Genomic DNA, 72,089 nt, shown 5'->3' on the forward strand with positions numbered 1-72,089 from the left:
GTTTTTGCTATTCTGGGTCTTTTATTTTTCCATATGAATTTCATGATTGCTTTATCTATTTCTACAGGAAATGCCATTGGGATTTTGATTGGCATTGCATTAAACCTATAGAGAACTTTTGGTAATATTGCCATTTTGATGATGTTAGTTCTGCCTATCCATGAACAGGGTATATTTTTCCATCTTCTAAGATCTTCTTCTACTTCTCTCTTTAGGGTTCTGTAGTTTTCATTGTATAAGTCTTTCACCTCTTTTGTTACTTTGATTCCCAAGTATTTTATTTTTTTGAGGATATTGTGAATGGAGTGGTTGTCCTCATTTCCATTTCAGAGGATTTGTTGATGATATACAGGAATGCCTTTGATTTATGCGTGTTGATTTTATATCCTGTCACTTTGCTGAATTAATTTATTAGCTCTAATAGTTTCTTTGTAGACCCTTTTGGGTCTGCTAGGTATAGAATCATGTCACCTGCAAATAGTGATAATTTAAGTTCTTCTTTTCCTATTTTTATGTCTTTAATTTCTTTCATCTAATTGCTCTGGCCAGTGTTTTCAGAACTATGTTGAACAGAAATGGTGAGAGAGGGTATCCCTGTCTTGTTCCAGATTTTAGAGGGAATGCCTTCAATTTTTCTCCATTCAGAATGATGCTAGCCTGAGGCTTAGCATAGATTGCTTTTACAATATTGAGGTATGTTCCTGTTATCCCTAGTTTTTCTAGAGTTTTGAACATAAAGGTATGCTGTACTTTTTCTGCATCTATCGAGATGATCATATGGTTCTTATTTTTAAGTCTATTGATGTGGTGAATAACATTTATTGATTTCCCTATGTTGAACCAGCCTTGCATCCCAGGGATGAATCCTACTTGATCACGGTGCACAATTTTTTTGATATGTTTTTGCATCCGATTTGCCAGAATTTTATTGAGGATTTTTGCATCTAGGTTCATTAGAGATATTGGTCTGTAGTTTTCTTTCTTTGAAGTGTCTTTGTCTGGTTTAGGAATCAGGATGATGTTGGCCTCGTAGAGTAGAATGAATTTGGAAGTTCTCCCTCTTTTTCTATTTCCTGAAATAGCTTGAAAAGTATTGGTATTAGTTCCTCTTTAAAGGTTTTGTAAAACTCCACTGTATACCCATCCGGTCCTGGGCTTTTCTTAGTTGGTAGTCTTTTGATGGTTTCTTCTATTTCCTCACTTGATATTGGTCTGTTTAGGTTGTTTATATCTTCCTGACTCAATCTTGGCAGATCATATGGCTTAAGAAATTTATCGATGCCTTCACTGTCTTCTATTTTATTGGAGTATAAGGATTCAAAATAATTTCTGATTATCTTCTGTATTTCTGAAGTGTCTGTTGTGATATTGCCTTTTTCATCCTCTATGCTAGTAATTTCAGTTCTCTCTCTTCTTCTCTTCATTAGCATGGCTAAGGGTCTGTCTATTTGATTTATTTTTTCAAAGAACTAACTTTTAGTTTTGTCAATTTTTTCAATTGTTTCTTTTGTTTCGATTTCATTAATATCAGCTCTGATTTTAATTATTTCTTGCCTTCTACTTCTTTTGCTGTTGTTTTGCTCTTCTTTTTCTAGGATTTTGAGATGAAGTATGAGATCATTTATTTGTTGGTTTTTTTCTTTTTTTAAGGAATTAACTCCAAGCAATGAATTTTCCTCTTAGAACTCTTTTCAATGTGCCCCATAGATTCCAATATGTTGTGTGTGTGCTTTCATTTATCTCTAAGAATTTTTTAATTTCCTCCTTGATGTCTTCTATAACCCATTGATCATTCAGTAACCTATTGTTCATTCTCCAAGTGATGCATGATTTTTCCGTCCTTCTTTAATCTTTCATTCAGTTTCATTCCATTATGATCAGATAAGATGCATCTATTATCTCTACTCCTTTATATCGTCTAAGAGTTGCCCTGTGACATAATATATGATCTATTTTTGAGAAGGATCCATGTGTACTGAGAAAAAAGTGTAACTGCTTGATATTGGATGGTATATTCTATATATGTCAATTAAGTCTAGGTTATTAATTGTGTTAATGAGTTCTATATTTTCCTTATTCAACTTTTGTTTGGAAGATCTGTACAGTGGTGAGAGAGGTGTGTTGAAGTCTCCCATGATTATTGTATGTTGGTCTATTAGACTCTTGAACTTGAGAAGAATTTGTTTGATGAACATAGCTGCACCATTGTTTGGGGCATATATATTTATGATTGTTATGTCTTGTTGGTGTATGGTTCCCTTGAGCAGTATGTAGTGTCCCTCTTTATCCCTTTGATTAACTTTGGCTTGAAATCTATTTTATTTGATATGAGTATGGACACTCCTGCTTGTTTCCGAAGTCCATATGAGTGATATGATTTTTCCCAACCTTTCACCTTCAGTCTATGTATGTCTTTTCCTATCAAATGCGTCTCCTGTAGGCAGCACATTGTTGGGTCTTGTTTTGTGATCCATTCTACTAGCCTCTGTCTCTTAATTGGTGAGTTTAAGCCATTAACATTTAGGGTTATTATTGAGATATGGGTTGTTCTTCCAGCCATATTTGTTTATTTGTGTTACTAAACATGGTTTGTTTTCCTCTTTGATTATTTTCCCCTCTTTACTGTATTACCTCCCACTGTTGGTTTTCATTCTTGTTTTCCATTTCCTCTTATTGTAATGTTTTGCTGAAGATTTTTTGGAGAGATGGTTTTCTAGCTGCAAATTCTTTTAACTTTTGTTTATCGTGGAAGGTTTTAATTTCATCTTCCATCCTGAAGCTTAATTTTGCTGGATACACAATTCTTGGTTGGAACCCATTTTCTTTCAGTGTTTGAAATATGTTATTACAGGATCTTCTAGCTTTCAGAGTCTGTGTTGAAAGATCAGCTGTTATCTTGATTGGTTTACCCCTAAATGTAATCTGCTTTCTTTCTCTTGTAGCTTTTAAAATTCTCTCCTTATTCTGTATGTTGTGCATCTTCATTATAATGTGTCTAGGTGTGGATCTCTTATGATTTTGCACGTTCGGCATCCTGCAGGCTTCAAGGATTTGGGATTCTGTCTCATTCTTCAAGTCTGGGAAATTTTCTCGTATTATTTCATTGAATAGATTGCTCATTCCTTTGGTTTGGACCTCTATAACTTCCTGTATCCCAATGACTCTCAAGTTTGGTCTCTTTATGTTATCCCATATTTCTTGGATGTTCTGCTCATGGTTTCTTAACAGTCTTGCTGAGCTGTCTATGTTATTTTCAAGTTGAAATACTTTGTCTTCATTGTCTGATGTTCTATCTTCTAAATGTTCTACTCTGCTGGTAGTATTCTCAATTGAGTTTTTAAGTTAGTTTATTGCTTCCTGCATTTCTAGGATTTCTGTTTGTTTGTTTTTTATAACCTCTATCTCCCTTGGGCTGGGGATGTGGCTCAAATGGTAGCGCGCTCACCTGGCATGCATGCAGCCCAGGTTCGATTCTCTGCACCACATACAAACAAAGATGTTGTGTCGGCCGAAAACTAAAAAATAAACATTAAAATTCTCTCTCTCTCTCTTAAAAAAAAAATCCTCTATCTCCCTGTATATTTGATCTTTTGTTTCTTGGATTTGTTTATGTAATTCATTGTTAAAGTGATCTTTCTTTGCTGATTTTGCTGTCTAATGTCTTCCTTGAGACTCCAGATCATCTGAAGCATGTATATCCTGAATTCTTTATCTGACATTCCATCTGCTGCAGATATTACCTCTTCTAACGTTGAGTTGACCTGCATTGCTTGTGGTCCTTTCTTTCATTGTCTTTTCATACTGTTCGCGTTTCTTTCTGCTTGGTGAAACTGTTTTGTTATTGAATTTTCCCCCTATATATTTATATTGCTCTTGTATAGTTGCAAAGTCTCCCTCGCAGGCGTGGGCAGTGGCTCTGCCCCTCCTCCAATTGGGGCAATGTGCCTACCACGCTGGCAAGCCGCTGGGCCTGTTCTACTGGTGGGTCGCAGGTCCTCCTAACTTGCAGGCGAGGGCGGCAGCTCTGCCCCTCCGCGGGCTGCTGGGTCTGTTCTGTCAGTTGCAGGTCTGTCTACTTTGCAAGCGTCAGTGGCGGCTCTGCCCCTCCCCCAACCGGGGCAATGTGTCTACCACGCTGGCAGGCCACTGGGCCTGTTCTGCGGGTGGGTCACAGTTCCACCTACCTTGCAGGCACAGGGGGACGGCTCTACCCAAATATTTCATAAGCTTCCTGAGTCAGAATTTAGATCATATTTCTATTTTGTCCTTATTAATAGATATTCATGTCCCATTAGGTAACCAAAATATGGTAGTTGATTTAAGTAAACAAAGTGAATAAATTCAAAACATAAAGGAAACTCATGTATATTAGCAAGTAAAAAGAAAAAGGTTATTGCAAAAGAATCAGAAATTTTCATTCAATCAATGGAGTTACTTTGACAAATTTCAGTTCATTGTACCTTGGGCATTATATGGAATGTCTCAGATATTCAAAGGAAAAGCTACTGATATGAACTCAGTAAAGGCAGAAAGTGGTACAACTCTGGGGCTTACAGATATTCAAATAAAAGCAGTCTTAGGAGAGTGTGCATCCATCAAAATGAACCAGGTGAAGTCATTTTGGGTTTGTGTCTCAATATTTAATATTTAAAGAATAGGCAGTTGCAAGTCTATCTATTCAACATGGACTTAGAATAAAAGGAAGATTGCTTTTTACACAATAGCTACTAGAACAATGAGAAAAATACTGGATATCCCAAAGCAATAAAGATCAAGAACAGAATCCATTAATCAACATTTAACATAACAGAAATAGATTTTATAATTGATGTCATATGTAATATGGTATATGTATAATATGTTATATGTATACTCACATGTTGATGGTAGCATTAGATTTCCTCAGTCATTTAGGATAACCTACTTCTTATACATAATATGAACTCTAAAATCACTCATAGATTTCACCAAAATAAAGCCAATTAGAAAATGTACTCTAAGGAATATCTTTCCAACTTCCTCTGTCCCTCATCTTTTTGAAAACTTCTTAGAAGTGATATTTATCATTTTGAATTTTAAAAAAAATCTCAAATGATCAATAATAAGGTATGGATATACAAATTATCATATATTCTTCATAATAAAAATGATTTGCACCAAATCTATTTGCACAATGAAAATCTCTCAAGAGAAGTGACTATATTTTACATACTTATTTCTTTTAAAACAATGTGTGTGTGTGTGCATTTTTCTTTTTCAATTACATGGTTGATACAAGGTAGTCCCACTTCAGTATGGACTACTAAGTATCTTGCAGTCTATGCCTTCATAGATAACAGCCATAAACTCTGGGAAAATTAAAAGAACAACTATCTCAAGGCACTAAAGAATAAACAAAAGCAGGTAGACATAGAGAATAATTTGCTCTTGGATACAACAGGGGTTGAATATCCTATCTTTATGACTTTCACTATGAAGGCAGTTCCCAGTTGAAGCCATGTGGAATATCCAAAGCTCTACTGAAAACACCATTTTATTCCTTTCTCAGAGAACCAGAGGACAGAATTTAGGGAAACATAATTTTTGGAGAGTAAGGAGTAAGTTTTGGAGAGATAGCCAGAGAGGAGGAGCACCAAATTCTGTGAATAATCACTGTTCAAGTTTTTGGCTAATCCCTCACCATGTAAATTAACTTTGTATTGTAATGATAACAATTCACCACTTGGTGACTTTTGTGGCACAAAACAACACAAAGTTATCAAAGTTATCACAAAGTTGTGGAAGTCATTAGTTCAAATGGAGTTTACTGAACTAAAATCAAAGTATTGGTAAGGCTCTATAGGAATTCATTCATTTGACTTTTCTAGATTTGAGAGGCCATCCAATTCCCTGGATTTTGCCCTTTGTATTCTATCTTCAAAGTTAGCAATATTGAATCTGTTTGTTCTTCTATAGTAGCATCCCCCTTGACTCTGATTTCAGCTAGGAAAGGTTCTCTACTATTTTAAGGTTGCATATGACTGAATTGACCATACCTCCTTAACCTAGGGTGATATTCCCATTCTAAAGTCATTCATCAAATCTGGAAAGGTTTTTTTTTTGTTGTTGTTTTTGTTTTTTTAATGAAGAAACCATATCCACAGGTTTCATGGTTGTCATTGGAAGGTTCTTGTTCTGGCTACCCCATCATACAAGCAAAGTACAGCTTTGAGAACCTAAGACTCAAATAAATAAACTGGACTTTCAGTTTCTGTCAATCATGAAGAAAATGGAGCTTTACCATTGATCTTAGTTGGATTTTTGCTTAAAATTAAAATGAGGGGCTTGGAATTGTGGCTCAATGGTAGAGCGCTTGCCTAGCATATCTGAGGCACTGGGTTCGATTCTCAACACCACATAAAAATAAATAAAGGTCCTCTAACATCTAATAACATATTTAAAAAGTTAAAATTAAAACATTTTTCAAATTTTAGGATAAAATCCAATATCACTTGAATTATGAGGGAATTAGAAAATAAATAATCTACTCTAAACAGAAACAAGCTAGGAAGACCAAACTCAAGTTGATTTGCATGATGGGATTAACAGACAAGAATTTTTAAAACAGTTTTATAACTAAGCCCACGGACATAAGAGAATATATACTAACAAAACAACAAAATGTAGGAAATAGAGATATAGAAATTATACAAAAACGTCAAATGCAAATTTTAGAACTGAAATGCACAAATAATGTATCTGCCTTTTCTACTTCTCAAAATGGTCATTCGAACCTTCTTTATTCCCTTGGTCTTATGAAATAACATAATAAATGAATTAGAATTTTTTATAAGTTTTTGTTGAAATCATTAAAATATAGAAAGAACAAGCTACTCTTAGAAACATCTGTATTAAATGAAGCAGAGGAGTCAAGTTGAAGAGCAAGGCCACACCCATAAGGTCATTCAAAAGAGGAACAGCAGCAAGAGAAACGAGTGAAGAATGTCCTCCTAATATGTCCCTGCCTGAGGAAAGCAGTAGCTGAGAGCGTGTGCTCTGGAGTGGGGAACTATGTGAAAACTGGGCGGGGACAAAAGAATATTGAATGGCCTCAGTACAGGCCTTTGAGTAGCAGTTCCTCCTCAGATTTTCCTTAATCACTCAAAAGGCAAAGTGAGGAATTTGACATTAAAGACCTCTTGCATTGCATTGCATTGCTAGTATGAAAGTGGGATGGGGCAGAATCCTTAAATACTTTCTTTTTTATATTTTCTAGTAGTAGATGGACACAATATCTTTATTTTATTTATTTATTTGTATGTGGTGCTGAGGATCGAGCCCAGTCAGTGCCTCACATATTCAAAGCAAACACTCTACCACTGAAAAACAACCCCAGCCCTGTGTAAATACTTTCAATTTGTTAAAATGCCCAGGATTGAAAAACCACTGAATTGAACAGGTTTTCATATAACCCTAGTTTCCAATGGTAACTTCAGCTCCCACTGAGTGAATAACTCTGAACAAACCACAGCCAGACTATGGGAACCTTGGAAACCTGAGCACCTAACTGCTGCATTTTATGAATCCTGTTCCCAACTTTATTTGTTAAGGAAAGAACATTGAATAAACAGAGGTTTAATATTAAACCAGCCTCATTGCCAATACTTGAAGATTGATCAGATGATCCTGAAGCCCACAAAGGAAAATCAAAGATATAGTGATATATACAACCAAGCAAACTGTTAATATATAAATATAAAGAACTTTTCCTGAATCAAAAGTTGATATAATAATCTCCTGAGAAGATCTCTCAAAACACACTGGACCATAGCCCTCTATGATTCAGGATATACCAAGTTATTTCCAGCAAATGCATTTTTTAGAAAAAAGAACTCTCAGGATGTGATTATGAAGTACAACTCCTGTTACACAGTACAATTTGCAAGCAGAAGAAGGTAATGCATTATTAACATAATCAAGAAAAAAAAGGTGACTTGAAAAAGAAAAATTAAATTGATCCAGGATAGCATTTGGGTTCCCAGAGAGAATACATGTAGAATTCAGAAAACAATTTAAGCTGTTTTAGTGCAGGATACCATAGCACAATACCATGGACTAGATGGCATTTTCTCAGTATTCTGGTGGCAGGAAAGTCTAACTTCATAATTCAGTTTCTGATGAAAGCTCTCTTTCTGGCCTGTAGATCTTCTCATTTCGTCCTTGTATGGAGTTGGGAGGTGGGCAAGAGAGTATCAAACTGCTAATTCTATCATAAAGGTCCCCTCCTCATGACTCCACCTAACCCTAATTACCCTCCATGATCCATCTCCTGATGACATCATGTTAGGGATTTTGGCTTCAATATATGACTTTATGGTGGCAAGGATACAATTCAGTGTGTAACATATTATAATTTAAATTCTCAGTGTGATTCAAAATGTAATTGAATTAAGTAATCCAAAATAGTGATAAAATAGTGAAAAATAAACTCTAGGAATGTCTTCAGAATAAACACAGTGCAGAAAATTCTAGTTTTAAAACCAGGGCAATAGTGTTCAAACTTGCTTCACATTTTTATTTTTTGCAAAGTTGTATCAATAGGAAATAGACTTATTAATAAATAATATAACCAATAATAAAATACAGTTTACCTTAAGGTCAATAATAATGTACAAACATGGAAAGATATCCATGGCATCCTGGTTAGTTAAACACCGATTATAAACTGGGTGCGGCGACACAAGCCTCTAATCCCAGTGGCTTGGGAGGCTGAGGCAGAAGGATCATAAGTTCAAAGGCAGCCTCAGGAAAAGCGAGGTGTTATGCAACTCAGAGTAACCTTATCTCTAAATAAAATACAAAATAGGGCTGTGGATGTGGCTCAGTGGTCAAGTGCCCCTGAGTTCGATTCTCAGTACCCAAAAAACCCCCCAAAACAAAACAAAACAAAAAACTGATTATATAGCAATATACATAGTATAATTGGCTTTCAAGTTATAACACCAAACAAAAAAATGTTAGTTGATGCAGAATATGTGGAAGAGCTTTTAATGTCATTTTACATACATATCTATGCTACTTGAATTTTCGTGACAAGCATGCACTACTTCTGAATAATCAGCAAAAACAAAAATATTTTTATCATAAAAGAGAGTAAAAATAAGATAATTCAAAAATTATAAAGAATAAACAGAGAGAATGAATAAGACCCATATCATCTTGGTCTCTCTTAAAATACAATCACTAGTAGTATTTCAGTGGGCCATACTGTATTTATCTTTGTGTCACAGAGCCTAACACAATGTCACAAATATTTGCAAAATAGAATTAATCTAAGATGCTATGAGTAAACTTATACATAATATTATGTTAGTTAAAAAGATTCTGTGCACTCTTCACAATATCTATATTGATTGCAGTTATGTATTAAGTGTAAATACCCTTGGATACCCTATTGAACAGTCAGGAGTCAAATTATGTGAAATACCATGTTTATTATTTTAATGAAAAAAAGCACTGATTATCTTCTATGCATGTGGTCCTAATCCATGTGTTTATAATGGTAATAACAAGGCAATCAAGTTCTTGTCTTGCTGGATCCTAAAATATGCTACAGTAGATAATTATGGAGGATATAATTAGGATAAATTCTATAACAAATATAGAAGAAAACCATCTTAAGACACATGACTAGGGTGGAATTTATAGGAATCAAGTTCAAAGGTTCAAAGGTTCCCAAACTGATGGCAAATTCAAGGAAAATACACTAGAAATGAATAATGTGAATATCAGGGCTTTGTGGTACCTTAAAAGGGACTGAAGTTAGAGAAATGGGAAGATGCAAGGAAATCTAAGAACTTGTCACAATAAAATGTTTGGATTAATTCAATGTGTCATTAGAAACCAGGGCACGATTTAGCATGGAGTGATATAATTTGACTTAAAATTTTGAAAAGATTGTTCTGCTTTATAGAGCTTTGCAAAGTTGAAGGGTAGAGGCAAATTAGTAAACAATTAGAGTTTAGTTAAAATTATTTTATATAGTCCAAATAAAAGACAATGTTTTTGATCAGATTTGAGAATTTTAGTTTGGGGCCTTAATACATTGTATTGAACATGTAGAGCTTATAATAATTTTTTATGAGAATATGAATGAATTTTATTTTTGTGATGAAGATATCTTTCAAAGTTATTTATAAAAGTTAATGGTCTACCGTTGCACATGTTTTTTTCTTTTTCTTTTTTTTTTTTTTTGATACCTGGATTTGAGCCTATGGGCACTTAACCACTAAACCACACCCCAGCCCTTTTCATTTTTTCCGTTGAAACAGGGTCTCACTAAGTTGCTTAGGGCCTCACTAAGTTGTTGAGGCTAACTTTGAACTTGAGATCTTTCTGCTTCAACTCCTGAGCCACTGGAAATACAGGAGCACATCACTGTGCCCAGCAGTGGATTTTATTCAATGTGTCATTATAAAGCTCTGACGGATTTAACATGGAGTGATGTAATTGCACAATTCAAAAAATGGCTTCCTATAACTATTTTTTTGCACTTAATATGAATATACAAGGACATTTTATTTTTCTAATATTAAATAAACAAGTACCAGAGCATTTTATCTTTTTTTTCTAAGTTGGAAATAGGTAATAAATAACATTATAGTTATGGAGCTTCCTGCATATCAATCAGTAAACTATTCCTGACAGCACATCCATTGGATGGGTTCATTAGTCTCCATTATATTTTGAAGCACGTCTCCCAACTTTATATTTTACAGTCTCCCAACTTGTGGCTGCCCAAAGTCCCTTTAGTTCTCTATGTGCCCAGCATCCAAACATCGACATGAATCAGCTCCCTATCCCTCTCTGACATCACTCAGCTGCCTGACACTCTATTTCAGGTGTTCCTGTTGTTATTGTTATCAAAAATTGTAGATGTCAGATAAGTGTCTTGATACAGTTCCATTACATTGCTGCAGGTCTATCTATTAATCATATTCCATGAAAAACAAGAACATATTTAGGTATTTCAATTCTAACACTCTTCTGAAAAAGATTTACTTTCCTTTTGTAACAAAAAGAGCCAACTTCCAAGACAAAGGTAAAGGAATTTGTAGTACTCAGGCTTATCATTTGTTTAAGCAAGAATATCAATACCTCTTCAAGACATAAGATTTGTCTGATGTTTACAGAAATATGCCATGATTTAGGAAGAATTTTATAATAGATTATCTCCAGTGTTTTCAGTCATCTTTTTCATTTCAGATCTGCAAACCAAATCATGTATTCTGAGCCTTCCAATATGTTTCTATTTCATTCTTAGACATGGCAGAGCTTAGCTCCCAAACCAATTTTTTTCTTTTATTTTTTCTTTAATGTGAGAAAGTAGAATCTTGTTACTGACAGATTTTTATGCAGAAAATTTGGCCAATAGTCTTATTATTAAAGACAGATTTTAAAATTCATGAATGTAACCTTAGTTTTAAATTGTTATTACATTTGCCCCTGTTGATTCCGAGAGTAGTATCTGACATAAATATAAGTCAGGTTACTTTAAAAAACATTTTCTGAATTATTAATGCAAGTGTTTTAAATAATAAAATGTGATGCTTATGCCTCTACTAATATTTAAAGTTTTTCCATCATCTTAGATTTAAAAATTTTGGGTAAGAAAATGCATTATTCAATTAATAACAATGAAGTACAAACTGTCATACAGTAATAAATATAGGGGTTTATAATTTTCTATTGTTTTGAATATTATAAAATTAGACTATTAACTGTTTAGACACTGAATCATTTTTTAGTTCTCTATGATGCTCAATGTACCTGTTGCATATACTAGTAATAGGTTTAGTCTGCAGAGCTTCTAACTGAAAAAGCTTTGAGTATTTGTGGCTATATTAAATATTTCCCCTCTGATGGCATAACCACCAATAACTACAAGCCCATTGCTTTTATCATATTCCATGTCCCTACTTAGTTGAAATTCTTTAACAATCACTATAGCATCCTCCTTATATATACTCTCAACTTCTTTGTCATATTCTCACTTTGCTACATTTTCTTGGAAAAACATAAGCCCTAGTTTGTACTCATCATACCTAAGCTAAAAAGAAAAACAAACACAGCCACACAGAATTCTTTTACTCTAAATCAGATGATGGTAACCTTAAAAGGTTTTCTGAGGCTGCCTAGGAATCATAATCACTTTAGTCCAATAGTCTCCCTTTGGAATTGACACACCTTATGTTCTTTTGTTAAATGACCGGCACTCCCTAATCCCATTGTCTTTTTGATAATCTTTTGACATTTCTTAGAATATGGAGGTAATTAGAAAACTATGTCAATGGGCTGAGGATTATAGCTCAGTTGGTAAAGTGCTTGCCTTGCATATACAAGGCCCTGGGTCCAAACCTGAGAACCACAAAAAAGAAAACAATGTCAAAACTCCCATCATCTTAGCCATCAAACTATAGCATGTGTGCCTGTCCTTCTTTCACCATGAATAACTACTGTTGCCTTTATGGAAAACTAACTGCCCATTATGTCCTCTCACATAGTCCAGCATATTGTTCAGCAGTCACCCTCCTCTTCTGTATTATCATTTTCTTCTTTCTGTTTTAGATCACCTCATCAGCATATGCAGATCTTGAAATTTCTCCCACCTTAAAAAAGTCTATTTTACTCCGTTTAACTTATAACTACAGTTCCACATCGCTGGTCCTATTTATAACACTCTTGGAAAGAGGGTTTATATTCCCTTAGATTTTTCTGTCCCTTCTATCTTAAACTGATACCAACCAGGCTTTTATGCTCACAACTCCAAAGGAAATGTTCTTTCCAATACCACCAGTGTCTTCCACCATAATAAATCCACTGAGTATTTTCCAGTCTTCATCTCGCTTGATCTTAGCAGTGTTTGACAAGAATGATCAATCTGTTCCCTACACAGAGCAATGGAGCACATACTTTCATGTGGCTTCTGGTTTTACTTCATGAACTACTTCTTTGCAATATCTTTCACAGATTCAACCTTATCTCTCCTAATCAACTTACTTGATCAAGCTTCCCAGAGCTCAGACTTTGAATTTCCTCTCTTTGCCTCTTTAATGCTTGTAAAGTGGTTGATTGGCTTCAGTCCCATGACATGAAATGGCTTCCATTCAGTGGAGATTCCAAAAATTGTAGCTCTTAACTCAGACCTTGACATTGGACTTCAAACTTCCATAGTTATATAACAACTAGGAAGTCCAATCTCCATCTTAATACACCAAACCCCAAAATCTTGATTTTTCTTTCTCCTGCCTGCTTCTCCTAAAGATTTCTTCATTTAATGAAAAGATTTCTTTCTGTTACTCAGGTTTAAAACTTTACTTTCTTTCTTCTTTAATCCCCTAAATCTAATCTGTCATCAAAGTGTGTTAGCTATTTTTAGGAGAAGTAAAAAGTTAAAATATGAGGCTTATTTTTATTACTGTGTGTATATATGTGAATGCATGACCAATGTGATTCTGCAACCTGTATACTCAGAAAAATGAGATATTGTATCCTATATGATTCAAATGTATGATATGTCAAGGTCATTGTACTGCATTGTGTAACTAATTAAAATAAATTTAAAAATAAGGTAAAAAAAATTCCCCCTACTTTCTTTACTTATTTTCTTTACAAAACTAAACTTGCAATTTTAAGTATTTTTCTCTCCTTAAAAATCTATTATGCATGTTAGATATTTGTTAGTTTTCTGTTTGTGTATGTATGTGTGCTTATGTGGTGCTGGAGATCAATCTAAGGCATTAGTTATGCTAGGCAAGTACTGGGCCACTGAGCTACATCTTCAGTTCAGCCCTTATTAGTTTTGTGGGTTTTGTTTTGTTTTGTTTGAACTAGTAGGGTTTTTTGTTTGTTTGTTTGTTTTTGGTCAATTTTATGACCTAGAACTTGGTAGCCATTTCTTTTCATTGCAAATAGCATGAGAAAGAGAAACCATACCTCCCAGTTTCCATGGAAGTAGAAAAAAGCTAACTTTTGTTGGCATCTTGCACTAAGTTGAAAAAATATTTCCTATCATAAAAATGGAATGATATTTAGAGTAAGGACAAATATCATCTACCTCATTAACTTTGTACCTAGTAGTTTTTAAATACCTATTAATAATCTTTTCCTATATCAGTTATTGCCTGGATGGAGGCAAATGATTAATTCTGATAATTTTGTATCAGGATTTTACATGTGTTAGCATATTCTGAACATAGATTCCTTTCTAGTATCCCTGTCTCATTGGAGCACTTTGACTACATGAATTTATTTCTGAAAATAATTTAGTTCTATAATTCATTAGTCAGTATCTATCAAGGAATAAGAAACATATCAGATATTTTAACCAAAAAAAATGACATAAAGAATAATTAAACATATGAAGATACTGTCCAGGTATCTGAAACATCAAATCAAATGAACAAAATATCAAAGTATTCTGGAAGTAGTGACTATGTGAAGCAATAATCACCATAAAATCAAAGGGAATTTAATGGTAATTGAATAAAAAAGGAATTCTAGGAATCCAAAGAGCTGTTTAACAACAACAACAACAACAAAAGGGTAAGTATAGGCATTGTGTTTTTATTGCAGAACAGTAGACAAAAATATATATGTAGATATTCCATTTACCTATGCTGGGCTAGCATATTGATAACATTATTTTATAGTTTCACGAGAAGCAAGTCTCTACTATATAAACACCTTAGTGAAACTTAGGCAATCTTGATAGATAGGATTACAAAAAAATCAGGATCCTTCACCACAGTGAACTGTCTGAGGTCCAATGGTAACAAATATTACAAAATAAAAAAAAAGATATCACTATGTAAAGAGATAATAAAGTAAAAGTTCACGTGGAAAATGAACATTTTATGATTCATGGAGAGGACTCAGAAAGAAAGAGGAAAGTGCTGGAGTCCCACTTGACACTATAAAAGAACACCCTTTATTATCTAAAACTTCCCACTCCTAACATCTCTTAATAACACTTCTCTGGAGAACAAGTCTTTAATACGTAGGCCTTTGGGGGACACTTAAGATTAAAACTAGAGCAGGTATCCAAACCATGGAATATCATTCATTCCGTACTAAAAAGAAAGGAGTTATCAATCCATGAAAAGACTTGGAGGAAACTTACATGCTTGTTACTAACAAAAGCCCATTAGAAAACCTGTCCACTGTATGATTCCAATGTTATGAGATCCTTGAAATGCAATATTATAAAGAGAGTAGTGGTTTCCAGGGTTTCAGAAGTGAAATGGATAAAGAGGCAGAGCACAAGAAATTTTTAGGGCTGTAAATATATTCTGTATACTGTAATGATAAAAACATTTGTCTATACCCACAGAACATACAATACCAAATAATAAACTCTATTATAAACAAAAGCAAACGAAAATAAAACAAAAGGAGACCCTGCATTTGTGAACATTCCCACTCTTTATAGTTCTTTTTCACAAATAAGATATATGGGTAAGGGAAAGAGACAGTGCCAAGGTTGGAAGAGGAAGTGAGAGAAACCATTATCATGATATAAGAATAGAATCTGTACAGTGGATGCAAAAAGGTCAATGTTGTTTGAAGATGGTAAGTCAATATTGTTCTTCTTTGTTGTCACTACTTAGTTCAATAGTATCAGTACTGTGTATTTTCTTTCTTTTTATCTTTCTTTTGAAATACCAGGGATCAAACCTAGAGTCTCATGCTTGCCAGAAAAGCTGTATTTTTTAATTAAGTTGGATTATTTTTCTTTAGAACATTTCCTGTATGATAATAAAAGCAAATGTCCAAAAAATTATGAGTAAGCGGAATAATAAAAATGGCAAGTAATGGAATAATTTGCAGATCAACTTGATCTTATGATTTCTCTTGAGAGTTTTTTCACATCATTACAAACTGATTTAGAAGTCATCTGTTAAAAACAGCTTTATTGAGATTTAAAAAAATGACATTTAAATTAAAAACAACCCACACAACATTAAAGAGAACAACATGAAAAATATGAGCCTGTGTGTATACTCATGACAACATCACCAACACAACCAAACAATGGATATCATCCCTGAAACATTCCTTGGACCCTCCTGTGGTTGTCGTTGACATTTTTTAATGATTCACAATATTTCCTACTTGTGGACACTGAAGGAATGTACACTAAAGGAGGGTGCATTTTTCTGGCTTAGGGAAGAATGTTCTGTAAACATCAATTAGGTCAAGTTGGAATGCTTTTATCTTTATGAAACAAGTTTCTTAATTCCTGGTAGTGTTCTTTGCTCTTGAAACTACTTTGTTTGAAATTAAGAGAGCTGTTTTAACTTGATTTCGTTTAGTGTTTGCATCATGTATCATTTGCCATCTATTTACTTTTGGTTTTCTTGTGCTTTTTATGTTGAAGTATATTCCACACAGAACTGAGACACTTTGGTTTTGCTCTTTTCTCTATTTTCTCTGAAGGACTTTCTTTAACCTGTCTTCTAGTGTGAGTCAGATGGTAAAGGATTCTATTCACTTTACAAATGAGTATGTCTTTATTTTATCTACATTTTGGGGGAAAAAAAATTTCCCCCATTGGGTGCTTTAGCTTGGGCTCCCATTATAAAATCCTGTGGGCTGGGTGGATTTAACAGCAGAATGCTATTTTCCCATAATTCTGGAGATTGGAAATCCAAGATTAAGCTGTCAGCATATTCTGTTTCTGTTGAGCCCTCTCTCTTTGGGTTACAGATGGTCACCTCCTCACTGTGTTCTCAGGTGGCAGAGAAAAAGAGAGAGAGGGCAGGAGAAAGACAGAAAGCAAGCTCTTCAGGTCCCCTTGAAGGGCACTAATCCCACCCTGAGGTCCCATCCTGGTGACCTCATCCAAATCAGATTATTTCCTGAAGGCCTCATAAAGCCTCACCTCCATGTACCACCACACTGAGGGGTAGGGATTCAACATATGAATTTAACAGGACACAATTCAGTTCACAGCACTGGGAATAGAACTCTAGATATACTTTTTTCTTTCAGTGCTTTAAATCACCTTGTGGTTTTCTTGTTTTCCTATATTTTAACAAGTCTGCTGTTTCCTTATCAATGTTTCTGAATGTAATATGCCTTTAATCCCTGATTGCTATTTATATTTCTTCTTTGTAATTGTTTTTGAGCAATTTGATTAGTGTAGTTTTTATCCTGTTTATTGTGATGGGGACTTGTTCAGATTCTTGTATTTATGGTTTATATTTTTTAATCAAATCTATAAGATTGTCTGCCATTATTTCTTCAAACATGTCTCTCTCTCCACCAGTATCTTTCCTAACTTTACAGGACTCCAAATAGATGAGTATCGGGCCCCTGGAAGTTCCACAGCTTTGAGGCTGTCTTTAGTTATTAAAACTTTTTCTCTTTCTTTGTTTCATTTTAAATAGTTTCTGTTGCTGTGCAGTAAAGTTCACTAATCTTTTCTCTCATAATGTCTACTCTACTGCTTACAACATCTAGTGTGTTATATTTTATCTCAGAGATTAACTTGATTTCTAGAAGTTTAGTTTGAACCATTTATATAATTTTCATGCCCCTACTTAACTTTTTGAACATATGGATTACAGTTTGAATAACTAATTTAATATCCTGATCTGCTAAATTTAGTGTCAGTTTTGGATCATTTTTATATTATTTGTTTATTTTACTTCCATCCTCTTTATGGGTCCTATATTTCTGCTTATTTCAATGACTGTTACTTTTACATTAGATATCCGATATCAAAAAAATTGTCTGGTTAGGTTTCCAATATTTTTGTATACCCATAAATATTCTTCAGCTTTGTTCTGTGATTCAATTTCTTGGAAATAGTTTGATTCTTTCAACTTCGTTCTTAAGATTTTTATGTGAGTCTAAAAAAGATTTTGATTGAAAGCTATTAACCTCTTTTGAGTATGTATAGTATAAGACAATAGCTCATGCAATATTTTATAGCTCAATCAGGTCCTGACCTGCTCTGGAGAGTTAGTTTAGTCTTAGTCAGCATCATCACAACTAATTTAAAAGTTGCCTTTACTGGTAAGTTATATAATTTCTGTCAAATCTTTTAGAGTTGATGAGTACTGCCATTTCTATGTGCATCTTAATAGAGAAGATAAGACAAATTTATTGGCATGGCACATGACAGATTTTTATTTCTGTTTCACAGTCTTAACTCATTTAATTTTTATTTTCTTAATTTTCATGTAATGATTATATGTGGAATACAGTATGATAATTCAAAACATGTACATGATATTAATGATTAGGTCAGAGCAATTTGTATATTGTGTTGTAAAGATACAAAATACTAATAGCTAACAAAATATACAATTAATTGTTTTCATCTAGTTACCTACTGTGCTACAGAGCATTAAAATTATTTCTATACAACTACATAGTTATGATTTAGAAGTGGTATCCCCCAAAAGCTCACATGTGAGACAATGCAAGGGTTGAAGGAGAAATGATGAGGTTACAGTCTTAACCTAATCAATGAGTTGATTCCCTCATAGTATTAACTGAGTGGTAGCTAGAGCCAGGTGAGTTGTAGCTGGAGGAAGTGGTTCACTGAGCATGTGGCTATTGGGTATATATTTTGTATCTGGAGAGTGGAGTCTCTCTCTGCTTGCTAATCACTGTGTAAGCTGCTTCCCTCCGCCACACAGTCAGCCATGATGTTCAGCCTCAACTTGAGCTCCAAGGAATGGAGTCTGCTGTCTGTGGATTGAGAGCTCTGGAACTGTGAGCCCTTAAATAAACTTTCCCTCCTTTACAATTGTTCCAGTTGTGTCCTTTAGTCCCAGCAGTGAAAAAGTTGACTAAAACATATACCCTGTTACCTGTTAACCATCTACTCTCCACCCACCTCCCTACTCCTCTTCCTAGTCTGCAGTAACCACTATTCAACTCTCTACTTCTATGAAATCAACGTTTTTAGCTTGGACATATAAATGAGAACATGTAATATTTGTTGTCTTGTGGTTGACGATTTTTTACTTAACATATTGTTCCGTACACAAATAACAGTATTTCTTCCCTTGTATGGCTGAGTGACATTCTATTATGTATATATATATATATATCATATTTTCTTTATCTATGCATTTGTAAATGGACACAGGTTGATTCGGTATCTATACTACTGAGAAGAGTACTGCATTAGACACAAGTGTAGGTATCTCTCAGATACACTGAATTTTATTCCTTCACATATATAATAGGTATATTGATGGAATTGATGGATCACATGGTAGCTCTACTTTGGGCTTTTTGAGGAATTTACATACTGTTTTCATAATGGCTGCATGCATTTATACTAGGTGAGTGCTGTGTCATTTTACTAATTCCACAGTGAAAATGCTGTTTTTCTGTAGGCGACTCTTATGGTTTAGACATTAGGTGTCCCCCAGAAGCTCATGTGTGAGACAAGAAGGTTCAGAGGTGAAATGATTGGGTCATAAAAGCCTTAACCCAATCAGCACATTAGTGCATTTAACTGGGTAGTAATTATAGGCAGGCAGGGTGTGGCTTAAGGATATAGGTCACTGAGGGGGTGTGCCTTTGGAGTGTATATTTGGTCCCTGAAGAACAAAACTCTTTCTGCTTTTTTGTTGTTGTGACTTGAATGGCTTTCCTCCATCACTTTCTTCTGCTATCCTATTCTGCCTCATCTGAGACCCAAAGCAACAGAGTTGACAATCTAGGGATTGAGACCTCTGAAACTATTAGCCCCAAATAAACTTTTTCTCTTCTAAAATTGTTCTTATCAAGTTTTTGGTCACTTCAGTAAAAAAGAAAAAAAAAAACTGTCTGAATCAGTGAGTAATATTGGGGGATAGAAATATCTATTTTGTAACACTTGAATTAGCCCAAGTAACTGTGTCTGCAAGATATAGTTTTATTTCAAAGTAACCAAAAAAATCTTAGCTGCTATGATTGAGATGTGGTGTTCCCTGAAAGCTCACAAGTGAGACAGTGCAAGAAGATTTGAAAGAGAAATGATTGGTTTATAGCCTTAGTTTAATCAGTGAATTAATCTCAGATGAGATTAACTGAAGTGGTAGGATGTGGCTGGAGTGGATGCGAATTGGGACATGGCTATGGGATATATATTTTATATCTGGAGAGTGGAGTCTCTCTGCTTCTTGAGCTCTGTGATGTGAGCTGTTTCCCTACACCACACTCTTCCACCAGCCTCACTCAAGCCCTGAGAAATGGAGCCAGATTTCTGTGGACTAAGACCTCTGAAATCATGAACCCTCAAATAAACTTTTTCTCCTCTACAGTCATCCTGGTTAGGTCTTTAAGTCACAGCATTGGCTGACTAAAAAGTTAGCCAAAATTAAAATTTAATTTATTGAAATATATTTCAAATATATCAATATTTTGAACAAGAATATTCACTCTTTCATGAACATACTTATCAGAATAAGAAAAAATGCAAGATAAAAATAAAACATCTTAGCGGGCTGAGGTTGTGGCTCAGAAGTAGAGCGGTCGCCTACCATACATAAGGCACCAGGTAGATCCTCAGCACCACATAAAAATAAAATAAAGATACTGTATCCACTTATAACTAAAAAATAAATGTTTAAAAAAATCATCTTAATTTTTTAAAGATTCCTGAAACATTAAACAATTGATCAGAAATTTCTAAAGAAAATATACAGATTTTTGTTTGTTCTTCTTGTAGCTGTTGCCCATAAGAAATATTATAGGTATTAGAAAAACATATCACATAAGAATAGAAGTTATGATATCATCCATATGGTCTTCAGAAAAATAATAATAAGACTTATAAATACATATGCATGCACTGAAAAGTTTTAAACAAGTCTGCATGTATAATATTATTTTTAGATGTGAGATTTCATATTATGAATCCTCCCTTTCTGTGTGCTAGGACTCTAAAACAGTAATTGGTCCATTTGTTATGTAAAAGATCAGTAAATATTGTTGGCCTTGTGAACCATATGTTCCATCATACAATCCCTCCAATCTGTTGTAGTGAAAAAGTGGCTGTAGGCAATATGTAAATGAATGGCTGTGTTCCAATAAAACTTCAGTTACAAAAGCCTGGGCAGGTGATAACCTCTAACTCCTTCTCTAAACTGATGAATGCATTCATTTGATTGGTTGTTTTAAAAATATTTATTAAGCTACAATTTTATGCTAGGATAGATTCTAAACATTAAAGATAAAGTAACAATCAGAAAATGACCTGTTCAGAGTGACAATAAATTAATAACATTAAAGAGCAATAAATTAACAACTCAATATAGGGTACAATGGGTAAGGATAAGCACCAAAACCAAAAATATGGCATGCTAATGCCATAGAATGTGAAAGGGCAAGGAAAGGCTTGCTAATTTAGAAAGCAGGGATAGGGGCAGGAAATTCCCTGATGAGTGACATTTGAGAAGAAAACAGAATCAGGTGGATGCTGGAACCTTGCTGATATCAATATCTGTAGAGAATGTAGAAAAGTTGTTCTAATATTTTGTTTTTTTTCTGTAATACATTTTAGTATTGGATTTTGTAATACATTTTAGTAATATACGATACATATATATGTGTGTGTGTATATATGTATATATGCATGGTTGCCATTTGATATAATCCTTCCTTATTAGGGTTTTTATTTTTGATTTTGTTTTGTTAGTACCAGGGATTGAACTCAGGGGCACTGGACCACTGACCCACATTCCCTGTCCTAATTTATATTTTATATAGAGACAGGGTCTCACTGATTTGCTTAGTGCCTCTTTTTTTTTTTTTTTTTTGCTGAGGTTGGCTTTGAACTTGCTATCCTCCTGCCTCAGACTCCTGAGACACTGGGATTTACAGTCATGTGCCAGGAAGCTCAGCCTGTCTTGTTGACTGCCCCTAATTACATAGGTAAGGTGGATAATGTCTTGCCTGAAGCAGAAGATTGTGCCCATGTACAATCTCTAATATTGTGTGATCTAAGATCAATCCCTAATGTATATGAAGATAATAACTCCCACCTCAAATGCAATCTAGAGATGATAGATATGAACCATCTTATAAATTTGAATGCCCATATTTTGCACTTGAGTGTTTTCTTAAACAGAGTTTTATGCCGGGTTGAAATATAGACCAGAGAGACTTCTTTAGTTGTGTATTAATAAATAATTTTACTACATTGAAAGATTTTCCAGAAGTATAACAAATATTTAAAATTCTATATGATTTGATACACATCATATACTTTCATAATATTAATAATAGTTCAAAAATATAATTTAAAATATTTATTTTATAATTAAGTTTACACCACTTTCTTATAGTTGTTTCTCAGATCAGTACATAGTCTTACACTCTAGTGCTAATGCCCAATAGTCTACTGGATGTTTCTGCTTAACAAATTCTGCTCTTGGTCCATGACAATGCTCCTAGGAGAGGCACATGCTTCCACCTCCCACTGTTACAGACAAAAACTCACAAAGGAAGACAGCCATGTGAAGATAAAGGCATAGACTGAAAGGATGTAGCTGTAAGCCAAAGAATTCCAGGGATTGTTGGAAGGAAAAGGCAAAGAAGAATTTTTTTTTCTATTACTTCCCCTAATGCCTTCCCTAATGCCCTATTGAAACTTGGATTTTAAACTCCTAGCTCCCAGAATTCTGACAGTGTGATTTTGTGTTGTTTTAAGCCACTTCATTAGTAATAATTTCTTACAACATTCCTAGCAAACCAATAGAGGTGGTTTCTTCGTCCACTGCATTGAAGTATAATATATTCCACAGAGAGCATCCCACCAACACTGAGATGCCAATACTGAAGAATATACTAGACACGTTCCCTATCAGGACTTTATTCAACACATTAGGCTCAGAAGCAAGCCTTACTCATGCCCTAACACATGTTTTGGAACTTGAACAATGATTTTTATTTCATAGCACAGATGTTAAATCCATAAATACATTATTTTCCAAAGAATTGTAACCTTATTGTAATTCAAGAATGTGTGACCTCCATGGTTACAACAAACTAAATCTTTGATTTCCAATGCATCTTTAGTTTTGAAAATTCTCTAATTATGCTTTATAACTAATTACTATACTACAAATAAACTTTTATTAACTCTAAAAAAATAAGAAAAAGTTACCATGATCCAATCATTATATGCTTAATTACAAGAAATTTCCATTTTTTTTTCCAAAAAATTATCAGAATTCAGAATAAAGTTTTCTTTTTCAAATAAGCCTAATTTGTTTTTTAAAAAAGGGTCAAAGCATGACCATAATTCATCCTGAAATACATTTTAGTAATATACGATACATACATGTATTTGTGTGTGTATATATATATATATATATACACATATATGTGTGTGTATATATATACACATCCCAAATGTCTATGCATGGTTGACATTTGATATAATCCTTCCTTATTGGGGTTTTTATTTTTGTTTTTGTTTTTTAGTACAAGGGATTGAACTCAGGGGCACTTTTTATGAACTTTACATTTAATATTTCATTTCACATGATTTAAAAATAAAAATCAAGTTAAAGAGTCATTAAAGATGTCTTCAAATATAGCCTTACTACTTATATTGTTTTATTAAAAAATAAGGAATATCTCTTCAAAAATACTTAGTGAGGTTTTGTTATCATTAAATTAATTCTCTGGTAAAAATGTACTTCTTTTTTTTAATAAAAGTTAAAACTAAAGGTCATTATCTAAATAAAATATTATTACTTTCTTCTAAAAGAAAGAATGAGCCTACTGAGGACTGACAAGGGCACCCTACAAAGTCAAGGGTATTAGAATTACCAAAGAGTGAAATAATTCTTTTAGAGTATTCATGAGAGACATTAATGTTGCAAAATGATCACACAAGGAGTCAATCACTTTGCAAGTTACTGATGGTTGGGGCCCCTTTTGTGATAAAAGAGAACTATGAAATATTCTTGAGCCCAGGATTATTTGGAGGAGTTAATCTTAGAATAAGAAAACAACTAAGAGAGGAAAAGTGTGTGTATATATATATATATATTTATATATATATATAAATAAATAAATATATATATATAAAAGTGTGTGTGTATATATATACATATATATATATATATTTATTTATTTTTAAATATCATTACATTCCAGTCAAATGAAAATATTTGAACTGTTTAGAAGAAGATGGAGCAATGGATAGTCATAAAATGATAAAAATAAAGTAAGAAATAAAAGAACAATTACTATGAAAAAAATCAGAAGAAGCTCAGAAAATATGCTGAGAACAAACATGATACTTAAAGGATAAGTTTGACTCATGAGGATAATTTAAAAAGTATTAGACTAATAAACAAAGAAAAAACACTCTGAAAAAAAGTGACTATATCACATTGTGCTTGTTGCTTTCTTCTTTTGGATTTGAAGTAGGGGGAGTGGATGTCATGCACCCGAAATTTAGCAAGGTATCTAGCAAATACTTATGAACAAATGGAGAATCATGACCCAAATCCTAATATAATTGTATAAGTCAGTTTTTACTAAACCAGTGCCTAAATATTCCATTTAAAATAGAAAACCTATACATTGTCACTTTGGCCTTATCATTTCAATATTCCTCCAAAGTGTTGGATGACTATATAAAATATATAATTATTAAAATTACGATGTCTCAAAGATTAAAGCATCACAAATATAGAATGAGTGCAAGTGTGAAACTAAAAGAAATTTCTTGTTTTAGTCATTTTAGGTGAAAGAAGTATGTGTAACATTTAAATTGATTGATTTATGAGTCATCAGACATTTCATGGATTTTGGAACTACATCATTACAAGAGTACATCTAAAAACATGTTAGTGATTGCCTCCACTCTACCAGAATATACCATTTTTATACTTCATTACTGAATAGATGGTCTTAATGTTTCCCTCAGCTTGACTAAGCATTAAAGAGGTTTCTCCTAATTATGGGTTCATTATCTCTCTTGGAGCATTTCCTTCAGAAAACTTGAGATTGTAATTTTTTCTCTGCTCCTTTGAAAGGCAAATCTTCTGATAGCCTCCTGCCAGTTTTACAATCCCTGAATAATTTTTTCAAGGATCTGGAAAATATATTTTTGAAATGTAATTATGTAACCATCAAATAAGATAGTGCCCTTATTTCCCAGACCCTTTAGGGTCAGATAATACCAATTGGATAAATACCAATTAAAAAACCCAAATGGCCTACCAACATTGGTCCTGCCCAATAGCTTCCAGTGTTTCCACACTATTTCACCCCAGCACTTAGCACACTTTATGTCTTTAAGTTTGTGTTTAAGCAGAGTTGAGTTCAATCTTCTTTACTATTGCAATTGTCTTGATAGTCTACCATGACTATCTACCTTAACCAGCGCAATTTTAAACAACATTTCTAAAAACTAGACATCAACGATGTAGACAAACTTTCACATATTCAGACAAGGGACAAAAATGTAATGAAAAACTGAAACTGAAGTAGTAGTGGAAGTAATAAGCGTTTGGCCCTGTCTTTGCCAACCTTTTAGTTTTAGCCTAGCTTAAGGTATTTCAATTTTGTTAGGTCATTGCTCACCTGTTTCTAAACAACTTTTCCCCTCCAGGTGCTAAGATCTGATTTAGAATTCTATCTTAAACTACTATCGGGACCTATCTAGAAGTATCCTGAATGATCATTGGGAAACAATGTGTTCCTATGTGTTTGTAAACTTCTTTCCTAATCCATTAATTTCTTTTTTAAAATGAGGCATTTTTCTTGATTTTTTGTTTTGTGTATCACTTAGAATTGGTATCTAGCCTTCACACTTTATCTGTTACCCACCAGCCTCCTATCATAAAAAAAAATAAATATATTCCCTTAGACCTTCTGCCCCTTTGGGGTACTAAAATATATTAATATAAAATGACCAAAATGCTGTAAACACACCTCATACTATTACCTGAGACTGTGTCTACTTTTGTATATCACTCTTCAGATTAGATTTTGTCCCAGAGATTGGTATCTTTGCTACCTGTTCATCAAAACAAAATTCACTTTTTGTTTGTGCAGGGCTACATATTCAATCTCCACTGCAATTTGATGTGGTCTTGTGACTAGCTCCTATCAATGGAATATGTCCCACCTCTAAGACACTAGTCTTAAGCTGTGAGAGATACTTACATATTAGAAGTTTACAGGTGTGGGGGAGGCAGATAAATTTTCTTTTAGTTCATATGTCATTGAACCATGAATGATGACATCTTAATGCAAAACAAACAAACAAACAAAAAAAACTTGGAATCTGAACTGAATGCAATAAATAGAGAGGAGTTGGGATGTCTCCCTTGACAAGGATATGTCTTGTATATTCTAGATGAAGGTAGCAAATAGATAATTAGTGAATAGCAAGTCATCTTCTAGCATCCTTTGCAGTTAGATGTAGCCATGCAATTTACTTGTACCACTTTTTTTTTTGTTTAGATATTAGACATCCCTCAAAAGCTAATGTGTGAGACAATGCAAGAAAGTTTAGAGGTGAAATGATTGAGTTATAAGAGTTTTAACCTAATGAGTGCAGTAACCCAATGTTAGGGATTAACTGGGTGGTAATTGTAAGCAAAAAGGGTGTGACTGGAGGAGGTCTGTCACTGGAGCATTCCTTTGGGAATATATTTTGTGCTTGGTGATTAGAATCTCTCTGTGCTTTCTGATTGTCATGTGCTGAGTTTCTTTCCTCCACCATGCCCTTCTGCCATGATGTTCTACCTCACCTTAGGCCCAAAGCAAAGAAGTAAACCATCTATGGACTAAGACCTCTGAAACTATCAACCCCAAATAAATGTTTTCTTCTCTACCTCATTCTCATCAGGTCTTTGAGTTAACAGCAGCAAAAATGCTGACTAAAACACCAATTGAAAATATATTAAAGTCATATAAAGGTCAAGCTTCTGAGGAACTAAAGTTTGCTTTTGGTGCTATCTTACCATTTTTTGTGGGTTAGCCAGAGAATACAAGACAAAATTGGAAGCCCTTATTGAAGATCACTGAGTCTCCTTCAGTCTGGATGCTTGAAAGAGTGTGGGAAGGAGAGATGACTCACAAATCTGTCTATCTTTCCAGATTTATTATGAAGTGAATTCCTAATGTGTCTAAACCATTATGTGGTTTGGAGATTCCTCCTGCAGTTAGTGTTAATCCAGTGGTGATCAACTAGGGCCAGTTTTGTCCCCTGGGGATATTTTATAACATATGGAGATATTATTGGTTGTCAGGAGGAGCTTAAGGCTACTGATATCTGGCTAGTAGAAGTCAAGGAAATGAAATATCCAACCGTGTGCTGCAAACTCCTCCACCTCCACCACTAATAATGATTTATCTCATAAAAGATGTCAATAAAATTAATAATGTTCAGTTAGGTCTTCCCTAACTGAACATTATGAATCCACAGATTGATGCTGTTTTGAATGTGCTATCTCCATTTGGAGAAACTTATCAACTCCATTTCCAAAAAAAATGCTTTACTGTGGATATATATGTATTTCTGAACTTCATCCAAACGGTGGCATAACAATAATGTTTAAATGCCCACAAATCTGATATTAACCAAATCTGTATCACACAAATGACATTTTCAAAAGGCAAGCAAATATACTAGAGCAATGGAGAAGACTCACTGTACTTAGAATAACGTTAAAAACTAATATTTTATTCCTTATTTAAATTCCTGAAGGATATAATCTAATCCAACAGATTAAATATAACCTGTCTTTATAATGTGAATATGAAAGAATTCCTTTGAAAACCAACAGTACATTTTAAGGTAGAATGTGACAGGGATTATCAACGCAACAATATAAAGATAGGAAAAAACTGAAGAGAGAAAGAGTGAGATTGATAGATCTGAGTTTGGCACAATGACTAAAAATGGAAAAAAATAGCTTAAAATATGGGAAAGAATATGTTCATGCCAGGAATAACATGAATTAGGAACTTTTAGTTTCCATTCGATTCAGATTTATGGAAGTGGTAACAATTATTGAGCACCAACAGATACTCAATTTCATTGGAATCTTTGACCCCAGAATAAATGATGTACCTAGATTTACTAGAGGTAATTTTGGCATAGTGGGAAAGTTAGGGCCATCTCTCCTATTACAATGTGATGACATTGAGGTCTCCATCAGATCTTGAGCAATGCCTAGTCTGAACAGAGACTACATTGGACTCCTAAAGTTTATTCTGGGTCCTTCAAAGGTGGAGGAAAAATAGTCCATGTCTTTTATTTTTACTTTTTTGTTGTTTTGACTGTTTTGAAGCTGGAATGGGTTCTTCACAAAGAGAATGATGTAGAAAAATGATCATCCATCTTAAACTTATTTCCATTATGTGTGAGGTTATTTTAAAAATAGATGTTCTACATTCATTATAAATAGTAATACAAAGTTTCCTCCAAAGGGGAGGACAATATTTCAGGAAAATTTGGTAAGTTGTAAAAATTAAATTATGATGATTATTTCTATTATTTAATTATGTTCAAGTCACTAAAACATTAAAACTTTCAAACTACTAATTTTTTTTTAAATTTCTACACCTCATGATGGAGCTTTTGTCATTTCTTCTGAACTCTGGTAAATATACATCCTTATTAATTTAATTGTTCATCCTTGCTTTTACTGTTTTAAAACTATAATGACTTTAAGCCACTGGCTATAAACATCAATTATTTTACTTAATTCATTTAAATGCACTGAAATAATTAATATACTTTCATGGGGCAATCATAAGTGTCAATCCAAGTACTAGACAGACAGGCAGTTACAGAAAGTGATAAGTACATGTTGTGAGTGACATTAAGTCTAAAATTTCAGGGAAAATGTTGGCAAATCATTTTGATGCTTTGCCAGATAGCACCAAAAACAAATACTTTTCAACACTTGGGTATTATGAAAATCAACTAGCTAAATAACTTCCACAATTATCTAGTATTGAATGGGATATTTGACATCTTCTGATGGCATGCCAGTAAAATGATAGGTATCACTTCTAGGCCAAGGCATAGGGGTGTGGATGTGTGTATTTAGGATCAGCAGATAATTCTGCCTTTAGTCACTAGCACACGAAGGAACCACATGTGAATCATGCAGATTGGAATCTGCATCATCCTGAGGCCCTGGGGTTTAACTTCACAGTGTATATCTTAGCGAGTTGATCGAGGTATTCCCCAACATCCCTTGTCATTCTGTGTGGCAATATCACTTGTAATTTTAAGGCATAGATACTCAATGGCCAAGGCTTTTAAGAGGAGGGTGTTCTTCCTCCATATAATTTTGACTTCTTGCTTATGTTTTGAAATTTCCACATTAGAATGTATTTATAGATTTATTGGATGTTACAATAAAGGAAAGGAAACAAATTTGTTTACTATTCTCCTAACTTCTCAGAAGTTCAACTAACTACTTAGGAAGAAGCTAATTGGGAAGAAAAGACAACAGAACTAATAGACAAAAAGTCATTTAAGAAGAATAATGGGAAATTGGGCTGATTAAATAACAGTTTTCTTGTAAATGCAAAATACAAGGTAGAAGAAAAGCTGCAATGTGTAGCTAAATCATCACTATAAACATAAAATTCTATTCTATTCTATCTTATTTATGGTCTGACTTAGTATGTGCTTTGAATAACTCATAAAAGCAATAGTACTTAGAGGATAGAAAAAATACTTGGGAGTACCATAAACTTAATATATGTTAATAATTATAGAGGTGATTTTTCCTAAATGCTTATTCAAACTGTTATTAAAACAATTGTACTATATAAACATATGTACTCTATAAACATATGTATGCTATAAACTTGGACTCTAATGAAGAGTATACTATCATTTTTAACACCATTCAACCATTCAATATTAAACAACTTTTCTGAAAATATTTTGGAAAAGGCCCTTGTGGTTCTTTCATATTGCATATATTCTATTATTCTCAACCAGTAAAGCTTGGTTGAACATTCTTATCTGCATAGCTGAAATACATCTTTAAATGATATAAACATTCTGTAACAGAAAGTTAATATGACTAAAATAACTATTCACCTCTCTCTACTTCTCTATAACCCTATCTACTTAACTGTTTTTCCTTCTATCTTCCCCATACATACATGTATATAAGACACAGATTATTACTTTCATTCTATACTTGGCTCTCCAATTTTAGTAATAAACAATATCCTATGTAGATTCCTTCATGGGATGGTATTTACCTACTTAACTTTTTCTTCCTCAGATACTTTATATTAAAACAATGTTTAATAGTAAATTAGAGATGCTTATTGAAAGTTTATCTAAAATAATACATTATTGAAATGTTTAATTAACTATAAGTAAAATAAAAATAAAAATGTATAAATATCAAAAGTATAAGAAAATATTACATATCTATGAAATTGAATGGATAATACCTGAAAAATGTTAGAAAAATATTAGCATAATTCCCTCTTAGATTTAAAGTTAAAGCTGGATCCTTATCTTTTAAATTTGGGACTATCAACCAGAATTATATGTGCCTGGGTTAATTCCCTTCACAGAGTGCTGCACATTTTCTTGCTTTTTTTTTCTTTGAATCTCAATTCTGTTATAGTAAGACTCCTTTAGAGGCCTTTGAATGCAAATTCAGCAGCTCAGTAATGAAGGTTGTTTCTCTTGCTGATTCCTGTTGAAGTGTTCCCTGAGCATCATTTCAGTTATGCAACTTCAGTGAACTGGTGTGTCTTTTGCAACTTGTTGTGGTAAAATGAAACCGATTAACTCAGTGAGCTTTAAAAATGTCTAGTACAGTTGTCTGATTTGCCTTTTCTATTTTCTGTCATTGTTTGCTACACAGCTTTGTTCCTCTAAATATCTTGCTAGGTTTATGTTGACTTGAGGAAGAAAATCTGCATGCTTATGTTTTGAATATGTCTAATTTAAAAAGAAAATAACAAAAATCTATTCTTATATGTAAAATGAAATTATAGCAACCCAATTGAATATATAATTTCAATATTCTCTATATAATATATAACTTCAACATGTCAGTTTATTTTATATTAGGAGGTAACAATGATCTAGATATACAGATTCAAATCTGGTCTGCAAGAAAATACCTTTTTTTAAAAAATATAGCTGCCATAATTTTCAATAAGTTCAATTTTTTTATGATATTCCAGTTTGAAAGAGAGACAAAGTATGCCTCCATTTTAGTCAAAAAACTCACAACACTAGAGCCAAAATAAGAAGTACAGAACTGATTGCTTGATGATTATGTCTAGAATAATCTGAAATTATTCATTTTAGAGTCAAGAAAGCTGCAGTATATTCTAGCTATTATAGTTTGCATATGAGCTGACCCCAAATGCTCTGTGTTAATGCAGAAATGTTCAGAGATGAAATAATTGGATTGTGAGAGCTGTTACCTAATCAGTCCATCTGATTTGAATGGACTGAGTGGTAACTGTAGGCCCACGGGGTGTGGCTGGAGCAGAGTGACCACTCACTCATTCCCCATGAGTTGGAAGGGTTTATTTTCTCTGCAGCCCTACACCCCATCCCTGTTTTCTTGTCAGCCATGAGATGAGCAGCTTTTCTCCCTTCTGACACAATGTTCTGCCTCACATAGAGCCCAGAGCAATGAAGTCAGCCAACAATGGACTAAACCTCTGAAACCATGAGCCAAAATAAACTTTTCCTTCTCTAAGTTGTTTTTGTCAAAAACTAACACAGTGGCTATTTATGCTGAAGGGGTTCTGTCGGATTCTTTCAGAGCCCCAGTTTTCCTGAACTGATTAACTAATATTCGGGTATAAAGACAAACAGCAGCAAAAAAGTATTCCAGATGATAATACATACAACCAGCTGCCAAATAGAGGTATTTAAATTGAAAAGGTGAGATAGAATAGTGGAGGTGGTATTATAAAATATCACAGAAATGTTACAGTTAAAAATTCAATACAGTGTTCATGGCAAAAAATATTGAATGCCTTTTTCATCATTGTATTGCAAAATCCAATGAACAATTGTTAATGGTATTCTTCAATATTTAATAAAGTTATACACAATTGGTATTGTGCTTAATTTCCAAGTTTTATTTGTAGGAACCTGACCTCAATACATTGTCTTATACTGGACACACTAATTAAAGAATATAATGTTTTTGACCAGCCAGCTACTTTTAGTTGCAATGTAAGCAAAATCTACTACATATATTAATCACCATATTTTAATTTTTATTAGGACTACAGAAGAGGCACATATAACTAAAATCGAGAATAAAAACCTGAGAATAAAACAACACAGATTGAAGATAAGCTAAAAATATGTACAGATAGAGCATTTCCCTATTAAAGATCTTGAGATTTTCCTTTAAAATATAAAAATAATGAGTCTAGAAATTAAGCAGGAAATGAAGCTTCTGAACCAAATAAGGATGCCCAAGTATAAATAAATTAAAATATCTATGACTAATCATCTATCTAAATAGTTAATTGAAACAGTATGTGTAGGGAGAAATCTAAAAATTTGAAAGGTCAGCTTTAAATGAGGGCACACAGAGAACTAATATTCAATGCAGAAAATGGAAGCATTAAGACAACAGTTCCCACTGGGATGATGTTGGCTAGAGTATATTAAATAAGACAATAAAGTTAAAGAAGCTCTTGCAAAGGTCTCAGACAAGGATGAATGTGTTTATCAGTGGTCAGCAATGAACTGTGATGTGTCTGGAATAAGCTGAGAAATCATGTATAAAACATTAGGATCCACAGTGCAGTATACAAGATTTTGGTGTTCTTTCACCGCTATATTGCAAGTTCCTTGAATTAATCATTGTTGCTGAGAAGGCCATGTTAACAGGTATATATGGAAGTCTGAATGTCTTCTTCCTTTACCTATTTCATGCAAAACAGAATTACTGACTGAAAACAATTTATTAAAATATATTTTAAGTATATGATAGACATACTGAAATGTAAATTCAGCAGAGCTTCTGTATTACTTTGACAAAGATGACAAAAATATCCACCAATATAATTACTGAGCATATGCTCTGAGAAATTCTTTAATAGGTAAGTGTGAAAGGGCTTTGTAAGATACAAAGTTTTTTTCCAAACATTAGTTATGTTATTTAATAAAGCTGTAGTGACCACCAAGCACTGAGCACTGAACAGTGTGTTTGACACAAGAACCATAAATGTAAATGTGACACAGTCAGTGTTATCAAAAGCCCTAAGAGAGGAATCACAGAGACATCAACAAGTTAAATGAATGCAAGACCCTGTAAAACTTGCCTTTTTAGAAGGGTGCATAAGGGTGCTCTAGGGATACAAAAAGAATGTCTACCTTGGACTTGGAAATGAGGGAATGATGCTTTGGAGAGGAGTAGGTGTTTGGGGAGTTACAGGGATGACTCAGTCATAGATAATTGATGGGAACATTGGGTCAAGACCAAAATTTCTGACTCTAATATTTTCCATGTCATACCAAATATTTATTTAACCATAAATAGAGGAGCCTGCTGCTTTTTCATCATTTTCCATCTCACATTATTAAAACCAGCTAGATTCACAGACTTACTAAAATGCTATACAATGTGTGGAAAGGCACTTGCAGCTGGACTAGTGTGAATGGAGAGCACATGCAACCAGGGAAACACATCTGACCTACTGCTTCAGGGACCTTCAAGTTTCAACTCTATTTAGAGCTTGGACTGGAATTTCACCTACTACAACCAGTAACACCCACCCCAAATCACACCTCACCTCCAACACCACTTAACAACTAAATCTCCCTTCAAAGGAAACTTTGTACCTAAAATGACCCTATCTCCAGTATGCCTAGAGGAGTCTTGGGGAACTTGTAATATCCCAGCAAAATTATCAAAACATCCCCCCAACTCATCTTAAAGAATGTTCTGTTTTGGTCAAAAACATTACATAATAAATGTGTAAATTAACTTGAGTTCTTGTCTCTAGGATTTGGGAAAAACGTATTATTTCACCCTTCTAATTTTGCCCTGCCATGCTCCTCAACTCCCAGGGATAATTTATCGTTCAGAGGTTTGCTATAAGTATTTTATTTTCTTCTAATTTAATTCCAATGGCCCAATCTACACAATAGATATAAATAATACATAATATGGGAACAACACCTGGCTTTGCCTTAGGATAACAAACCAGTCAATTGTTGATAAGTAGTAAAGATGGATTTTGCAATGACGATATGGCTTAATCCTCTAGTTATACGAATTAAAAATGACACAACATTATCCTTTAGGCTGTTACATAGAATTTAGTGTTATGCCTGAAAAAGGAAATAAAGGGCACTATTGCTATGTCTGTTCCTTATAGCACTGCCATAAACTACATTTTAGTACCAGGTTTTTATGTACATAACTGCAAGAGAGAAATAAGGCAATAAAAGTTAAGATTTTGGATTATTAGAAAGAACAAAGAAAGGAACTGCCATGGAGAAATATATATATGTGTGTGTGCATATTATATATGTATGTATGTGTGCTCATCTAAAACATGAATATACATGTATTACATTATCAGTATTTTATAATAATAATGTCTAAGTTTGTTTATACACCCTGATTTTTAATATTTTACAAACACATTCACATTGTTTTCCTACCAATGCCCCTATATGGTAGGTGATACCGTTATTTCCAATCATACCATGAGGAAACTAAAAAAAGAGGAAACTAAAAAAGAGAACAAGAAATTTGTCAAAGATCACACATCTCATGGCTAAGATGCAGAACAAGTCATTTGACTCCTAAAGTCTGTGCTCTAAAAAGCATGCAAGCACAATATTTAAAAGTAAATACATGAGTAGAAGAGACAAAGAAAAATACACAGCTCAGTGATTTTTAAATTTTAAACAAATTCAATCAGACTGTACATGTCCAGCTATTGCACACCCAATAATAAGAATAGACATTTTTGGCACCTTAGAAATAATGCTTATCCTCATTTCTGTTGTTTTTGTACTCCTCTTCAAGTATAACTACTAGATTAGATATTCCAGATTTTAACCCTGTGTAAGTGGAAGCATATCAAGTGTGACTCTTTTTGTTGTTGCTTAAAATTGTTGCGACTCACTCACATTGTAGATCAAATGAGATCTTTAACCATATTTCTGTGGAATAGTTTCTTAAATGATTATGTCATAATGTATTTTGTGTTCATTCTCTGGATACTCCTCTGAACTGTTTACAGTTTGAATTTATCACAAATGGTGTGTTTTGACTGTCTTGTGCATGAGAACAGTTTAGGTGTCCATGTGCACTTCTACCATGTAGAGCTAGAAGCAGACTCTCTCAGTCATAAGGAATCATGGCGCCTGTGTCATGGTTTGGATGGGAGGTCCCTCCCTCAACTTTTATGTCTGAGACAAGGCAAGAAGGTGTAGAGGAAAAATGATTGAATTATGAGAGCCTTAACCAAATCAGTGAGTTGGTCACCTGATAGGATTAACTGAGTGGTAACTGAAGGTAGGTAGGGTATGGCTGGAGGAGGTGGAAATTGAGGTTGTTGTGCCTTTGGGGTATATATTTGTATCTGTCAAGTAGAGTCTCTGTCTCTGCTTCCTGATCATCATGTGAGCTGCTTTCCACAACCACATTCTTCCAACATGATATTTAACTTCATCTAGCTAGAGCCCTGAGGAATGCAGCCTGCTGTCTATGGACTGAGACCTCTGAAACTGTAAACTCCCAAAGAAACTTTTCCTCCTCTACAATTGTTTTAGTTGGATCTTTTAGTTACAACCTGGAAAAAGCTGACCAAAACAGCCTGTGTACTACTGCCTTTAGTAGACGCTGCCATTTTCCAAAGTGCTTGAACCAAAAATACTAAGAGAGTGCTCATAACAAGCAGGATGAGTCCTGCTTCCTTTATAACCTCCCAGTCCTGTGTATTTTCTGTCTTTTTCATTTTTAGCCACTCTGGAGATTGTGCATTATGTTGTGATTTTAATTTCTCTGATGACTAATAGAGTTGAACTTATTTTCATGTTTATTGGGTACTTGTATATCTACTTTTGTGAAATGCCTATGTTGGGTTTTATGGCTTTTTGTTAATTATCTGAAGGAGTTCATTATACATTATGGATGCAAATGCTTTGTGGACTGCAACTTTAGAACATGCCTGTGAATTATAGTCTGCCCTTCCTTATGACCTGTCATTAGGACTCGTGGCTTTGTGGTACAGCATTGGCTGGACCTGTCTTGAGATTTTGGATTTGCCTGACCTGCCTCAAAATCACTTCAGAAAATTTCTTACATTTCAAGCACATATCTTCTACTAGTTTGTTTCTCTGGCTGAACCCTACTAGATACAATGTCATTCATCAGATTATAAAATTTCTCATCTATTCTCGTTTATTTATCATAAAAAGATGGTGACTTTTTAAATATATTTCTGAATCCTCTAAAGTGATTGTATGGCTTTATTGTATTAATCTGTTAAAGTACCAAACTCTACGAAATGATTTCTTAATCTAAACATTCATTTCTGAAATAAACCTCATTTGATGATTTTGATGATAACAAGATATTCTCTGTATAGGATTTTAGTGTCTATGTTCATTAGAAATATTAGCCAGTAATTCTTACTAATATCATTATTAGGTTTCATTAAAAATTATAGCATCTCATAAATGAGTTGTAGGTTATATTTTATTTGAAGGAAATCGGAAATCTTTGAAAGAGTATATTTGGAATGATTTATCAGCATAATCATCTAGCCCTGAACTTTTCCTTCTTCTGGTTCAATTTAATTATTTGAGCTATCTGTCCTGTATATCTTCAGTAGAGAGAAACTTGTTCATATTTGTTTTTCTTCTAAGGTCAGTTATAGTGAGAATGTTTTCCAGTTTTGTCACATTGTCAAATTCATTGGTATTTTAGATGTATTAATTTATTTATATTTTAGATATATTATCATAGTGGTTTCCATTCTTTCATTGACAGCATTAATAATTTGTATTTTCTTTCTGATTAACTTGAAAGAATTTCCTTTTTTATAAGCTGGTGAATTAAGTCAATTTTTACGGTGGGGGTCATAGCATAATTTCTAGGAGGCCTCCATCTTCCCAGCCTTTCTCAGGGCTGCCTCAATTCACGGTCGTGCTTACACACCAAAAACATAACAGCCCCCCAGAAGCCTTGGTGAGGGAGCTTCCCTATGGCCATTTTGGGCCTGCCCCAACTCCTTGCATAATCCCACTATAGATAACGAGGCCTCAGAAGACCTGTGCATATGGAGTAGGTTGAGGCAGCCATATTGCTTCAGGGCTTGTGTTGCACCAGACTGGGGCTGAAACAGTTCATTGTCTAAATGTTATACATACTGTTATATATACTTACATTCTGAATACTTGGAGCCTCACCTGCTTAGGGGAGACATGTGTTGTAGTCTCATCAGTTCAGTCATTGGAGGGTTCATACTTTGACTCAAGGCTATACTGGGAAAGTAATATATATGTGTACAATTCAATGTGATGGTCAGCAAAGGAATACTAAGAGAATAGCATGCACTGGTGGAAACAGAGAGGATACCTTAAAAAAAAAAAGCTAAAGAAAGAAAATAAATCAACTTTTATTTCTCTTGATTCTTTTGACCATACATTTTGCATCTGGCAGTATCTGTATATTTGGTTTCTGTTTTCATTTTATCTTCAGTATTTCTTCCTACTTTTTCTGATTTAAGTTTGATCTTCTTTTACTATCTTCTCAAGTTGGGAATTCAGAACTTTGATTTTTACCACTTTTTAGTGTAGATATTTGGAGTCATCAGTTTTCCTCCAAAAACTGGCTCACCTACATTTGTGCAAGTGGCACGATGCTTTTGTTTCCTGAGAATAATTCTAGGAAGTCACAAATTGACCTCAGCTATTTGTAGAATAATAGATACACTTAAATGGCACCAACTCCTGGTCAAGTCATGGACTATATTGATAAGCGCTTCTTTGTAATCATGTATTCAAGTAAAATTTGAGATGTGTTTTATCTGCTTGTTAGCATTGTTTATTGGTAATGGTGAGATTGATTATGTGCACCTAATATATATATTAGGTGCACATAATATATATGAATATGGATACATATAAAATAAGTATATTTACCATATACTATAAGGTAATATGTGTGCACAATAGGTATATATATATAAATATACATATGTATAGTTATAATCATACAGTGATGTACAAGTCTAACACCTTGTTGATTCATTTTTATGTAACCCATCTATTGTTCTTTTTTTATTCTTTCTTTTTATTGTTCTACCTTCTTTACTAATATTTTAGTCATGTATTATCTTGCTCTTTTTTGTAGTTTACAAACTACAAAAATAAATTCCTTATTTTCTACAGCATATTTATCATTTTGTTAATATACTATAATCATATAATTTAATTCAATTTATCTATTAATTAATTCTGTGTTAATTCTTATATCCTTTAGTCTCATATTATTGTTGTTATTTATTAAACACCAGTATAAGAGAATGTTTGCTATAGCTATAATATTACAATTTTCTTTTTCAGATTGCACATTTTACTAGTCATGAAATTGAGTGACAACAAGAAGTGATTTATCCAAAGTTATCCTTAATTAAGCTTGAAATCTATTCAGACTTTCAGGCCAGTGCTCATCTATTTACAAAAAGCATTAAAATATTTTGAAATGGAATTATAGCTTTTGTAGCTATGGATATATGTATGGCTATGGATATACATAAAGATTAGTACTCATAAATTAAATATTTATCAAGCAACTACTAAGAGGCCAAGAATCACACAAGAGTTTTAGGAATGAATTACAACTCTTGTCCAAAGAGGGCATTTTTCTAATTCATATTGTAAAGTGAGGGAATTAAAAATATGCCACCTAAATTATGCCATTCTGGGCATGTCGAACAAGTTAAAGGCACTTGAAAAGCAGTTGATTCAAGAATATCACAGTAAGCTTATGTGGTTTCTTAAAAGCAAGAAATGAAAGTCCCATGTGAAAAATGTCTTCCCTATACTAGAAGGGAAACAGCTTTCTTATCATAAAAGAAAGTTGAGGCTGAAAGAAATTTGTATAAACACTGTTACCCTAATGCTAAATTTCCTTTTTACTTCTCTACCCAACTTAAGACCAAGCCCCTTCTCCTTATCACATTTTATAATTTAGTAGTTTTTATCCAAAGCAGTATACATATAATTGAATATAATTGACTATAATAATTTCTTTCATAAAGACTCGGTGCCACCAAGCCAAATTAAACCAAACCAAACCAAACAAAAACAAAAACTTCTCTTAAGTAAATTCACCTGATTTTTCTCCTGTCATTTTGTTTTATATCTATTTAATTATCTGGACCTGGCACCCCAACAGGATGGTGGTAGAATTCTGACTATCTGTTATGATTTAGATGTGAGGTATCCTCTCAAAACTAATGTATGAGACAATGCAAGAAAGTTTAGAAGTGAAATGTTTGGGATATGAGAATCTTTATCTAATCAATGCATTAATCCCTGCTAGATATTAAATATGGAAACTGTAGGCTGGTAGGGTATGGATGGAAGAACTGGATCATGGGGAGACATGCCTCTGGGATGTATACTTTGTCCTGGTTGAGAAGGGCCCTCTCTCTCTGTTTCCTGGAACCATGTCCCTAGCTGTTTTCCCCTATCACACTCTTCTACCATGATGTTCTGTCTTGCCTCAGGCCCTGAGAAATGGAGCTGGCTGTCAATGTACTAAGACCTCTGAAATCATGAGCCCACAGATAAAATTTTCCTTCTCTAATTGTTCTTCTAAGGTCTTTTGTTCACAACATTGAAAAAGTGGACTAAAACACTCCAAAAATGCTACCAATATTCATTAACACCTACTATACAACAGAACATATGTTGCATCTGGAAATGTCTCACTCCAAGGATCATGTGATAATGTGTATACTCCTATTGTTTTGGGTACCTTTCAGAAAATAGCCCCAGGAAGTTTTCAATCTAAATTCTAGACTCCTAATTTTCAAATTTAAATTTCATGCAAAAGTACTTTCCAAGAAGATAAGCTCAGGGAATCAGGAACTACTTTTAACACTTTATAATTCAGCATTTGTTTTTCTCTTGCCAAGAGGAATTCAACCAGTCACCAAGTTTTACAAAATAATTTACCAAATATAATCTAAGAAAAAGTTGGCCACTTTACTTGTCAAACACTTCTTTCCCAGGGAGAGTTTGAGCTCTTTGGAGGCGGTACATTTATAGATCACAGATGCCCAGTGCTTCTTGGTGCTGGATAAGCACATGTGCTAGTCTTGCTCTGTGCAGAGTCCCATAATTAAATGTCACATGTGGCAATTTTATGTTGACTCTTCATCATAGGTATCAAATACAGCTCCATGTGAAAACTAGGATTTTCAATTTTAAGAGACAATAAAAACAATCAAATTGTAAAAAACAAACAAACACTCCAAGATATTGCACTCTCTATAGATGCTACTCTATCTTAACATCATTTGTAACAAACATTAATCTAATATATGATTAAAGCACGGTAGCAACTTCTTAAAGGGAAAATATATCTTATTTCCTGAAGAGCTGTACAATATCTGAAAACGGAAGTTGAAAGATAAAGAAAATAAAAGAGTGGAAGACCATTTATAAAAAACAAAAACAAAAACAAAAACAAAAAACCCTAAGGAGGCAATATAAGAAAGCACAGTTTATTTGAAGAGTCTCAGGAGCTCATCTAGGCACTGATCAAAAGCCAGGTAAGCAAATGCAGAACTTCTTGCTTCAAGGCAGAAAAGCTGATTCGGTTTCAAAGTTCTATGTCAAGGGCTGGTATTGACAAAATGCGATGAGTTGTAACACTACAGAGAGGGAGGAAAAAAACATTTTATTTTCAAAAGTTACCAGATTTTCAAAAGGAGAGCAAATGAGGTAATGTAAATGTGAGCTACGGTTTGGGGGTGCAATTCGAGATCTTTGATTAAATAGAAGTATTGCTAAAACACACTTTGAATTGCAGGGGTAGACTGTTTCAGATATACTCTAAATTAATCTCCTTATGTTATAAAGGCAACAAATCTTCATGAGAGCAAGACATTCCCTGAGGCTCTAGAATTCAAAAAAAAAAAAAATCAAAACTCAGGGTAGAACTTTGGTTAATCTGAAATACTTCGTTCCTGTCATACATTCCAGCCTGGAGAATTTATAATCATCCTTTCTAGAATATATTAGGCCCTTCACCTTTGTGGGGTACTAGATATCCCCTCCTTTTGGATACCACTGACACCACAATGGTGTTTATGTTATTTGGCTTCTGATGTTGCTGGGAACTAGACTGTCTCTTGTTATCCATACTGTGTTTCCCAATAAATCACTCTTCAGTTTATAATTATTTTATATTAGGATCTTGCAAAACAGCCAGTAATTGTGCTATGGAAGAAGAGAGTAGGGGTATTGTGTTGCATCTATATGAATCTCTGTCTATTACTTTTCAGGCTTTATTTGATATTTTAACATTATATAAAATGCTCTGGAACTTCAGGTTCATTTAAATTAAACTACCTTTATTAATTCACTCTTCTGAAGAAATTTGGAAGTTGCCCTTGGCTAAAAGCTTATCTTCTGAGTCTCATTTATTGCATTTGAACAAGAAGTGTATTTTACTTATAAGATGGCTGTGTTAGAGATAAATTTGGGTTATAAATTATACAGCACAGAGATGTTATGTTAGTATTTTACAAAGTTATTGATTTTTCTTTTTCATTTTATCCTTCTTGTGCCATCTCATGTACTTTCAAGTTTTCAATTATACAAGATATGCTGGGAAATTATAAATATGTGTATCTCTCAAGACCACTCTAATTAACAACTTGTAGAAATCTCAAACCCTTGCTCAAAACAAAGCCAACTGTATTTTCATTTATCCTGGCCACGCTTTACCTCTCCATTTTATTTTATACAAATTAAAAATGTGTATTTCACCCTTGCCTTCTCTCTTGCTTATTCTCTAATATATGTTCAGTCACCAAATCCTGTCAACTTCACCTCATCAATAGTTTCTCAAGTCTGTACATTTATCTCTATCCCTAACACCTTCATCATATTCCATGTCATGATGCAGCAACCCAAATATGATGATATTCTCTTCACAAGAGTTAAAGTGATCCTCTTAAACACACACATGTATCACTTCCTTGGTGAAAACTATTTCACTAATAATAGCAGACTCTCATGTAGTACTTAACATATGCCAGGCACTGATGTAAGCTCCTCAAACATTATATTCATTTAGCTCTCATGACAGCTGTGTGAAGTAGGTTCCTCCTCCTTTTCTTCTTCCTCCCTCTACCGTAACCATTTCTCTTCTTTTTCTCCTTCCTAGTGAGGAAACTAAAGCACTTCTCCAAGAATACAGAGCATATAAGTGGATAAAGTAAGAATTCAAATACATATGTATATGCATCTATAGAGATAATCTGTCTCTCTATACATACATAAATGCATGTGTACACACATGTATACACATACATGATTGTGCCAGTAATTTTTATATTGTAATACACTTAAGCATAGATAGATATATAGATATGTACTTGCACATACTCATCATACTACTTTATCCAGTTGATCATTAAACGAATATGCCAAAATGAGTTTATACCCTTTCACTGTACCCATTACTCTATTACTATTTCAAAGTTCAATCCTTCAAAGAAACATTTCACATGAACTACTTTTGTGAAGACTGCATGATTCCCATCTAATATTTCAAACAATCCTTCTCATAACAACCTTGATAAGATGGCACTTTTATTTCCAAGTTTACAGGTGATGAATCTAATGGGAAGAAAAATTAGCTTTTCAAAGGTAACAGAACAAGAATTGTTAAAATAAAGTTTCAAATCTATAGTTTCCTAACTGGTACTTGGTTTGTTACTGTTTTATACACCATCCTAAACACTGATCACAATGCTTTTTATTTCTATTCCACATATTTAATATAATAAAATTCTTATTATACTTTTAACAAATTGGTATTTCTAGTTATGCTTTCTAAAGTAATAATTTAAAGTTTATTCTTTGAGTTATTCTATAAGTTACTTCATTGCTATTTTATTAGTTTATAGTTTTAATTTTTACAAATAATAAGTACTTGATTATAATTAGCAATAAAGGTTAATATCAGAAAAGGGAAAACAAAAGAGTAAAAAAGTATTAATGCTCCATTAGCCTACAAAAATATGATCTCAATGTTCATTGCCTAATATCATAGTCAATGCCAAGTTACAGCTCTTGGGCATTTGAAATGAGACTTGTCCAAAGTGATGTTTCTGTAGTCTCAACTATATCTGTATTGGAAAGTCTTCATATGACAAAAGTATGTTAAACACAAAGTTAATCATCCTTATTTGATTATACATTGAAATACTCATAGTGTAAATTGAATTATATTATTTTAACTACTTTTACCTAGTCTCATTATTTTAAATGTGGCTACCAGAAAACTTTAAATCACAAATGTGGGTTACATTTTTGGCTTACTTTCTCCTACTTATATTTACCAAAAAACAGTTTTAAAGTATACAGAGAAACCAGAAGGAGCCCAACTTCTTCATTATGAAATGATAAATTCAAAGAAGTTAGTTTTTAGCTTGGATAACACTGAAAATTAATGAAAGAATCATTTTAATGAAACTCAAAGCACTCTTTCTAAAGGAGAACATCTCTCTTTCAATTGCTTTTTTTTCTCTCTCAGGCCATGTCTAAACTGCTTGCATACTTCTAGAAGCTGGAGCCTTGGAAAAACATCTCACAAACTGTATTGCCAGATGGCTTCTTATTATCTAATACCAACGAGAAAAAAACTGTTAGATGAAAGAGTGAGGAAAAGGAAGACACCTTTGCTTCTCCTCTTTGCCCTAAAACTGTCACACAACAGCAAGGGTGGATATGACCCTTGGTAGTTCAGCCATTTAGAACTGGGAAGCAATAAAAATAAATTTGTTTGTGTAAGTTAGATGGCTATTTTTTGTATTATTAAAATGAAAATTTTCTTTTCCAAAATCTCATTATATGACCTGAGGAAAAATGGTGATTTCACTTATTTTCACATATGTAAATAGTAATTCAAATATTGTGGTACTCACAATTTGAACCTTTTTTAAAATCTTGTATCAAATACTGTTTTTAGAAACAAAATACCAATAAATATACCTTATATATGCAAACTGTTGGGAATTCAATATCTGAGTTGAGTAAAATCCAAATTTATTATCATATTTGATGTTTGTGTTTCCCTCTGTACTCAAAAGTTCTTTTTCTGAAGATTTGCTGCAGATGCCGAGTACAGAAGAGGCCTGTGATGGTTAGATAATTGCAGCCCATTCTATAAGCTCCAACAAATAAAGCTTTTGATTTAAGTTGTTTCATCTCAGAAAGATCAGTATAGAAAACAGATTAAAAACATGCATGAAGTAGCTTTCAAAAAGAAGCTACATTCAGCTCCAAAGCTAAGCAATGGCAGTTCTCAAAAGATAGCTTCATGATGTGAGCTGGAATCAAAGGAATGACTCCATTCCTTTGAATTTAAGTGAGCCTTTAAATCAGAGGGTGAATGTATCAAACACTGTTCTTTGTGAAAGACTGAATATGAGCCAATGCTAATTTTATACCACTACTCTTTCAGGAATCTTACTAATGGTTATAGTGAAAAGAAAATGAAACTCTCCTTATATTTTTATTTTATTTCTTCATACCAGTAATTGAACCCCAGGGTGCTTTGCTGCAGAGCCACATCACCAGCTCTTTTCTTTTCTTTTATTTTAACAAGTTCTTACTAAGTTGCTGAGACTGGCCTTGAACTTGGGATCCTCCTGCCTCAGTCAGCTGAGTCTCTGGAATTACAGGAATTGTGCACCACCTCACCTGGCTAAATTCTCCTATGTTTTAAAGACAAAATTCATTCTGACAAAATTTGTTTTTGTTTAACCTCTGTTTCATTGCCAAGCTACCTTAGTTCACAAGAATGACAACAATAATGACAGCAACAAATGAAAATATTTATTCAGCGCATGCTATGTAACAGGTACTCTTTCTAAGTATTTTGCATGTACTAATTTAATCCTCAAAATATCACTAAATAATTATCTCTATTTTATAGAAAAAGAAATGGAGCAATGAGCATCTGCCCTAGATATTCTTGAGCTATATTCTTCTGGTAATTAACAGCTGAAAATGCAGCTTTCATCATTCAGAACTAGGATTATGTGATATATAATATATGATTTGATATATCACTAAAAGTCTTTCACACAACATAGTAGTTAAACTAATAAATAGAAGAAAATCCAAATTATAGAAAGAAGTACATATACTTGGAATTAATATCATAAATTGATTTATTTCACACAATCTAGCTCTCCACACATAGCTAGACTTGTTATCTAGCTAAAACAAAACAAAACAAAAAAGACCCACTTTTAATAACACTGATGTCTTGAAATAAAAAAGAGAAAATCCAAATCACAAGATAATTTACCCATATTAAATATATTAATAGAACAAGAATTATTTTTACGTCTTGGCATTAAATTTACTATGTTTCCAAGATTCCATAGCAAAAATGTAAATCAAGGAAGATGTCATTCTAATTATCTGTCCAAGTCAAGTCATAAAAAAATGAAATATCTTCTAGTTTTAACCCTCAAAACAAATATTTCTGGGAAGATTAATTTCAGAATGTTACCATGAGAACTGCAGACATGTATTTCAACAAAAAAGCCCATTAACTGGTGAAAAATGCTTAAAATTTAAAAACAATCAGTTAAAGTCTCCAAAAATTGTTTAAAAAATTAAGCAAATTGAGACACATTTTATCATTAAAATTTATCTACTCTCTGTATCTATAACTAGTCTGCTTTACCTGAGCCACAGTCACTACCTCTGTCTCCTAAACTCACTATGACAGACTCTCCACTACAGGTAGGTGAGGAGAAGACCAGGCACCTTCTCTTCCCAGATCCTTTTCCATCCATTCTCACCAGGAGGAACAGCTTTCCAGCACTTCTCATTTCCTTAAGCTATGCTTTACATGACTGAACTCCAAGAGAGATTGCCCAAGATATCAGAATGGGCTTTATTCTTCCAACTGGCTACTATTTAAAGGGAAGAAACTCTACCCCCATGCATCACAGACCAAGGAGACTAGAGCTCTAATACCTGTGCCCCAACTTTCTCATGATTTGGAGGTTCCATGAAGGAGAGGCAGGTGGGGAGCACTCTAGGATACTGCTTCTACTGCACATCCTACACATAAAGCAAGGATGTCTTTATCTAACACGACACTGTCATCCCTGTAGTTTTGGGGGAGAGGATTTGGAATTTTTACCAAAAGGCAAAGATATAGGAATAAAATGCATGGAATTGACTTTATTTAAAACAAAATATGGAAAATTTGTAGACCAATTGAACTTTCATACACATTGGAGATTTTGGTGAGAAATCAGTAGGAAGAGACTGGTAGGTCCATGAGAGCAATAAATTAAACTGTAGTTACTACACCAGAGAATCATTACCAAGAAATGAAATGGTAAGAATTGTCCTTGGGGGGTGAGAAAAAATTTCCCAAAATGGGATTTGTAATAGAGTCAAATTTTAATTGGGTCAGAACATGGAGTAATTTATGCTCCAAAGCAGTGTTTGCAAAGAGAGAACAAAAAAAAAAAACTAGCTGGAAATTTGGGAAATTTACAAATATGTATAACTTAAACAGTATATTCTGAAATAACTAATTAGTCAAATAAAAAATCATATATTAGAAATTAGAATTCGAAAATATTTTGGTATGAATAGAAATAAAGATCAGCAAAGGATCAATAAATGTATATTTGTGCAATGGAATATTAATTATCAATACAAGCAAGGAACTAATGGTACATGCTGAACCATGAAAACATTTTGCAAACTGTAAGAAATTAATCACAAAAGACTATATTGTACATGATTCCATCCATCTAAAATAACCAAACATAGAGACATAAAGTAGTTCACTAATTGCCTAGTGTTAGAAGTGTTGGGGGGAAATGAACAGTGATGTGGATGGGTACAAGATTTCTCTTCAGGTTGAAGAAAAATTTCTAAAACGTATAGTTATTATAGATATATAACTCTGAATATACTAAAACTATTAATTTGTATACTTTAAATGTTTGAAATATATGATTCTAGAATAATTATACAAGGGCAACACTAAGTTAAATTTTCAAATTTCCTAAAAATATCATTATAGCTATTACTGATTATATGAAAGAACTCCAACACCACTTGATCCTAGAAAGTATGTATTTTCCACAACACATATACTTGTGGCTTTCTGAAGTTTATTTGTAAACCAATGTATTGAATCAATTAAGATTTCAGAGTTAAAATATAAAGGTATTTGTAAGAAACATAATGAAAATGAAACAAAATGAATTTTGGCTTTCAAATGTTTCACATAGTTATAATGAAAGAAAACAAGTAATTTTGAATAAAATTATAAGTTTTTTCATATTGTTCAAGAGGTAATCCTTTTCAATATTTTTTTTTCTGGGACTTTTGTAGACTTTCATGATTTTTAGTTAATATTTATTAATAATACTGGTTGTTATTAGTGCTGTAGTTATGTTACAGACAAGAGAAGGATAAAAAGCAGAGACACAGAAATAACAAATGAATCACACAGCAAGTAAAACATAGATGATAGGACACATAGTGAATCCATATCTCCCATGCTATGCTGACACAACAACAAAATATTCAGAGTTAAACTCTTAAGGACAGGAAGATCAAGGAAGGAGAAAATGCCAGCAAATTTAGAATCCCCAAAAGAGGAAGACTAGTGATCAATTTAGCAGACCGTGTAAAACTGAAAGTGTGAATCCCAGATGAGCAGCAGAATCTTCACCAGGGGATTATTAAAATGCAACATTTTTAGGCTCACTCCAGACCTGAAGAATCAGAGTCTTCTTCGAGGAGGCTCAGCTTTGTTTTGACAAGCCCTTCTGATGATTCTGGTATACGTCATAGTAGGTGAACCTCTACTCTAAACCACCAGAAGCACCAGGTGCAAACAAGGTAGTGCTGAAGACAGAAGATTAATTGGAAGGCTTAAAGAGGTGTTACATTCACCCTACTGACTATGGTGACAGGACATCTCTACCCTTGAAAAGGACTGAGTTTTAATATTAGGAGTCAATTAGAGGTTGAGCTTTTGAACTCTCAGAAAGATGAGAGCAGGAAGAACATGCTGTGCTGCACACAGAGAAGCTAGAAAACTCTAGGCACTTGTGCTTTTTATGACTCAGGGTTTCCAGTGTGTTACCATCCAGGCTTGTAACAAGCAGGCACAAGGAAACCCTATCAGCCCCAGCTACAGTTTGAACATTTTGTGCCCCTTAAAATTCATATACTGAAAACTCATTAAAAATGTGATGCTATAAGGAGATAGAGCCACTGGGAAGTGAGTTCTCATGAATAGAATAAGTGTCCTTATACAAGAAGGTTCAGGGAGTTCATTTATTCTTTTCTACCATGTGAGGATACTGGTAGAATTCAACTTCAGTGAGCCAGAAAGTGGGCTATCACCAAACTTTGAATCTAACAGCATTTTCCATTTTGGACTTTTCAGCTTCCAGAACTATGTGAAAATCCCATTGTTTATAAGTCACTTAGTTTATGGCATTTTGTTGTTTAGACTGAATGAACTAAGCTAGCCCCTTACCTAAAAGTCTTGCAAGCACTGACAAGGTGGTCCTCTTGCACAAATGGCTAATTCCCTCATCTAATTGGTCTAGAGCAGAGATAAAATTATGTGAAGAGTGATTATTTAACTAAAAATAATATACCATAAGAGAATGAGAATGTAAAATTATGCATATGTGAACAGGAGGTTAGGAAAAAATTATAAATGCCCTTCTCCAGGATAAGATTTATATAAATTACACTTAGTAATCCAAAGCTGCTATAACTGAACACCACTGCTGGATACCACACTGCTTAGTCCAGTCACTGTGAATGCATCTTTGCTTTTTGTTACTCTCTTGTCTACTCAGACCTCATCAGTCTTAGGTCACATGTGCATGCCCTTGGTGCCAAGTAGTAGGCAAGGGTTCCAAGTGACCCCCATCAGCAGATGTACTTAGAAGCAAGATTATATCAAGAGTCACAAAAACAAGAAACAAGTGGATGCTGAGCAGGCAAATATGATAACAAACAACTGTGGCAGTGTGAAATGGTATGATGGAAAGAAACCTTCATCTGCTTTAATAATTAAAGATAATCACAGCAAATGTCCCTTTATCCAGTAATGAAATTGTGAGCTAGGACTGAATCAGAAACCATCTTCAGCCTAAGATCTTTTCATTCTAGAATACTGAATATTTTTTACTTGAAGAAGTATTCAAACTAGAAGTGCAATTCTGAAATAAGAATAATCAAGAAGGGAGCTGAAAAATTATACATCCTTCTTATGCTAACAATTAAAGCACACAGTTTAATATTTTGAATTTTATTGGATGGGACTACCTCCTTAGCAAATCTAACAGTGACATGAAAAATTCAGGCTAGGGATAAAGATACAGTGGTAAATTTGAGCACTGGAACAAAAACCTTGAGACAAAGAATAGAAGCAGCACAGGGTGAAAGAACAGGAATCCATAGTGGGCCATAAAAGATATTGGTCCCTAAGTATCCTTACAGATAAATTCCTTTTATTTTTTTTTTCGGTACTGGAGATTGAAACCAGGGCCACTTAACTCCTGAGCTATATACCCACCCCTTTTCTTTATTTTATTTAGAGACAGGGTCTCACCGAGTTGCTTACAGCCTCACTAAATTGCTGAGACTGGCTTTGAACTCACAATGCCTCAGCCTCGGCCTCTCAAACTGCTGGGATTACAGGCATACGGCACCATTCCTGGCTCTTACAGCTAAATATTTACACCAAGCTAAACATTTTCATCTGCTCCTTACTGAAGAGCTGGAAGTTTATTATTCTACCATCCCATGCAATCTTTGTTTTATTATGTACCGTTTATTGGTAGATAAAATTTATATAGCCAAGCCCAGTGGTGTACACCTGTAATCCCAGGGGCTTATGAAGCTGAGGCAGGAATATTGAGAGTTCAAAGCCAGCCTCAGCAATTTAGTGAGGCCCTGAGCAACTTATTATTTATTATTTAACTTATTATTTGTGAGACCTTGTCTCAAAATTTTAAAAATGAAAGGACTAGGGATGTTGTTCAATGGATAAGCACTCCTGGGTTCAATGCCTGGTACCCCCAAATAAAAATAAATAAATAAACAAACAAATAAATAAACTTATGAAAAGTGGAAGTAAGGGGAATAATATATTATTTGAAGTTTTTCAATTGACCTTTTGGAGATTTTCATCTACCGCTACATACCACCCTCTCTTAGTGCCAACAAAAAATAGGAAATATTAAAACAGATGTGAAAGATCCCAAGGACAGCAGGCTTAGGGCCTTGCTAAATTGTTGAGGTTGAAATTCAACTCATGCTTCTCCTGCCTCAGCCTCCCAAGCTGCTGGGATTACAGGCATGCTCCACCACACCCAGCAAAACCATTCTCTTTTCCCACCACCTTCATCCTCAGCCAACTACTTATCTTTTTCTTGTCATTATTGGTTAATTTACATTATCTAGAATTTTATGTAAATGGAAGCCTATACTATATGCTCCTTTTCAAATCTGAATTATTTCCTTGAGAATAATTATTTTATGATTCATTAAAGTGTTGTTTCAAGTGTTGGTAAACCTGTTTTGTTTCTCCCAGAAGTGTTCCATTTAATGGGAAATATTTTATAAATACATTGATTTGTGGAAGATGGTTGGGTTATTTCTAGTTTTGAGTTTTATAAATTGTATGGAAGTAAATATTTTCGTTTATCAATATTTGTGAAGGGGCTGGAGTTGTAGCTCAGTGGTAGAGGCCTGCCTAGCATGTATGAAGCATTTGGTTTGATCCTCAGCACCACATAAAAAACAAAAAACAAAACAAAAACAAAAACCCTAACTAAATACATAAATAAATAAATCAAATAAAGGTATTTGTGTCCATCTGCAACTAAAAATATTTAAAAATAATGTTTGTGAAGATGTATGGTTTGATCTTTCTTGGATAAATTCTTAGTAGTGAAATGTTGGATTATTTTGTAACCATATATTAAATTTTTAAAATGACCAAACTCTTTTCTAGAATGGTTATGCCAATTTACATTTCCACCAGTAGTATGTGAGAATTCCAGTTGTTCTACTTCCTTAACAACACTTGGATAGACAAACTTTTCAATTATTTATTTGTTGAAAGATGTTTGGGTGGTTTCTAATTTTTTTTGCTATTGCAAATGAATGACTATGAATACTTGTTTCCAAATCTTTGTCATTGTATGTTTTAATTTTTATTTTTCATTTAAAACAATAAAATTGTGAATGAGTCAGAATTTTATTGTTTTAAATATCAACAGTTTTGAACCATGGCATGTGGATATTGTATTGTGTTTACACCAGAATCTCTTTTTTTTCCTGTCATTCATCTCTTTAGCGTTACAGTGTGAGGTGTAACCCTAAAATTGACAAATCTCATCTTCTGTGGGTGCTGATTCAAGTCTCCATTCCATTCTTTATCCTTTGCTGAAGTGCTTTGTGTTCCACACTTGGCAGGGTTCATGGATAAATCTGATGTTGTCTTCATACACAGAATCATGGGATCTTGTTCTCTATTTTTCTTTCCTGTAAGAATTTCTCTTAATCTCTAGTCAGGGTTATCAAGAACCCTTTTCTTTTTATTACCTCCAGAAATGAAGTGCTGTTTTTAGCAGAGGTTAGGTACCCGTGAGGTACTATTCTGCATCTGCAGCCAGCTGCCAAAGAAAGTTATAAGAAAATGGAAAACTGACGCCATCCTTGTCACTTCTCCAAGTTAGATTCCATTACACAATTTTATATGAATACTCAGAAAATTGTTTTTGAATTTTTGGTTATCCAGAGCTTATAGTTGTTATCATGGGGATGGTTTGTATGATGAGGGATTATGCTATCATACTGAATGACAGTATTTAAAATCCAGTTGTAAGATCGTCTCCTTCCCTCTCCTAGGGCAGGTTAAAAGTATGACCAGAGATACTTGATGGTGGAAGAGACATGATCTCTTTATAAGTATCTTATATATTCTTTTTTTTGGGTAATGGAGCAGAGTGGAGTGCAAGAAAGATTTTAAAAATGGAAACTAATGTTTCTTCTTTATTGGGCATTTAGTCATTAATGTTTATTGGTTACTTTCTTTCTCACACTGGACAATTATTGACATCCTTAAATCCAGCAACTGTTGATTGTTATTCAGGCAAACTCTTTTCACACTGTGGTTAAGGGGGATAGTGTTATCAAGGAGATGGCTTGAGGACCTGAGCATTAGCAGATGTACAGCTAAAAATAGGTGCTGATTTCCCCTTCAATGGGCATCTTCAAATTCAAAAAGTCGATTGTTTGAATTTCCTTCATGGAGTTGGGGATTATGCAGAGAAAGAAAAGTTTCAGTACCCCTTTCTAGGCTAAGAGCTCATAATTACAACATTATTTCTTCCTCCACTTACTTAGTAGTCATTCTCAGAAAGGCTTAAGTTGCTTCTAAACAAATTATCAGGAAGACTGGCCCCAGGTTTTTGTAGTTGTCTTTGGAGAGTGATTTAGCTCTTTCTTGTTTCAGATTCACATCTAGACAATGGGAAAAGTCCCACTATATATCATGTTTTGTTGCTCAGAGAAGTAATATGCCATCAATAGACATGGGTAAATAAACTTCAGTGTCTCAATGGTATGGAAGATTATTCAACAGTTAAAAAAAATCTCAGAAGGAAATGTCTATACATACATGGAAAAAATATTCATACAACATGATTAATAAAATAGCAATTTATAGAACGAATTGAGTATGTTCTAATTCTTGCAAAAAAAGTCACTTGCACTTATAATCATGCATGTGTGCTTCTTTTCCATGTACCTGCCATGGGAATTTTGGCAAAGTACTTCATCCATTTGTGTCTGTATTATCTTGTCTATAAAAGAGTTGTATTTTTTCTCAAAATATAGTAGTAATAATAGAAATCATTACAATAAAAGTGTTCTGACTTTTTATAATCAAAAATAAAGAAGTATAATCAAAAATCATTTTTTATAAATAAAAGTGACCACTCAAAGGCATTCTAGTTACTTTTTTTTACAATCAGCTGAATTTTAAGCAGTAGATGTGTTCACATTACTTTAGTAAATGGGAGATTGCTTTAAAACCCCTTCTCCCCCAGAAAAGAAAGAAAGATCAATAGCATCTCAAAGGCTGCTTGGCTGATGCATAATGAAGCTGTATAATTCCATTCAGGTTGCATTCAGTTCTAGCCACCTAGTAATGACAATCCTGCCCTACTCCCTCCAGCATGTGTCCTGTGCTTAAAGCTCTATAGTTCCAATTATGGTCATTCAGTTATTTCTGCTTTGACTTTTATGTCTAATGCCACTTTTCAGTGACCACATACTCTCTCTCTTTTGCGTATTGTTCCACTGATGGCTTTTGCTCACCCATGGTTTCTGTGGTTTCACACCTTCCATTTTTCCTCCCCTCTGTTTCTTTGAGTCAGCATCAATACACTTCCTGTTTAATCTCTGTCAACATTCAATCCCCACCTCAAGAGAGAAGACTCGATCAATCAATCCCTTGGTAGGTAATACAGAATTTCTTTGTCCTCCTGTCAGGGAACACTTGGCTGCCCACATCAGTAAGCTGTACCAAAGTCACATTGTGAAATACACAACAACTTACATTTAAGAAATCCTTCAAAAAGGGATACAGGAATGGGAAATGGCAAAAGGTTCCTGAGAAACCCCTACTTGACTTTTCTTCTTGTATTCCATGGTAAAGGGCATATTATATATCATATCCACAACATCATTCTTGTAGCTCATGCAGAAAATTGTCCTAATGATTTTTATCAGCAAGACAAGAAGAATTTTTAAAAATCTAATTCATTGGTATTTGACTTAGCTTTCTAAGCTAAAGTCAATGATAAAAAGAAATTCACTGCTTGTTACATTTCTGTATGAAAAAATTCAACCCCTACCAAGAGAGAGAATGTAACTGTTCAATTAGTCACTAGGTAGTATAGAATCTCTTTGTTAATCCAGGAGCTCACAGAAGTCATTTTGCAATTAATTGAATGACAATCTATTGAACTAAATTTTAATTCCAATAAAAAGTCTAATGGTTTGCACATAAAAATAAGTCTCTCTTTTCTTTTTTTTTGTGAATTTCGGGATTTTTAAAAATAATTTTAAATTCATCAGAAGGGATTGATTAGATAAATTTTGCTAATATATATGTTTTTAAATGTGACATTCAAATTTTATAAGTCATTATTCCAAAATTACACTCTATACAACTTTTTTTTATATAACATATTTAAATATATTTAAGATAAATATGTCTTTCTCTTTTAATTTTTTTCTTTCTTTTTTTTTCTTTTTTTTTTTTGTGGTACTAGTTATCGAGCATAGGGTCTTACACATGATAGGGAAGTGCTCTACCACTGAGCCACATCCCGGGCTCTAATTAAATCTCTTAACTGTCTAATTTTGTTACTCAGCAACAAACATTGGTAATTAACAATACCACTATATTACCATGTATTTCTGATCATTTATAAAAATGGCAAGAAATAATTTTTATTGAGAAGGAGCACAAGAATGAGAATGAGTTGATGATATTGTTTCTTTAGTTTGGGGATCTTTGTTGAGTCACGGTTGGATTTGTTTCTTTAAAAAAATCATCACACAATAAGGCAGAAGTAGTAATGTTATTATCAGCACACAAACATAAAAATAGAATGGAAACCACACCAAATCCCAGTTAGCACAATGGAAGTTATTTCTCATACTCGAGTATAATAAGGATAAGAAATAGGAAAGGGAGCCTGCAATCTAGAGAGACTTGACCATCAACACAGTATGATCCTGAGCACATGTCTTCAAAATGAAGAGAGACATGAGACAGCAGAGATCAGTCAGGAGGTTTTTATGGGACAGACCTCCCACTTTCTGTCACTCTCACCTTAGTGCATGGTTACATCTGTAAAATACTAGAAAGTGTAATTTTTCTCTGTGTCAGAAGGGAAATAGTACATGTTTCCATTTCATTCTCCCACTGACACTTAAAAAACACTTATTTCCTTCCCAAGTAAGCCAGTCCAGAGAACCAAGCAGTCATTAGATTAGCTTAATGCTCGGAATCTTCAGATCATTGACATGTCTCCTTTAACATGTCAAGGTATGGCTTTATACAGCCCAGAAATCAGAAGTAGAAGGACAGGTGATCTGTCTCCCAGATAATAAACTTAATAATTCTATTCAACTAATTTAATATTTCTACTTTGCTTGAGTATTTAATAACATGGAGAAATGTTCATTTTCCCTTAAGGAACAATGAGTAACAAGGAATGATACACAACTCTACCTACAATATGAACACAATTTTGTTTGTATTAACAGGAAGAAAGAAAATTTTATAAATAGGTAACATTTGTACTCAGTCTATTCTTTATGTAACTGGATAATAAAAGTGAGTGGTTCTCTTTGTTCAGCATTTTGAAAGAGACTCTGGAGTCTAGGAAAAAAATATCATCAGTTGATTCTACATACCTTGCATTTTTAGTAAATGGATTTGCGGAGGGTATAGTCACAATCAAGCTCTGCTGGATCTGACTTATCACTCAATCATGGCTTATGAAAGAGTGGTATGTAGGAGGCCAGAGGAAGAGGAAATACTTTGAGGGACTTCTTGGTGTGCTTTACACATGGAGGCAATTTATGCTTCCCTCAGGTGAAATAATTCAGTGGGGTCACTCAGGGAGCTTGGAAAGTGACCTTAGCATTTGGGGAAATAGGGACTGTCATTAGACTCATATTTCAGAGGTCAAGATGCATATTACATAGTTGGTGCCCAATGTTGAAATGTGGACCCTGTAACCGGGAATCTGATTGGAATCACCTTCTAGGCAATACACCAGTAAGAACTACTGTGTACTAAAGGGAACACAGTGGAAAGGGTTCTGCCAGAAGGGCAGAAAGGATCAGGCTAAGTAGAACCTACATCAGAAATATTTGCAGTAGTCCTCTTCCCACAGAAGAAAGCTAGGAGTTGTCCACAGAGGAACCAGATCCCAGACTGCAATTGATCCAGCTGTCAAGAGCTTTATGTTTTTACCCATTGTTCCAGCTCAACTGGTTGTCAGAAACAGTGGGAAGACAGAAGAAAAGCCCCAGCAAAACAAACCAGCCACACCCTGCCTCAAGACCTGGCTCTCCACTCAGGGACAGGCTGGCTCTGGCAGAAGGGAGCCAGCGTTTCAAGGAAGATGTGATTGGAATTTTTATTAATGTATTGTATGGGGATTTAATTACTAGGGGGGGGTGGAAGCTGTTTCTGCAATGAATAGCAACCAGAAGACTTCATAATTTCTAAAAATATTTTTTAAAGCATGGAATCTATCTGGTGTTTTATTATGTGTCCAGAAACTGAATTATCAGACAGTTAAAAAAAAAGTGCTTTCTGCTTGAAGCTTAAGGAGAACATCTCATGTCACAAACCAGTTATATTCATAGTCACTTGGATTTTTAAATTTCCTACAAATACATTTTTCTTGTGAATAGAACAGTTGTCTATTGTTTAATAGTAGAACAATTGTCACCGTTTAACTGTGGATAAGGGTATGTGTGTGTGTGTTTGTGCAGGTGTGTGAATCCGAGGTATATTAGTGTATCCATCTACCTGATATTAAGACAAAGGATCAATTCTGATGATTCAGAACCAAAATGTCAAATTAGATGTTTGGCAAGAGGTAGGTATAAACAGCATCAGCATTGACTGAATTTTTAACATTTCAACCAGTTATCTGAATGTCAGAGATCAAAATATGGAATGTGGTGACCCAAAATCTTTAGCAAAAAGGTTGTGCTTTTTAGATGCTTGCATTTTATGCATTATAGATTAATTTACTAACTAAACACTTTACCCTGCTTACCCTTTTACTAATTCAGAGGGAGTGCATTAGGTGCAGAGAAAAAGTTCACAACAATTAGTTTCAAGCAAATATTTTAGAACTGTATAACATAAGGATGATTTTGCAATAACCAATTACCAAGATGTGGAGTGCACCATTCATCCAAATATACTAATTAATTGTTACATCTTTTTCTACCCCCAAACTATGTAGTCATTCTTGCAGCCCCAACTCCTCTACTTCTAAGACTTTAGCCATACAGACAGTGGTGGAGAAAACAGTATCCATACATGAAGACATGCATTTGCTATATAATATGAGCTGTTTTTGTGCTCTAACCTGTGTCTCATAATTCACAGCAAATAGATGAAAGTATTACCATTGGTAAGCTTCTCGGATCTCTCATCCCTTACATTTTTTTATTCTTTACTTCCTTTCCATCTCTCTGTCTTCCAAATAAAATTTTTATGAACATGGAAAAATTCATGCAAGTAATTATAATTCAAACTAATATATGCTTAAAATGGGATATATATGCATTTCTAATTATCACAATAAGAGCAAACTCCTGATATTTTCCTGGAAAATTGAGGATAGTTCCATAAAAGAGGTTATATTCTGATTCTATATCTCAGACCTTTTGAATAACACTTCCCAATTAAGAGAAAAGCTGGGCTTTCATTTAAAATTTTTTTTTTATCAACGATTTATTTACATAGTAAAACATTTTTTCATTTGTTTACTTCTCAAACATTTATTCATTTTTCACTCCATCAGTATCTATTGAGTTGTTTACTCCCTACTCTAGGCTAGACAGATAACAATCTGAATTTTTATAGTCAGTTTCAGTAATAATGGATTCTTAATTATTTTTTGAAATAGTAATTCATGCCGAACAATAGAATTAGAAACTTATATAGGATTTTGTTTTCAGGAGCCTTAAAAATATTACAAACTCCTTAAATAAATTTAGCTTTTAAAAGAATTATTGATAATAGCTCTTTAGCATTTCACATGTTCTGTAATTCATTTATTTTCCTTCACAAGTGAACATATGCATTAAATCCCAAATACTTTCTGAAGTTAACAATTTTGATAAGCATGGTGTTTCTATTTTGGCTTAATTTACATTCAGTTTATGACATATATTTCTTCCCATTAGTATTACTCAAATTGAAAGAAAACATACAAAAATTGGCTAAAATAACCATGCAGATTCTGTTTAGAAAACATGTTGACAGATTGAAATGGAACATTCTGCTGAGTGGCAGTGTTGCTACATGTGGGGAAATCAGTTTGCCCCCTACTTATAGAGACCTAAAATTCTTTCCCAATATTTAAGATAAAAACATGGTTATCTTACATATATTAACCATAGTGTTAGATTCCTCTGCAAACAACCTGTTATTTACAGGAGAAATGCAGGCCTCAAATGCTAATAAGAACACAAGTTACCTTGAAGGGCTGGGGGGATTGTATTACCCTTACACAGACCAGATTCCAGAGCTCAGGTAGTTAAAGATAATTTCCCCTAACCTTAAAATCTGTAAGAACATGTTTCAATTAGAAGCCATAGCATAAACCAAAGTGACCCAAGTGGCCCTGGGCTTTCACCATGTGCAGTGAAAGTTTAAAGCAATCCAGCTATCAATCAAAAGTTAAGAGGTGGACCTGGGTGGGACTCTTTGGAAACTTCCCTGAGGGCCCAAATAAAACTGAAGGGCAGGTGGGGAGCATTGTCCCCCTCTCTGTGACAACCACTCTTTCCCTTCTTATAAAATTTGCTATTCTTTTACTAAATCTCCTGTCTTGCCTGGAATTTTTTAAAGCAAGAATACAAAAATTCAGGCCGGGGCCTCAATATCTACCTCTCTTGGACTTGGCCAATGCATCTCCTTAGCAACAGTAGTAAAGCATAATAAGTTGAACATAGAGTAGAATATAACTCCCAAAACAAAAATAATTACACGGGGGGGGGGGGGGCTAAGGATATAGCTCAGTTGGTAGAGTGCTTGCTTACCAAACCAAGTAGAAAAATATTTAGTTTCTAAATATCAGGAGCTGTTCCATTAAGCTCTGTATTTTTCTCCCTAGCACCCCCACAGGAAGAAAATTATATACATCCAGATGATATTTACTGCATAATAAGATATAAGGTGGTTACCAAAAAGTCCGTTTGTCAAAAACAATATGTATTTTGATAACCCCTTAAATAATGCTACATGATCTTAAAATATTTCTTGTCTTTAATATAGTAACAAAAAATAAAGAAACCTCAAAAATCCACTAAACAGATATCTCTTCGGTGCATTATAAATAGAGGTTTAGCTGAATAAGGAATGTTGCTTATTTTCATTTCCAGAGAAATGTCAGAGAAGGGAGGGAAACTGTGAAATGCTGGGATTATATTTTCCTTGACCTAGGAACAATGGAGAGACTTCTCATAGCGGCTGAAATGAAAGGAAGCAGAGGTCATCAAAGAGGCTTACTTGTTAACCACATTTATTTGGCTAAACTAAACTATGAATATTATTTAAATTCCCCCTCACAAGAAGCATATAAGCGACAATATGTCCATGCCACTGTATATTATTGATGAATAATCGTTAATTTGGAACACTGTGTCAATTTTAAAAATTCAGCCCATAAATATTGATAGAGCATGTTCTGTGCCAGACACTTGTATCAGAAAGAATAGGGAGCTTAATGGAACAGCTCCTGATATTTAAAAACTAAATATTTTTATACTTAGAAAATCCCCTCAGAAAATGTATGCACAACACACATATTCAATGTCCTTTTACAAATTTAAAATAAAATCATGTATGCATGCCCATAAGTGTTATGTAGACCTATAGTTACACCATATAAGCTTTGTATATATTACATAATTGTATAGACAGATATTTCATAGATGGTATTTTTCTTTGTATTTCTACAGTTTTAAGAAATAAGATTGTTAGAATAGTTTTACATATAAGACTATTATTTGTATTCCTGCTATGAATTAGAATTGGAAAGCTCATTTTGGTTGAGTAATCTTGTCTTCTTTGCTACATGTATATCAAGTATTTTTGAGGGCTAACATGATTTTTTAACAGAAAATTCTTCCAGAATATATAACCAGAACAATCTAAATTTCATGAGGATGAAACTAAATTTTATAACACTAAAGTTTGTTATACTGCTGTATTCCATTTGTGTTTCAATTGGAGTTTAGAAATTACAAAGTTAAATTTAATGATGTGCCATTATTTTAGAGAGTAAGATATTTTAAAATCAACAGTCAATATAAACCTATTTTATGCTTTTTTAATTAAAATTTGGGCCAATATTTAAATGGTTTATAATAATCATTCCAAAATAATAGCATTACATAATTCAGTTAAGAATCCACTGAACTTTTATAGTTTATGATTTGCTAGTAGGAGCAGACTGATGACCTCTCTACTATAATGTAATCGTAGAACAACAGCATCCTCAGGGACAATTATGGGAAGGTAAATAGATATACATATACATATGTACATATATGCATTTATATATACACATATATGCACAAATATAGACGGTACATAGATAGACATATGAACATGTATACCCAAGAAATAAGTTATCTACACAAATAGATAGGTAATTACTGAAGCCATATCCACTTTTTTACTCCTTAAAATATTAAAGCATTTTTTAAAAATTGATCTTGAAGCCATTGGATTTACTTTCTATGTTCCTCTTCACACTTCCATTTCCTATCATTTTCTGAGACAATAATTTTGATATGTTTAATCATGCCCATTGTTCTTACTGCCTTAGCTCTTTTTTCCTTTTGATTAACAAATTATTTTCAAGTTGTATTATGATCACTTCCAAACATCTACCTCTCTATATTTTCCGACAAGAAAATAAAACAGTATCACCGGCTACATTTTTTCTCCTACCAAAATACTATAGCATTTGTCACCATAAAGCCCCATTCAGATCCCTTTATATACTACCTTTTGCACCCTCCCCTTGATTCTTTTCTGAAAAGATGCTTTATTTGGAAGGATAATTCTAATATGAAATGCTTTTTTCCTTCTGAGCCTTTATTCAGTAAACAATTCTAAAGAAAGACAAATTATCTGAAAAAAAATGTTTTCAATTATTTAAAATCTAATGGTTTTCTCTTCAGAGGAACTTTTAATCATTCTATTCCTGAAGAGAGGAGGTATTTCATATGATGGATTTTTCTATCAAGAGTGTTCAATGTCATGAAATTTAGTACAAAAAATAAAATTAGCTAGCTTTTGCCTATTCATTAATCAGAACCCAATTCATTTCTTGAGGAAGATGTAAGTTTTCCTTATTTGTGCTGGCTAAATATCTGATTGCGTGTAGAACATTTTAAGTGACTAAAACTCCTAACCTCAAAAGGAAATGAAATCTATATGAACCTTCCTCTGTCATAGTTAATATTTATTCAGCTCTTTTTCTATAATGCACGAAACCTGAAATATCTTTTCCCCTTCATCACTTTCTTCACTCTCATTATTTTTTTCCCCTTTTCTGATAGTAAAAAGGGATTTTGATTTAGAAGGAAGATATTTCTATTTAAGTTAAGATAAAATTTTGAAGGGAGTAGCATGCTGGCAACATTTTTAGAACTCATTAAAAGCATCTCATTGAATTGAGGTTGTCTTTTAAGTTTGTGTTGTAGTCAGATTTTCACTGCTTGATGGGCAAGCAAAACAACTGAAAAGAACAATGTAAAGAAGGAAGAGTTTATTTTGGCTCACAGTTTTATAGGTCTCAGTCTATGGATGGCCCACTCCATGGCTCTGGAGCCAAGATGAAGCAGCATGTCATTGGGGAAGGATGTGGAGAAGGAAAACAGTGCAGAACATGGCAACAAGGAAGCAGAATAAAAACTCTGCTCACCATGGATAATCCCAAAGGCACACTCCAGTGACCCACCTCCTCCAGCCACACTATACCTACCAATAGTTCCCACCCAGTTAATCCATTCAAGTGGACTAATGGAATGATTATGTTAAAGCTCTCATAACCTAATCATTTCATCTGGAATTTCTTGCATTGTCTCACACATGAGCTTTTGGAGTGAAGCCAAAATTAAAGATAGGCAATCAGTATAGATGATAATCAGATCGGATTGAGAAAATGGAGGACAATTTGGGTCTCAGAAGTTGGAGACTGCCCCCAGAGAGAGATTGAAATGTTAATAATGCCTTCAGAACCCTTCTTCCATCCTTATCAAGATAACCTGCCCTTGCTCCAACCTGTTACTAAAGAAATCTGTCCCATGGATTGTCCCTCCCTACAGGGAGTTATGAAAGTTGTTAATTAATGAACCCAGGGCATCCTTCCTGACCAGATCACTTCACCTTGGGCCCCTCCAGCCCATCTGCTTCTCATCTTTTACCAGTCCCCCAGAGCATCTCCTGGGCCTAGTCACATATGCAGGAAGAAGAGATAAGGGGGAAGAGAGCAGAACAACAACAACAACAACAACAATAATAATTTATGATGTATAAAAGAGGTAGAACACTCTCATTTCTTGAGATACCAGGATACCAGCTATGGCCCTCCCAGGAGAATCTGTATTACCCCTTTTTAAATAAACCCTGCTTTATATGCTCGCCTCAGCCTGCTTCTCTACTTCAACATGTGAGGGAGCAGAACTCATCACCGATAACCAGTGGTATCACAAGGACACCTCATAGCTAAACCACAACAGTGTGTGACTAAGAAAGTTAGAAATTCAATGAGAGAATATTCACAACAACTTAGGTGCATACATTCATCTAGCGGGAAGGGATTTTATAGCTGCCATTACATTGTTTTACAGATAAGATCCTGGAGGTTCAGGGCTGAGAAGTGAGGCTCTCCTTATTACTCTGTTCACCAGTTTCAACATCAACTGTTTTTCTCTTTTGTCCGTCCACAGGGGGAAAGATCTACACATGCCCCTTAATCACAAAGATGCTTCTTCATGTCATAGTTCTTCCATGCATAGAAGCCACTAAGTGAAGAAAAATTTCCAGAAATGCACCCTAACAAAATATAGATAGATTACTTTTGTGACTCTATATAGATTTTCAAAGTTTGATTCTTACCACAAAATAGATGACAATTTAATTTTTACTGACTATTTTGGTTAAAAAACGCTTAATTAAGAGTAGATGCCAGTATCTTCATTGTAATGAAGATGGTAATCAATATGTTAACTAAAATATCTTGGGTTGAATTCTAGGTCTGACATTTAATATCTTTGTGAATTTTGGCAAGCAAAACTTTCTAACTCAATTTTTCAGCTTTAAAGTGGGGATAATAAGCCAGGCATGGTGGCACATGCCTGTATATCCCAGCAGCTTGGTAGGCTGAGAGAGGAGAATGTGAGTTCAAAGTCAACCTCAGCAAGACATGTCTCTAAATAAAATACAAAATAGGGCTGGGGATGTGGCTCAATGGTTGAATGGTCCTGAGTTCAATCTCTGGTATCACCTTCTCAAAATGGAGATAATAAATACACCTTTATCTTTATGTTATTTTGAGCATAAAACAAGCCCATACATACTGAACTCTTGAAATAGAATCCAAGGCATATTAAGGCCTCAAACATATAAATTAGTAATAAATTAATGTCACTTTGAAAAATGCTGTCATTGCCATATGTGTCTTATTATATCTTGTCCTCCAGTGATCCTAGTTCCTGTTCTCTGCCTACTTCATTTTTCCCACAGTTCCAGATTAAAGATAGTAGTAACCTAATTCTGTGGCTATTTTCTTGGTTGTACCTCTGCCTTCTATTTGCCTTGCAGCTCTTTCTCCATTTTGCAACCAGCCCCTAATATTTAGAATTCTCTGGCATGAATTCAGTTTCATTTTATTATCTTCATTATTTTTATTTATGTAACTTATTCAGTATTTTTAAAATGTTCACAAGAACTGTGTATTACTTTTGTAATCAAGAAAAAAATTATATCTATCTAAACGGGCTAATATGCTAATTACTCATGATTTTGGAGCTTTACCTAGAAGTATTAAGCATATTTAAAGATATTATATATTGTCTATTAATGAAAATCTACCATTAATTCTAATGCAAATAATGCTTAGTGTAAAAAAATGGTATCCTAATGACTCTATCTAGAGGAATCTTAAGTTAAAAGTTATTTTATTTAAAAATGTTACAAATTGAGAAACTTGAGTCTGGCTATTTCATTTTAGTTTTTGCTTATTTACATATAACCACAACTCATTTATGGTTCCTGTTACATCTAATCCTCAAGCAATAAGATACTTAATGGAAGGCATTCAAATCTCTTACCATTCCTTCAAAAACTATGGCAATAATGTCAATAGTGATAATAATATAAAGTAACACATATCTATTACCCATTATTACTCTTTTTTGGTACCAGGGATTGAATCCAGGAGCACTTAACCATTGAGCCACATCCCCAGCCCTTTCTTACATTTTATTAGGGACAGGGTCTTGCTGAGTTGCTTAGGGCCTCACTAAGTTGCTGAGGCTGGCTTTGAACTTGTAGTCCTTCTGCCTCAGCCTCCCCAGCCGCTGGGGGCCACCGTGCCCAGCACTTTCATTTTTATTTATCGATCACCAACTATTATATTAGACATAGAACATCTCACTTAATTCTCATTACAACCCAATGGAATACTACCATCATTTGATGGACAAGGAATATGTAGAATACAAATTAATTTGGGTTCATAACTCATTAGATGGAAGAATCTAGATTCAAAAGGATTCAATACACAAAAATACAATATATCAAAATTCTTATCTAAATCAATACAGTATTTCTTCTTTTAGGAGAAACTTCATAAGAAAGGAGGAAACCACATGTACTCAGGCAGGAATGCCCATGCAAAGGCATGAGTACAACACTAGATATGAGACTGTTCCTTTTAACAATGAAAATGTCCCAATGTCCCAGAGAGGTATAAAAACTACTAATTACTCTCCAGTTGCCTAAAGTCAAATCTGCCTCCATCTTTCACATTCCCTACAGGCATGCCTTTAGCAAACAGTGCAACTCTAGCACTTCAGAAAGAAAGAGTCTCCAAGGAAGAATTATAATGCTGTGTGTTAAGACCCCAGGCCCTATAAAATCATTTCTTTCCCTAAATTAATGGCTGATATTTGTCTATGACAATGTGCTATTTGCTATAAATGTATTGATCAGAAGAGACAGAAGAAAGTAACCTCTGGAAGAAGAATAAGTCATTAGGAAAATTACTTTGCACAGCATAGGGAGGAACCTAGACATTAAGGGTTGGCTTCCAATTCTCCCAAAGAATCCAAGCTATAATAAGTGTGTCATCATTTGATGGATGAGAAGCATGTACAACTAGAGAACTAGTTTATCTCTCTGCTTCATCAGCACCACCTCCAAAGAGAGAGAGGAGGATTGTGAGAGAGAGGGAGAAGAGGAGAGAGGGCAAGAAAGAAATGAGATTTGAATTCAGACCTATGCTGAAAGCCACTTGGAAATAATTTTAGAGGCACCATTATCACTGAAATGTAAGCAGTACAGATTTATATGTTTAAAATTATTCTTTCATTTTTGAATCTATTGAATAACTCCCTCAGATAGTCTGAAAGTGAGACTTTTTCTTTCTTGTGGGACATAAAAAATTATCTTCCCTTTTAAAAGAAGAGATGAATAGACTCAAATACCAACAAATTGCTTTCTAAAACGTTTGTTATTTTACTTTCTTACAAATAGTATAAGACTTTTCCTGTCTCATTCAAGTTTAAATAGCAATATTGTTGTTAACCACTCTTATTTTTCTTTTTAACCTTTTTAAATTGATACATTATGGTATGTATTTATGGGGCACAGTGTGATACTGTGATACATATAAACAGCCTGTGATGGTCAGACCAGGGTAATCAGCATATCCTTCTTCACTTCTTTCTATTGTTTCAAACTCTTCTGTTTTTATTATAAGTTATATAGTAAATAATAGTCACCCTACTGTTCTGCAGACCATTAGAACTAGTACCTGTTATCAATTTCCATCTACCCTCCCAAACCACTCACCTTCCTAGTTTGTAATGAATACCATTACCATCTATCTATTCTATTTCCATCTACTCTATTTCTATGCAATCAACATTTTTATCTTCTACATATATGGGAAGATATTCACTGCTTGTCTTTCTGTGCTTAATTTATTTCAATTAGCATATTATCCTCCAGATTTGTCATCTTGCAACAAATGATAGGATTTGTTTTTCATGACTGAATAATATTCCATTGTGTGTTTGTAACACATTTTATTTATCATTTCATCTGTCAGTGGACCCTTCTGTTGATTCCCTATTGTAAATAGTAATGTGGTTTGTTGCTATGTTGACAGTTAAAAATGATAATTAATTTATGCATTAATTGGCATTTACTTTTCTGTTACATTTGACACATTTTCATCCATTTAGCATTCATGTTTTAATTCACAATTTCCTCTTTGTAAATTTTTTATTTTCTCAGTCCATCAAAAGCAGGTGTTGATATTTTGTTCTGAATGTTCTCATTAACTATAGATATTCCAATTGCCTTATTACCAAGAGTAAATAAATTTATTTTTCAGCTTGTAGCTTTAATTTTTTGATATACAGATAAAATTCTAATATGAAGATATCAAATCTATTAATCTTTCTTTTTAGGATACAACAGATCACTTTTATGCTAAGAAAGTAATTCTCATCCATAGATTATTCACTTTTTATCTGTTTTTTTTTTTCACATTTAGCACCTTAGTTTATTTGGAATTAATTTTTAATGCAAGAGAAAAAGTTTCATACTAATTCCTTGCTACCCTATTTTCCAATATTCCATATAAAATAAAATTTTACAATATAATAGTGATAATCATGAAATAATAAATATAAAATGAGAAATCATGGAAGAAAATCACATACACTCAATGGTCAAGATATCAGGAGAAGGCCAACATGCCACATCTAAAACTCTTCTTGGCAAAGCACTTTTATGATAAATGTCTAATTCTAGTCCAAATTCTGACTTGTCAACAGATTAAAAATAGATTTTTTTTATATATGATGCATCTAAACCAGACTACCACATATTTTATATGCAAAGCCAGATGCTAAAGAATTCATGTTATGTCACATGAGAATTATAACTGCCACAGTGACCATGCTCAGTTTCCAGGATCATTATACTCTGTATCTTTAAGGTAGTCTAATACTTAACTCGAATGACAGTCAAGATCCCTGGTGCGAATATGATTTGCTGCATTAGTCTGTAAAACTGTTTGATACTTTGTGTGTGTGTGTGTGTGTGTGTGTGTGTGTGTGTGTGATTAGGTTATTGATGCTTTAAAAAGTACACAATTGTTAGGCTCCTTTATGGTGGTTTTTATGCACAACAGTTTTTTGCTAACTTCATAATTCAGGCTTCTGACAGCAAGTTCTTGTATTCCAAAGCTGCTAGAAATATGACTCACTCTAATACCAAGATGGTGATAACATTTCTGCTGCTCTTCTAAATTTGTTTTAGTCTGTCTGCTTATTCTTGTATTAATTCCACTCTCGTTTACCCTTGCTAATTTTAGAATACCAGAGTTTTTGAACAAGAAAATAACATTTTGAGATTATTAATAAAATTAAATTAACTAAATAAATATTAGAAGAACTGAGATCTTTAGCCTTTCCAGCCTTCTGATTCACAAACACAATTTATTTTTGTTGACTAAAGGCTTTTACATTAATAAAATATTATTATCTACATCCAGGCCCTACATAATGTCCTACTATTTTATATTTTCCATAGGGATTATGGATGGGATTCTTTTTCTATTGTCATTTAATAATACTGGTATCCAGGAAAGATATTTATTGGAAATATCCATTTGATCTAGTCTATATCCAGGAAATTTATTAAACTTTCTAGTTATTCTTTACCTTTATGCCCACCAAATCTAATTTTATCTAGATGCTTTTATTAATTGAGGAAAGATTTACAACCATGTACTCAGGCACAGTGTGAAACTCTGAAGGTTCAGAGATACAGAGCTTCTAACCAGTGGTTGAAGGGAACTTGTACCAGTGAATGGAAAGGATGAACAAATAAAGTGGATGAGAATGTGTCTTAGTCAACTTTTTCACTGCTGGGACTGAAAGATTCAACCCCCTCAGCCCACCTCCAACAACAACTGTAGAGGAGGAAAAGTTTATTTGGGTGCGCACAGATTTAGAGGTCTCAGTCCATGGACAGCAGGCTCCATTCCTCGGAGCTGGAGGTGAGGCAGAAGAACATCATGGTGGAAGACTGTGGCAGAGGGAAGCAGCTCACATGGTGATTAGGAAACAGAGAGAGACTCCATTCACCAGATAAAAAAATATGTACCCTATAGGTGTTTCCCCAAGGGACCACTTCCTTCAGCCACACTCCGTGTTCCTCGAGTCACCAGTTAATTCCATCAGGGATCAATTCTTTGATTAGTTTAAGGCTATAACACAATCATTTCTCCTATAAATCTTCTTGCATTGTGTCACCCGTGAGCTTTTAGGGGACACCTCCTATCCAAACCATAACAGAAAAATAAAATTGAAAAAAAGAACAAATATGGAACCTAGGGATTTGGCACATTGCCTTGTGGTGCTTCACATTGGCCTGAGGTCCCTCTGCTCATCTTTATTTGTCTATTTCATTTATATGTACTCATGTTCATTTGTATAAGAAGTACTGCCCTTCTTAATTTTCATCAGAAACTATATTAATTTAAAGAATTATCATTCCAAATATTGACATCCCTATGTATCATTAGTTAGATATTTTTGAATTTTTTGGACAAAGAATCAAATGGGAATATGAATAGATCCTATAAGAATGACAGAAATCTGTCTGGAATATAGTGGAATAATTGCTTCCTTTTCTACCATCAGCAAATTTCAAGGAATGATTGATCATTTGGGAATAAGGGCATTAAAAACATAAAGTCTAAGGAAATAAAACAAGCTCTGGGAAACCATGAGCAACAAATGAACCCAAGACAGTTGATGGAGAGGATGTCGCTATAATTAAATACTGATCTTTTCCAAACAAAATAATACCAAAATTCATCAGATTAGCTGATGTTAACTTTTTCAAATTTCCTTGCACTTCTTGTCTGCAATATCTCCTATATTCATAAAAGAAATATATTCTTAACTTAGAAATTCTTCCAGATAATTTACATTCAGCTTTCTATTTTCACTTTTCTTTCTAGTCTTAGGTAAGTTGAATGGAATGCGATGGTAAGGAGAGGACTACTATAATTCTTTTGCCCTATGCCTTCTTTATTTTAGCTATAAAGCATGATTGAAAATTCACAAATAATTCCAGTAAGATTTAGGAATCACAGAAGCAGTGGAAAAATATAGTTGTTGGGTTCTTTGCTACATTATTAGTGCTGCTGTGCTTCTAATTTGAAAAGAAAATTAAATAATGTTGTCACTCTGGAAGCTTTTTGATATATGGCCAATATCTTTTTTTATCAGTATAATATTTTTAATTATTTATTCTAATTTGTAATACATGACAGCACAAAGCATTTCAATTCATAGTACACATACAGAGCAAAAATTTTCATGTCTCTGGTTGTACACAAAGTAGAGTCACAACATTTGTGTAGTAGTTTGGGAGATCTACTCTGATGCTGAGGCCTGGAGCCCTGCATGGGCATGGAGGCCATGATTCCCGTGCAGGATCAGGAATATCACTGGCAGAGAAGCAGTAATCTCACTACTTGAGTCCCAGGGAATGGAGGGGCACATCCAATATCTTTTTTTTAGGCACAAAGGGTAATTCTGGGCATTTTTTAAAATTTCCTTAATTTTTTTGGAACCAGGGATTGAACCCAGGGGTTCATAACCACTGAGTCACATCCCTAGTCCTTTTTATTTTTTGAGACAGCATCTAGCTAACTTGATTAGTGCCTCCCTAAATTGCTCAGACTTGTAATCCTCTGGCCTCATTGTCCCAAACTGCTGGGATTACAGGCATGCACTACTATGCCACCCTAACATTTTGCTTTTGAAGTTTCTAGAAATGTATTTATACATGAACTATATAAGAGAATATAAACCTTTGTTATATTATGTACAAGGTAAGATTTTTGTAGTTCATGGGTTATTTTCAAACATTTCAAACTCTGTACTGAAATCACAAGGAACTAAATGGCCCTTCAACTGAGTATTCTATTTATGCACAATGTTACTCCTATAAGTATTTCCCACCATCAATTATCTGGCATAGACTTAAATACCCACACTTTTTGTTTGTTTGTTTGTTTGTTTGTTTTGGATTTTTAAGAATTACCTCTTTGTGTTACTCCACAAAAAATCCATTTATTAATTCAACAAGCAACATAGGAACCCATAGAGTTGTTAAGGGACATTCGATGTAGTAGAATGATTCTTCATCTAGAAATCAAAAGATATTGATTCCAATCACATTTTCACAGCTGACTTACCTGTGTCACATTAGAAAAATCAGTCTTGGTTTTAAAAGTCTTGCTCTACAAGACAAAGTGGTTGGAATAAATAATTAATGCAGAAATATTTTGATATTGTCACATAACCACGTTCAGTGACTGTTGGATGTTGTAGATCAAGAATCAGAGGCAAAGTGTTGGTTGTTACATTTATCATGATGAAGAATCACATAAATGAAGCATGCATAAGGATCTGAGTTTGAATAAATAAAACTTTGAGATTTTTTTAAGAAAATTATTTTAGCTCTTCTCCTTTCATTTCACCTTCTATAATTATGTGGTCCCACAAATTATAAGTAATTTACAAATAATAGACAATAGACTACACTATGTCACTACATAACCTCTAAGTAGATTTCCTTTAGCTGAGTATAACCAAAGACTGAAGTCTAAATGCATATTATTTTCTTGCATATAGAAATTGCCTTATAACAAAATAGCTTGGCTCCTTCGAGGCAAATTTTGGAATGTGTAGGAAGAAGTAAGGGGAAGTTTTACTATTGCAGAGACCAAATGTTGCTGACTGGGACTCTGCCACTGTATCTCCTGATTCAGAAGAGAATAAGCAGTTTATAACTGGGCTCTGCTGAAGTAATCGCCTTCATTAGCACGATTTTTATCTGACCCTGAGTTGACCCTGGAGCTCTAATTACTTTAAGTTTAAGTATAATTGTGAACATACGGTAAATGAAGAATACATGAACCTGAGTGAATTTACAAAGTCAGCTCTGTAAAAACAGATTCTTAGAGGTCAAACTAAACTAATATGTAAATCCATAATGATTTTCACCTCCAGAAATAGAGGTTATTCTTTCCCTCAAAATAATTACTATCATTCTGGCTTCATAAGTATGCCTTGTTATTGCTGTGTAAGACAAGCTGATTTCAAATCTTACTTTTGCCTCTATTTTATAATCCTTATCATAGTATTTTTATGTTGATCTACTCTCGTTTTTAAAATGTTGCTATTTTTGTAACATAAGCGCAATTGACCTTGTCAACAAAAATCCTGTTTTTATATAAAATTTCAAGTTGGAGAAAGCTTGTATTAAAAGGAAAATGCTGAGAGCAGGACTCGCCGTTCAGTTTGCATACTATTACATCAGCATCCCTAAATGTTCCTCTTTACCCCACTAAGTATCTCTCTTATGTTTGCTCTTTCCAAACTGCTTTCAGTTTCTTTAAAAATTCAAGTTGTGACTGCTCATCTGCAGAGCAGAATTCAAGTAAATACTGTAAAGGAATAAAGTCTTTGCCACAGACTTTTAATATGATTATGCAATGAAGTTCAAAATTACTTGAAATGCTAAGAACTGGGCATTAACCTAGAAGTTGACTGAGGAGGCTAACATCAGCAACGATTATTGTCATTTTATCTTGTAATGTAAAAAGTATTTACAAAAATATCATATATTTTCTCT

Source organism: Ictidomys tridecemlineatus, chromosome 5 (assembly GCF_052094955.1).
Source record: "Ictidomys tridecemlineatus isolate mIctTri1 chromosome 5, mIctTri1.hap1, whole genome shotgun sequence".
In the NCBI taxonomy this organism is placed as follows: domain Eukaryota; kingdom Metazoa; phylum Chordata; class Mammalia; order Rodentia; family Sciuridae; genus Ictidomys; species Ictidomys tridecemlineatus.